Here is a 51555-nt window from a genome sequence, read left to right as displayed (position 1 = left end):
CAACAGTCGCCGCATACCTACGTTGCTTTTAACGCGGCAGCGTTAGGGCTCCCGTTCAGCAAATACCCGGCGTAGGCGTCGTAGTAGTAGGCATTGCGAGCGAAAAATCGCGATCGCGATCATGCCACTGTCAGGTTATAATCGGCAAGTGACAGACCATGCAATGATTGGTCAGTAGGTTGTGGGACGTCACAAGACATCATGGCATGGCCGAGTTGGCAGGAGCTCTACAGTGGGTGAAATGGAAATTGCAACCTGGGGTACCCGGAGCTCAAGAGTCCCGAGTTAAACACTAGCCATAGGCCATGTAGCCACGTTTGTGCGAATTCGTTAATCAGGCCTTTATGTCTGGTGGTCTTTCACATAATGCAGTAGCTTATGACTGTATGCAAATGAGAATGTTTGACATAATCGAGACACAAATTAAGGGATCAGTGATTAAGCTTGTAGCAAAGCCCATGCACAGCTAGAAGCAATATGAGAGGTGAACACGGGAGCACATGGCCTCGGCACGTTACAAAGCACTGCCACCAACACAAGACGAGAACGTTTGGCACCAAGGGTATGCTTGGAAAGAGCAGCCAACCAAGCTTACTTTGGATGCGTCTTTACCACTGAGGCATGGAGGCCACGCACTCCCGTGGTCCCTCTGACATTGCTTCTAGCTGTACATGAACAAGGATCTGCAAGAGGAGCCGCAAACGGGAGCATTTAACGCTGTCGTGTCATACCCTTAAAAGTGGACCTTATGTCTCAATCTTTTTTCTTTCTTTGATTTGAGTAAGCTGGTTTGCATTTATAAAGTTGCATTTGTATAAGTGCGTGACGAAAACAGGAACAGTGTACAGCTAACACAGGAGCAAACAAAAGTCAGCTCACTGTAATACAGTACAGCTAACTGACTTTTGAGTGCGCATCCTTTCATCTAGTAATCGTGAGAACAGAACTTGCCAAGGAAGTGTATACTGTATACCAGACAGTGTGTGACCCAAATTTGATGCGCATCCATATTTTAGAAGACTGCAGTTAAATGTGTTAAAAATAAAAGTAAAATAGCCTTTGAGCATAAAGTGAGAACATCACTCCTTTGGGCATTTCATGCATGCAACTATAGCAAAGGTAATGCGACTGGTTGTATTCAGTTGACGGGTGTGACGAGTGAGGCTAGTTTCCTCCTTCCTTCTTCTTCAGTTCCTTCTTTCCAGTAGCCTACACAACCTTCAATACAGCACTGATTATATGGCCATTTATTAATGTGGTCGTAGAAAGCCTACCTAATATTTAGGCCTTCTGTGGGGCAAAGGAGTGATGCATGAATAGCTTGTGAGAGGGCCCAACACTGGTTCACATGCCCTAAGCTGCCAGTACACAGCTAGATGACATTGTTTGGTCAGCATTTTCGCTGGACAAACTGCAGTGTGGACTCTATGTATGAATGCTGTAGATGCCCCAAAGCTGCACTGTGTAGTCGTGAGCTGTACCAAAGGGAACAATTTGTGAGCATTCATTTAATAATTACTTCATAATTATGCATGACAAGCACATACTATTCTTTTTTGCTAGCTGGTTTTCTTCAGGGTGTATAATGTTCAAAATTTGTCAAGTGAAGAAATAACCATAAAATTTGCAATGTTGTCCAAAATGCTTGTTCTCCCACATATTTCTCATGACTGTGTAACTGCCGCTGCAGCAAGTTCATCACTTGTCCTTTTTTTTTAAAGAAGGCACTTCCTTGCTTACAAAAAGTGAATGTGTTAACTCTTTCTGCACAACACGCACAAGGTTAAGGTGCAACAGTTAATTACACTCCCGAATGTTGCCTAAGGTTACAGCTCCATCTTTGTGGAGCATTGCACACTGCCCTTCTCCTGCGGCCTATTCACTGTCTCTCAGCCTGAATTAATGAATGAGGCTACAAAAACGCAGCTAAGCTTCAACTAAACCAATGTCAGGATTGTCTGGTACTGCCAGAAATCGAAGCCATTGAAAGGCTGTGCAATGTGCATAATTACCCACCCTCAGTCTATTTGGAGGTCCATTTTACAGCGACACTCGAGAAAGTAAAATGCTGCAGCAGGAAGTTTCTACACTAGATGCAATGCGGCCTCGCTATGAGGAACAGTGCTATATAATGGACAAATGGACACAAAAGCATACATCTTATTAGCTGCTCCTGTGAAACTTCAGCTGTATCAGTTATTAGAAAAGATACCAGGGAAACTTAAGTCATTAATTAGCATTAATACTGCCTTAAATTCCAGGAATTTGGAAAAGGTATTTTATAGCTTTGAAAAGTTTAGGAATGTCCAAACAAATTGCTGAACTAGCATTTTGCGAAGTCGTGGAATGTTCATTCACACGTTCAGGATATCTGGAGTACAACCAGCACCTTAAGAAGTTATAAAAACAAAAAATTTTCTGCAATTTCAGAACATGGTACTGAGAGCAGTGCAATGAAAACTTATTAATGTCTTTGCTCAATTCAATGGCCTTGCACAAGCCTGGTGACAACTGGCCAATGGGTAATCAATGTGTTGATGTGACTTGGTCAGCACAAGTTACATAGTGCCCTCATATATCCCTTTCAGTAAAATTTTAATACCAGCAGTTGCTATCACCACCCTGAACAATGTTTGTGCTGTTAACTTTTGCAATAAATAATACTCAACACCTAAGCTGCAGCATGCAAGTATATCAAATCTGTAACACATTGCACACATTTTCCTTTTAATACAGTGACGTAAGGAGTGCTTTGTGCAACCAGCCAAGATCACTAGAAAACTGTTTTCTACAGCATATGTGCAATAACAAACTGTCCAGTAATCATCCAGTTTTACAAGCTGCAATACAGTATCTGATGAAGATTTATACCAAAGATTCGCACTTACACCTACAGCACATTGTAAGTGAAAAAATTGTCAGACGTTATAAAAGAGGTTTGCTTCTCACCAATTTTCACAAAATGTAGGCTCCCAGTTAATTTGTGCTCGTATATCAAGCCTCAGATGTCAATGCATATGTTTGGTGTATCAGAATAGCACACAGACTATGCCTAAAAGAAAGGAAAAAGAAAATGATTGTATGCAAGTTTCTTCCTATGTATTTAGCAATGCAGGAGTCTATAGTGCACATTTCTTGCATTGATGTGAATATACTTATGATACTTATGCACTAGTCAAATACATGCACTATTAGATGCAGACATTTATTCTGCATGTTAAGGCCATTTAAATGCACCTTTGTAAACACTAGAAGATACCCATGACATGAACCACAAAACATTTTGCTATGAGGGAGGTTTAGAAAATTGTAAAGTAAGTGATTAATTCCTAGTTGGGCTTTTGCATTCAGGAAAGTTTAGCCAATTACAAGCCTTGCAAAGCTGCTATGCTGAAACCCAAGATGTGTCTGAAGACACTGAACTGCAGTTTCAGGTTAAGAATTTTCTCATGTGACACTTGTCTTATGGCAACCTTTATGTGACTCTGAATCTTTCATCTGGCAGATTTCCAAGCCTGTCCAACCAAGGGTTCAATGACACATGTGGCAGTGCTTGTAAATGGGCTAAAAAAAGCAAACCTGTGCACTTGCAAGTTCATACTGGCAGGTGACATTTACACAGCCATCACTGCTGCAAGACATTGAAAAAGGTCATGCTACTGTAAAAACAAAGGCGTGAGTCGCCATGAGCCCATGACATTACAATAAAGCATTCTTTCTGCAGAAGGGCAGTATACATGGCAACCATGTCCGAGATGATAATGTTAAGGTGAGCACTTGCTTTATTTCATTAACAAGTACAAAATAAATTTCAGCCACGTGTTTTCGAGGACTACAACCAAAGGTCTAGAAGAAGCTAGTTTCATCAAGTACACTTATTTTCAACCTGAGAATCTACCGTATTTGCAGCGCCCTATGCGGACATGAGCGAAACATGTAAGGTGAAGTACAGCTAACCGATGGTCCATTAGGGTAACAGAGGGGATACCGAACGAAACAAAGTTTAACAGGGGATGTAGAGAGTCAAATGGGGTGACAAGATTTACAAATTTGCATGACTGGGAGGGCCATAGCTGGTGTAGGCCAGAAATTATTGGAGGCAAATTGGAGATGCCTTTCTTCTACAGTGCACGTAACCAGGCTGATGATGATGCCTATGACATAGCTTTAGCTATGAGAACAGACTTGAATCAAAAATTCTCATTCACTTGTGGGCACATACTTCTCTGCCTCTGCATACTCTGGTAGCCTGTTTAATTGCAAACACTGTCAGTGGCTCGCATGTTGGGTGCACTGGGCACATTTTGGAGGCTACTCGGTGCTTGCTGCAGGAAAGGTATGAATGGTCTGAAATTCGAACACAGTTTTCAACTAACCACAAATGCAATCTGCAAAAAAATCAGCTTAAGGAATGCTAATTGATCCCCAGATTCATTTTGGCTATACTCCAATAATGAATTTGAATTAGGTTCAGCCAATACAGTAGAACACCGTCGATGTTTCTCATGGGACAGTGGGAAAAAGACGTACTAGAGTGGCATGTAAAATAGAGTAGCACAAATGACTGATCAACAGTGGGGCATAATCACTCTGCATGACACCGCGGCTCATCAACACGCTGATAGCTACAGTGCTCTGCAGCAAGGGCAGGTCAGCAGGAAGCAACCTTTGTCAAGTACGCAGTCTCCCAAGCATGCCACTGCCCGGCCTTGTGAGCCATGCATGACCCTCTTTTTAGCAGTCATGAACAGCAATGTCACCACTTTTATTAATGTTTTATTATAAGCAATCCTTTTGTATGAGAAAAAATAATCCTATGCTGGCAATTACTTTCAGCTGCACTTTCACTTTCGTTAGACCACATAGTGGGAACAGCCTGGAATTCGATAACCAGCATGTCCCTGAACTGCAGTGCTGTGTGTTTTTTTTTTTTTTTTCATCACAGCAGTTCCCAACCATCTACGATAATATTGACACATCTGATTGGAGACGGTGATGAAGGAGTGAAGCTGCTCGCCTACCCATGCTCACTTGGCCAACTGTGGTAGTTTCTCGGCCTCTATTACCTTTCTTTTGTAACATTTCCTTACAACATTGTTTACTCGCCACTGTATCCAATGTGAAAAAAGGGGGCAGGACCTCTGTCAAGCTTCCGAGCTTTTAGTCCTGTCTCCTTCTCTAATACATATAGAGAAAATAAAAGGCTGATTGATCAGCCATGGAACTACAACATAGTCGGCTAATACAATGCATGAAAAAATTGCACATCGCATTTTTTCCTCTGCAAGCATAGCTTCTCTGAAAATTGCGAAGCTTCGTATCACGATCATCCTGCTGGCGATGACTTTCAGTCTGCCTGCGCAGCTGCTGTTGGAAGGCAGATAGCAATAAGAAGGGAGCACGCACAGATCAGAAGTTGCTGTCTGTATGCTTTCTTACAGTGTTTGCCTGGTGGGTGCACTTAATCCTATGCAATCCTCATCTACTGAAATAAAGAAATGGAACAAAAGCACCTCAGTGAACTCGTGCGGATGCATCTCATACACTCGTACAGTACTGCCCAGCACAGACGTACAGTCTGCCGTAGCATATTTTACTTTCGCACCTTCAATCATTAGCGCTTGCATTGCAGTAGTGGTAGCACGAACATGCTGATGGAACTGCACCAATAGCTGAGACGCAATACTTCCTATGAGCACGTGGGGCATCAGTACGTGTACAGAACACCGAAAGCCGCCAAACACATGATGGTAGACAAACACCAATAGAGTGTAGGCAGCCAGCTTTGGCTGCCGTGCTATCACCATGCCCCCCACGTTGAATATAAGCTTTCAATGTGCTAACATGAGGTAAGGCACTAGCGTGGGAGTGATATTGCGTGGTGGTGTACCATATGGGAAGGCTGTCACAAGTGCAATGTAACAGCCATGTTTGTACTGCAAGGATGTCTACAGGAACTACAGTGGTACTGGCTCACAAAAATGTAGCAGCTGGGAAAACTAGTTTACTCCGGAACGTTATGAGCGTGCTAAATATGTGATTAAAGCAGCCAACCGAGAAGCCAAGGCAGAATTATTCAATTCAGATCTAGAACGGCTCGAAGGAGGCGTGAGTCTCACTCTCGGTACCCGGGAACATAACAGCGGAGATCCAACTATGAACTATATGTCTGTAAAAATGCACAAGATGAACAAGCACTGTTTTGCTACATCTCCTTCGCATGAACAGGTATGTGCCAAATCCAGATTATTACAATGACCATATGAGTGCATCTCCAGGCCGATATTTTGTCAAAATGATTTTGGTGTGTGTGTTTGTGTATACAGTACACACATAAACGTGGAAAGACCAACACACACAATATAAACAGTTCCATGTAGTGAAAAGCTGGAAGGTAGCAAATTTATTCAACGTATACACACACACACACGTTTACACTCTTTTACTTGTCAGAGCTATATATATAGCAAGTGTCCCAGCTAAATACAACCAAGCATTTAAAAAAGTAGGAGCATTCTAGCCCAGCAAAACCAACTAAGGGCTGTTGAGAGTCACGTGGCCCACTCTACAGTATCTTCTTTGTTCAATGTTAACTAATTTGCAAAGACTAACTAGCTAACTTGTTATAGCATTGTGTCAATTCAGAAGATACAGATCGTCTTGAAGAACAGCAGGCTGTAATACTTGCACAAAACTACCACACTGAAGTAGTGCCACTGTCACATGGAAGATATTTTATTGGGTGCATTTTTCTTACAACACAAGAAAAAGAACTGCATTATGTAAATGGCAGCTGATTATCCACTGCTAAGCTTGGTTTGGTATAGTTTAGTTTTAGGCAGTTTAATGTCCGTAAGTGACTCGGGCTATGAGGGATGCGTAGTAGATGGCTCCGGCTATTATCGACTACCTAGAGTTTTTTTAATGCACACTGGCATCACAGAGTACTACATGGGGGCCTTGTGTTTCGCTCCTATCAAGCTTTAGAGAATGCAAAAAAAGTTACTGTTAATTTTGGAGAACAAAAATAATTTAAACGATAAAGGCTAGGCCACACGACATTCAACAATCCCCAGTTGGATTTGTTGGTCTAGGACACTCCATCTCTTTAAAAAGTTTGGTTACATATAGCTGTCAAGCCCGGTATAAACATAAATGAGTACTGCTTCTCGAGTATTAATGACATTTGTAATATCTGAATTGAGTGAAGCGTGAAAGTAGACAGGATACAGCACCACGAGCTGCTTAAAACCTCTTTCGAAATGAGGTTTTGAGGTAAAGCATGCCACAGAGTATCATTAGAGCAACTTTCCACACTATCATAAAGGTGCTCTCACACTAAAACCAGACATTCCATTTTGTCCTAGATAGCCCTGCTTTACAGCTTCCATCCAACTGAAGCATTTTTTTTTTTGTTCCACGGAGTGTTGTCTTATCTTTGCAAGCACTCCATTGTGCAATGGTCTACTTTTGTATTACGTATGCATTTTTTATTAGAGTTTCTCAAAGTTTTAATAGAGTTGCAGATTATAAAAAAGTCATGAGCTGGGCCTCAAGATGTGTTCAGATATCACAAGCAGAGATTACACTATGCATAGCAATATACTGTATTACTCACTGTTGGTAAGAATGCACCTTTATATGCTTACACAAAAATTGAGTGCCCAAGTTATTTTAAAAACTTCTGAAGTTCTTTTACAAGAAAATGGTGCTATGCTACAACTGCAAATGCAGTCACATTTTGAACCCAGAAAAAAAAAAAAAATATATATATATATATATATCCCCCTTTATGGGAAAGCACACTAAAGCAAGAATTAATATCAAAACAGATGTGAGCTTGCAAACTAGAGGCATTTTGCAGAAGGGTTTTGAGACAGCCACAGTTTAGTAGGTGCACTTGCTTTAACAACAGAGTTAGTTTTTGGCAACACAAATATAGTAATGGAGAAATTGGCTTATTAATATGTAGTGCAAAAATAACAAGTGTTAAGTTAAGAACATGCATGATGAATAAAGAAGTTAAGCAAATAATTTTTACCACCTCTGTAAAAATTTTCAGCGCTCATTTTGTACAAAATACATCATTTACAAATAAAAAAACCTATGGCAGCTACAAATCACATTATCGCATTAACAGTAGTATCCTTGGCGCAATACAGGGATGGCAATAAAAGATGAATAACTAAAAGCAATTGATTACTTGCTTAAATGCACACCTTCAGGCTTAAGGAGCTCATGTAAATAAGCATAAATCATCATTCATTCCTCTCACTCCTGAGAAATACAGAATGCTTTGAGTGTCTTGTAAACGGCTAAAACTAAGCCGCAGCTGCTGAAGTATTAGACCACATTGTTTAAAGGGGAAAAAAGTAACAAAAAAAAAGGGTGTGAACAACTGTGCACACTGGACAAATAATGAATACACTTGTCCTATGAGAAGCTTGACTAAGTGCTTGATGCTAGCAAGCTTCATAAAAAAAAAAAAACGTGAATCAAATTTATTTGCATGTTTAGCATACCCATTAAGTCATTTCCTTCCATGCCAAAATAAACGGAAAGATTTACCACGACTTAATTTGCCTTGCTGCCTTTTTTGAAATGGTACAGTTGCCTAGCATTCTCTTTGAAGTTTACAGGCAGCTTGCAGTCGGCCAACAATGCTCCATAGAATGCTGCTCCCAATGCAGCCGACACAGTTGGCTGAAGGAGGGTGAACTCTGATAGCCTGGGACACAGGGCCTCCTCGAAACCTGTAGAAAAAAAAAAGTTTTTTTTTGTTGCTCAAACAAAAAAGAAAGAAAAGATACGGGTTTGTACACTGACCAGTGAATTTCACTTTTAGACATGACACAAGGCTTTCATTCATGCGAAAGTGTCCACGGTTATTACAAGGTCGTCTCAATGGTGCCAGAGAAATAGCCCTTCAGTTTTGAAAAGCACCTTACACTGAGCTATGAACTTAAGAACAGAGGCAGTGAATAGGATGCATACTGCAAGCAGTCTAGACACTTGATATGCAGTTTCAGGGACTGAAAACCTGCAGACTGCTCCTCAAGCAGGCTTTCATGGCTAAAACTGAACTACGTATACTGCAAAATTTTGAAACTTAATGCACTGATTAGGTAAGGCACACAAATTTTTGCTACCTGAGAGCTACTTCTTCATTAAGCTGCAGCTTACCTTGTCGCAAAAGGTCCCAGCTTTTGAAGAGTGAACCCACACAGACAATGGGAAGGCCTCCTTCAGCTTCCAAAAGGCTCTGTAATGTGGTTTTGTGTAACAAAAGGAAAGTGTCGCCATTCATGGTTGAATAAAAGAAAACTATGCAAGACTTTTATAAAAAGAAATATAAGGTTTAAAAATAAAGCAATATACTAATTCTTGATTCACAAAAAAAAAAAAAAGAAACTGCCTTGTAACAGTCTTTTCAAGCTAAGTTCAACAATCATAATGTTGAATAAACGATGAAATATTACAATCACAAACCTTTGCACTGCTAGCCTTATTTTCCTCATTCATAACTAGCAATTAGACTTTTCAGTTTAAACCGGAAAAAAAAAAAATGTGGAAACAAAGGCATGCAGAACTCAGTATTTTTAAATTTAATTTTAACTGAAAAAAAAGGAAGGTCGGCATTCTGGCTGGTAAGTACGAGTTACAATCAAAGTTTAAAGTGAATTAGGGAAGCTAGGGGTGTAATATAACAGTGGTATTGCTGAATGAGCAGCACAGTTTTGCAATAAGTATTGCTTTGGTAGCTTATATGCCTCTGCAAACCTTGAAGCCTCCTTGCTATATGCTAGATAAGTACCTCGCTTATAATCACCTGCTTGGAGCAATTAGTCAGTTAAGTAGGTTTATCAACCATGTATAGGTATCACAAAAAGGTACCACGTTCTGGCTACTGCAACAACTGAGCTACCATTCCATTGATGCCATTAGCATGCAGACTACATGATGCCCTGCCAACTCGCTCAATCAAGAGCAACAACTTAATGATAACTAAAGTCTGCAGTAACTGCCTTACAGAATCCTTCCATGGCAAAAAGTAGTGCGCTGTTAAAGCCTTTCTTGTTACATAATTGAAAATTTAACTAACAGACAAAATTACAAGGTCAAGGATTTTGATGCCTCTGGCTTGTTTAATACAGCTAAACATCAAAAAGCTCATTTGTTTTACTACTTATTAATACAGGACAGTGTGAACTATGGTCTATTTTTATCAACTACTGTTCTTTTATACTGTGCATAGAAATAAACTTCCACTTGTGTTTTTTTATACCAGCTATGTACCTCATTTGACTTGCATTACTTTTTTTATTGCAAACAACAATTGCCTTTGCCATCACAGCTAAAAGTACCACCATTTATGCGTTAATTACTGGTTTAGTTTGATTTGTGGGGTTAATGTCCCAAAGCGACCCAGGCTATGAGAGACGCCGTAGAGCAGGGCTCCGAACATTTCGACCGCCTGGCATTCTTTAACGTGCACTGACATCGCACAGCACACAGGCGCCTTGCTTTTTGCCTCCATTGGAAAACGGCCGCCGCAGCCGGGATTCGATGCAGCATCCTTTGGCACTGTAGCCAAGCACCCTAACTACTGCTCCACCAAGGCAGGGTGAATTAATCACTGGCAAATAAATTGTTTACACTGACAAAAACACTGAGGCATATTTTAACTGACTTTTGACCACAGAAATGCCAGATTAAATCACCTAAGCAGATCAGTAATTAATTTGTCAGAAATAATATTTCTTGAAAAAAAAAAAAAAAAAAGAAACTGCTCTGCAATAAAGAGTGAAAAAAAGTCCACATACTTTCAAAAAACAAAAACCAAGACATCCAGTGCTTACTTTAAACTGTGACAAAACATGATAAATGAGAAAATTAAACATGGAAATGCTTGCAAGTAAAGGAAAAACAATAAAAGCCAGATTAAACTCTGGAATCTACCAAGCAATTAAGCCAGGAGGTCACTCAAGCATACCAGCCAGGTACTGAACATATCAAATATATTTAAATATCTTGTGCCTTCCAACGCTTTAGATATTTCAATTTAATGGCTCATCAGATGAGTGAACTTGAAGTGAAAAGAAAACTGTCATGTTCAATAAAAAGAAAATAGATGCTTAACAGCATCAAGTCACAATAAGTAAAAAGAGGAGAAGAAAAATGGTTCTTTCCACTTTATGCTCCATAACTGCTGGTATAGTTTTTCATCATATCACTTCAGACTCCTTAAAACTGCAAGTGATTTTCACATCTTTTATGAGCTTCATCATTTTATCTGCACTGAGTTTATGCTAGATGTTATGCTAGATGCTAGATATAACAGCTCAAGCCAAAACTAGACTTCAGGATCTGTTATTATTTTCTCGGTGGAACAACCAATAACACTGCGCATCACTTTCAGAGTGTGACCATTAATAACATGCTTCACTACCATCCTTCTTAAGATGGAGACTAGACTACCTCTTTACACCACTGCAAGTTAGCAAGATGACAAACTGCTGTCTAAAATAACAACCCTTGCCCCCTGCATCACTGGCTCTTGACACATTAAAGGGATCGCTGGATGTTCATGAGCCTACCCAATAATTTGTGACTGTGCACCGCACTGTAATCATTGTCCCCGCTGTCTTCGTCGCTCCTTCTCTACCTTCTAATTCCTTCACCATCATTCCACTAGCTTAAAGCAGCTAAATGAGCATTTTCAAAGTGAAAGTCTTTGCCTTCCTCTGTTAATGACAATCAGCAGCTGTAAGAGCATAAGATATAGATTAAAAACTAACAGGCTCAACACAGAAGAACCAAGTCTCTCTTCCAAACAAGTTTATCATCCAAGAAGGCATGATAAGCCCCATGCGATAAGCAAACAATCATTAGACAAGTGCTCAAAAAGCTCAGATAAAAAGTGACAACGTTGAGAGCACTGGCTGCACTCCTCAAATGAAGCATATAGAGTGGGACTGCTGGGAACATGCTGTAAGTAATTATTTCTGCATCACCAACATATTGTAGTGTGAGTGTGGCTCACTTCACAAGTGATTTCCAAAGACAACTTCTCATAACTTTTGCATTTATTTCTGTATAGCTAGGCCTAGGCTGAATCCTGTGTTACACCTGCCCTCTCTTTCTCTTAGAAATTCCTCTTTCTCACTTTTGTTTTGTTTACAACCACGCTTACATAATGTGAGAACCAAGTAGCAGCTGGCAAAGGTGCTGAAATTGCATTTGAGAGAAATTGCCAAACTTGTGCAAGTAAAACAGTACCTTATTTTAAAAACAGAGTGAAATGATTTGAGCAGTATGGTGCATGAACTAAGAATGAGCAATGCACACTGAAACAATTCTTGGACAAGCAGTGTTAACTACATTAGGTAGCACCACAGTAAAAGAGGAAAGCATTTTTTAGATAGAGGCATGAGACGCCTGCTAGGATGTAAAAAAGAATGAAATAATACAGCCGACGAATTTCATTCTAAGAAAATACAACATGAACACATACCTGAAGATTTGCACAGTAATTAGATCAGTCAAGAATATCACCATACACAAAGAAGTACTGTCGTGTAAATTTTCCTTTGCTTCAGACAGTGGTACTGCTCAATATTAATGCCATGAAGTAAAACATCCAAGCGTTTCAATGATAAATGGAACAGCACAATGGACATGAACACAGGAAAAGAAGAGGGATGGAAAGAGGCACTCTTTCTGTCCCTCTTTTTTTACCTGTGTTCGTGTCCGTTGCGCCGTTCCATTTGTCAGTATGAACCAACTAACCCTACAGCAAGTACTGTTTCAATGATGTTACAAAGAAAAATAGTAAACTAAACCAAAAAATTACCCTTTCAGCACGTGGCAGTACAGCTACAACATGGTCTGCCAGGTCTTTTCCACAAGCTTGAAACAGGCGCTTACTCATCTCATCTCCTTCTCTGGCCACTGATGAAAACCAAAAGAAACCCACATGTGATTTGCGCTTGCTATGAAACGGTGAGTCTCAAGGAAAAAAAGAGAGCACACAGAATCAACCAAGACTGCTTAACCACAACCAAAATTCTCTTTCATAGCCTCACTTCACACCAACACTGTTAATTAACTCCCTTGACAAAATACTCTTAGCAAGATTAGGGTTTTGCAAAAATATAAACTGGATGTTGAAAAGGTGAAGTAATATAGGCAAATGAAGGGAAAACTTCCGGAGACAGTGCTACATGCTCATATTGATAAACTATGAACACAGCTTTAGCACTAAGGAATATAGTATCCAGGAATACCACAATCTATAACAGCGAATTATACTACCTGCATGGGTGCAAATACCACATCAATGCACAGGCTAATTCAGTCACTTAGTGTGCAACCGCACAGTATGAAGTCACAGGTGGAAAGTGAGTGTCACTAAATTCAAGAGCGTCTAGCATGGCTAATGTTCCACATTCAGTTCAATTCTGTTCACTTAAGTGAGCCACATAAAAAATAAGCAGCTGCAGCCAGCCAAGACACGGATGGATTGACTGATAGACAGCCCCTTTCGAGCCTCTGTCAGTCAAGAGGTGGCCTTAGTACCTCTGGACACAATGACATATAAAAACATTAAAAAAAATTAAAATGTGAGGGCACAACTGTACCAATAAAATGAAAGAACATGAGAAATGTCATATGCTTACATCAAATATTAAAATACAGAAATGAACTTATACAAAAATTTCAAAAGGGACACTCAATCATAGGCATACTATGTGAGTATGTATGTGATAGTAACGTGGCTTAACATCATGTCGCCAAGCACTGAGATGTTTTTTTCCCCAACAATTGCAAAAGATGTAACCAAACAGTTGTCATGCATTAAAACCACCATCAGCCATATGTCCCATTTCGCTAGTGTGGTTGTTGTATACCGCATGAAAGCAGATGGTAGCAGTTGCGAAGTAAACAGGACCACCATGTACACTTCGGATGCTTGGCTACACACTGTTTCTACTCATTATCAAGGAGACGAGTGAAGCATAAAGAAAACAAATGCTTACATTTTGCCAGCTTGACACACAACCCTGCAATAAATTGTTTCTTAAAGTTGGTATAACAAAAGGGTAAAAGCTCCAACATGTCCTGAACCTGGAGAGCAACAAAAACACATTTGATCAGTTAACATAAAGGTAGATAAAGGTACACTGCCAATCCAATAAACCTACCACCTGTTTTGTGCATACGAGGTCCTCCGCAAATACAGTCACTGCTTTTCATTTTAGCTGGAGTATTGTCATTTACACTGCTCTTTCTCTCTCTGTTGCTCAGCATTGTAAATTAAGATAGAGGTCGCAAGTGATTTTTTTTTACATCAAACGCTGTGCTGTACTTGATCTCATCGCATGCTTTTCAGTTAGCCTTCACATTCTGGCCCTGTAGGTGAGCATTAAAAGAATACATTAGTTACTTTAGTTTTAAGAGGCATCAGTAATCCATCACCCTTCTGCACTTGGTATGTGCCCACTAAAACAATGCAGAAATAAAATTGGACAGTATGAAGACCATAATTAGGGCCCTCTGTTTTCTTTTCTCTTAATTTCTACCTGTAGCTGTGCCTCTTAGAGAACACAGTTTTCTGGGCCACAATGTTGAAGCCACACTCTGAAAATTAGCACATTTCGTGAGCTATCCTACAGGAATATTTTCAACTGATCATTTTAAAAATCAGTTTGTTTCTTGTTTACAACATGGCTTAATTTGAGCAGAAATTCAAGACATATTTTAAAAGCAAGAGGACAGACCTCAGGTACTGACCAGATGTCTAACTGGAATTACTATATTGGGCACTTTCCATAGCAGTAATGTCCTGCTTCAAGGCTTTTGTGCACTTAAAAAAGTCACTGTGATGGTACAAACAAAAGCAGCTGGGTCTTGCACGGGCATGAAAGTTTTGTACAGGAGATGTAATTAAATAAAAAAATAACTAATAAATTAGTGAAAAAATAATATCATAGTTGGTAAGTTTCTTAGAGCAACATGTCATTTCCATGGTGTGCATGAAAATAATGACTAACAAATTCTGTATTTCATGTCTCACAAACACAAGCACTAATATGTTGCCTTTTGCTGTAAAATCTAACCAAAAAAACTGTGAATGATAGAAACTTTGCTGAATAAACTGATTTGTTCCTAAATTTGAGGTCAGAATACATGTCCCAGTTAACCCCCCCCCCCACCAACCAATAATAATAATAATAATAAAAAAAAAAACAGTAAAGAATGTAGTCAGTACATGTTTATCACCAGTTTTGTTACTCACTTTCAGAAAAATGCCTTGAATGTAATTTGACAAGTTAAAAGCGGTAATCAAACACGACAAAATATGCATAATGAGGACCATGTGTGGCCAAAATGAATCGACATGTGGAAAAACAGATTTCAGCTCTTCCAAAAAAACTTGCCAATGAATAACTGTAATTGGCTTCTATTGCTAAAGATAGGAATAATAGACACACATGTCCTTTGGCACAACAACTGGCAGCATTTAATGATAAAGGTATGGAAAAACTGGTCCCTCAGTACTGCTGGAGAGCATGTAGAACATATTCTGAAGAATTCAAAACATGATGAAAGTAAAATACTTTATATATATATCTCACTGTTTCTCCTTACCTCTGAGCTAAAGAAACATAACGTCCAGTAGCCGTCATGAATTGCGTGCTCACCTGGAAATGCTCCTTCACAAGCTCACGTATTTTGTGTGCACTGTACATGGGAGGCCGGAAACCTTCATCCTCGTGCAGCACCATTTTGATGGCTTGTATTGAAACAGTAAAACCTGTTTTGATAAGCAAAAAGGAAAACAAAAATTCTGCTGGTTATGGAAAGATAGGCATGTATGAACTGAAAGTGTGGTCTCCACAAGCACCCTCTGTTTAAAAAGAAAAAGGAAGTTTCAAGGATCCATATTTTGTTTGCCATGCCACCACAATGCCTTTGCATCACCAAGCAAGAAACGATACCAGCAAACAACAAGCTTATCTGGTTTGCTAGATAAAGAGTACTGAATAAAAAAGCTTCTCTATTTAGCTGTACACTTGTTATTCAGTTGATGATAATGATGAGTCTTCCTTACAGTCTATGCCAACTTGAGAAATTTCCCTATACACTTGATGCCTTTCTAGACAATTAAGAAGAATTCTGGTCTTTCTCCACATCACACTGTCATAGGGCGCAGAACCACAACAAAGAGCAGCCCAACAATACAACGAGAGGTAGCTAACTATGCACTCTATGTAAATAAGCTTAACGTACTACACAATGCCAGGAAAGAATTAAAGGAAAACCAGTAAATTTTACTAAAATAAAAAGAGAAAAGTACTGTTGGTAGTCACGCAAGAGCAGTAGAAGCATCCTTTAATCGATACTAATGCACACAGTTAAAATTATCTCATAAAGCTTTTCATGCACTGGACAGGCAGAAGGAATAATAGGAAAATTGTAGCAGAGTGGAAAAAAGCAATAAATAAAAGATACACTTTCAAATAAGATAGCCTCATATCAATTTTTTTTTTTACATGCTGCACAGAAAGTATGCAAAACGCTAGAAGTGCACAAGACTTTACGTTTATGCACACTACCTAATGTAGCTGTGTAAGCTAAGGCACATCACATCAACATATTAATGTTTGTACATATTAATTTTAGTCCATAAACCAGTTTTACAATTCAAGCTATGACTAAAAAGATAATGCTTTCCTTACTTTACACATTTTTGAGCGTTTTTCATACATTCAATTAATGTTTTCGTGTATTTGGTATTTCAATTAGCTGCTTTATTTCTGCTGGCCCAGTTCAGGTGCTTCAGATATCAGATAAAAGATACCGGGGCTGGCAAACATCTTTTCCTTCCTTTTGTATATATAATAAAGTAACCACTACAACAACAACATTTCAAAAAATCACTTAGATAAGTAAGACACAAATAATTCCTGCTTACTCTTCAACTATATTATCAACACTGTGTCAGTTTCAGAGTTGCAACATGTACCAGCCACTGTTTTTTTTTTGTTTTTTCATTTTGTAAACCCACAGCTCACAAATAACCTGCATAATAACTTGCCTACCAAAAATAATGAGCCTTTTGCAGCACTGCATGAAGCACAACAAGGAAGCAAAACAAAAAGGAATAACCGTCTATCATTGCTGCTCGAAAGAAAGGACCTGATTTACAAATATGCAATGTGGATATGACAAAGAGCCGACTTGAAATTTTGTAATTTCGACTGCATTAGATTATGAATTCGTTTTTGGCTTGTGTGCCTTTGAGTGCCCTCTTTCCGCCTATATTTCAAAGGACTATGAATAAGCTGCTCGAACGTTAGCCTGTGCTTATCCCTGTCCATGTTTCTTTGGCTGTATTCCTCCACTCATGATGCACCAACTGGCCCAACAGCAAGTTTTAATAAAGTTTTACTGAATTTTGATGTAGTTAACATGATATACAATTTATTTATTTCAGCACACAGGTGGGAGGGAGGGGAGATTTTTTATATTATTTTCTAAATTTACAGACATTTCTATCATTTATTTCAGCTGTGTTTCAGTTTTTTTTTTTTGAATGGTAGTCTTTGTGAATTGATTACTGTTTTTGTTTTTTGGTGACATAATATAAAATTCCTGTGCAGTCAAGTCAAAAATCATTTTTGACAAAAGTTCATCTTGGCTTTTCAGTCAGCCTCAACATTTGACTTAACAGCAATTAAAACACGAATCACTGTTAAAGTGATTATAGCTGTGCTTACAGAAGGGCATATTACTGCCAATAAGAATTATAACAGATGGTAATTGATGGAACTGTTAAACAAAAATGCACGTGGAATCTGATTGCTAAAACATGGCTTGCCATTTTATCACCGAGCTGTTGCGCTAGGTTGAGGAAGAGGGTAAGGCATCAGATAGTATGCATGTTGACAGGTGTGAGACTGCCCTCTCAACCATCATAGTGACAGAAACTTGACATTCTTCAAGACCGTTATGCATGGTTCTTAATGTCCTAACATACAGCAGCTTAGCATGCTTATTGAATTAACTGCCAATACTGGGTGATGAACAGCGCTTTGCTAGCAGATGACGCTTGGCAACAATGCGCAGCATCCCAGTCCGCAGAGGCATATATAAGGTACTACAACACATCAAATCACAATTGTCATACCTAATCCAAAGGTAGACCACCTCACCATTCCCCTTTCTCCTTTTCTCCCTTTTGACCGAGTATAACTTCTGCTCAATAGTCAGCCAGGTAAGGCGTGCATGACAAGGATAAACTTTGGAAATTGATCTCAGAGCACTTTTGTTTTTTTGTTTACTTTGCACGCTGTTATTCATGTGATCACATTACAAGTCCTTTCAATTTTAATTGCAGACAAGAGCACTAAGTTTCCCATGATGCAAGTTTGCACACTAGCAAGCAAAGCTGGTGGTAATGTGAGCTTTGAAGGGATTGAACACTGAATTTTAAGCACACAATATTTTTTAGCACCACTGAAACCTTGAAGAGAGGAGTCGCTGGAGAAAGATTTGATGTTGGGAAAGGTTGAGGGTCACCGGAGAAGGGGTAGGCTGCAGCGAACCCGATGGTTAGATGGCATCCTCGAGGCGCTGCAGATGAAACTATGTGATGTTAGGAAGATAGTGAGAGACCGGAAAGCGTGGCGTGATATGGTCCATAGGGTCACGAAGAGTCGGACACGACTGAACGACTGAACTGAACTGAAACCTTGCTGTCTAAGGTGCGCAATTCCGCAATGGTTTTGCTAGAAATTCTGTAGAAGACTTTTGCCAAGAATTCTTCTATCGGTGCATCGGCCCATTTTAATGTACCTCAATGCTGAAAACCATGATCAGCGAACGCAACGATGGCTGCACGTCGGCAAAAATAATGCACTGAGAAAAAATAAATTTCAAGTGCTAGACAGTAATTACGCATTTTAGCACAGAAAGCATCCATGTCAGTTTCCATACTAAAAGCTGTTACAGCATAGTGACATACGCTTCACCAACAAACCCCTGATTACCTCTTCGTTCAAGAAATGCAACACACTATGGCCCCACCTAATGACGAAAGCTAAAAGCAGATCACTGGCAATGCGAAGAGAGCATTGCTTTTCATCAGAGGCACATTAAAGAAAATAATAAACATGATGAACACTCCTGGATGAAAGAACACTGCACCTAAATCAGATCAGTGAAGTTTTATCGAGATGTGGTCCTGTGGCCGGATACAGTGATAATCGCAAGGTTTCCCTACAAGATGACACTTCAGTATGTTTTATACAATTTACGATGCTAAATTAAAATTATAAATCCTCATCCCTTGGATACTGGAGTGCACACTCCTTACAATGTGAGGCAAAATCTTTTCACTTCCATAATGATTTCATGACACAGGTTGGTCAGTGGTCGGTCCCTTTCATATGTCAGTTGCCTAGCTGCCAGGAACACGTAAATCCATGACATTAGCACTACTCAGCAAATGTCCAATGAACTTGTAATTGCCACAGAGTGTGCTAAGTACACACTAGTTGTTGCTAAGGTGTCCATGTTGCAAGGTTCAGCATTTCTAAGACAACTGCAAAGGTTGTTTTTAAAAACCGAACCCTGCCCAAAGCAACATTTCATACCAGTGTGTTGTGCAATGCGCCTACGCATATACAGAACACAGATGAAACTGCATATTAGCACTTCTTTAACCTTAAATGTCAATGGCCATAGCCACCCCGAAACAGATATAGACCACAAACGTCCAGACTGGGGCTGCCGAAACAAAAATATGTCTCCTAAATTTTTTGCTGATGAAAATTGCACAAACTGAAACGTTTATCATGCAAGTAAACAGCCCTTGTTCAGTTTCATTTTCTTGGGCTTCTAGAAGCTGTTGGTCCCAGCAATAACACTAAAAGCCCCAAAGCTTACCAGACCCTTCGTCGCCAAGTATATGTCCCCAGCCTCCGCACCGGTACATTGAGTCATTTGGGTTGACAAGCAGACAGTTGGACCCTGTGCCAGCTATAAGGACCACACCTCCTGCAAAAGTCCCACTTATAAAGCAAGAAATTTGTGCTTTCAAGTACATGAACATAACACCTCGTGACAAACTGACAACCATTCTTAGACAAAAAAACAAATTGAACTAGGTCAAAGCCATTTTTACTGTTCTTACTGCTCCGCTCTTTCGGGAATAACCCCAAAGAGACGTGCACAAGCTTCAGAAGGAGCAAGAAATGAACCAAAAGAAGGTATGACTCGGCTTTGCAGTTTTTGAAGCACATTAACTGCAATGCAGCTGGTCATATCTCACACTGCTTCTAACCTGTAAAACAAGCTTACTGAAAAGTAGCATGTTTATAATGACGTCAATGTTTTTGCCAAGGCCATTTTAGGCATACAACCCATTACAGTTAAAAATGGGAAGCATCATTTGTTGTGGGCAGGATTAAATGGAATACTGAGGCATGGTAATCCATGCAATTGAAAGCTCAGTAGTCAAGTTTTATCCAGAACACAACTTGTTGATGCTTTTAATAACTTTTTGCCAGTCTTGCATTCATCAACCTGTCATATAATCCTAGCAGTTTCATTAATATTCACAATGAAAAAAATATTTTTGCAACTATTCACGGCTGAACAAGTTATGTCTGTCATTCAAAGCCTTGATAATAGCAGCTGCTGTGATATTAACAGCATTCAAACAAGGCCTGTGAAGTATATTTACGGAATCGCAGCACCTGTTCTCACAAATATACAAGATGTATACTCAAGTGCCAGTGTATTTCCTGAAGAAAAAAAAATATGCAAGTAGCTAAAATAAAGGTCCTCTATAAGAAGGGAGACCACAATGATTTAGAGAATTGCAGACCAGTGTCTATACCTGCTATATTCTCTAAAATATTTGAAAAAAGCTGCGCTCATGATTGTCCAATTACTAATAAACATAATCTTATTTTGCCTAGTCAGTTTGATTTTATTAAAAATAAACCTACCAAATTAGCAGTCCCTGAACAAAAAGAATACACTCTAACAAAATTTGAAAACAAAGCTTTTGTTACAGAAGTTTTAAGACTTCTAGCAGGCATTTGATTTAATAAACTGCAACATGCTTCTATGAAACTAGAGCATTATGATATTCATGAACAGGCTCAGATGCTTACCAAATGTATTGTGGTGTTCCACAAAGATTACAAGTACATCAGGACCTTTACTCTTAAATCCATGCCTTAAATGAAACTGTTACAGTGATCAACTCCTGTGCTAAATTTGTTACATGCACCAGTGATGCCAGCATTATTTTTGTCCGGGAAATGACATGATCACCTCAATCATGTGTGGGGCAAAATAGCAGTACTGCAGGAATGATCCAACTCCATTCCATACACGTATAAATGACACAAAAAAGTCACCATTTTCTGCTTCAATAACAGGCCTTCCTTCCTGCATTATGACTGCATTAAACTTGAGACATATTGGTATCATCAACCAGTTTAAGTAACTGGGTAGTTTTCTCCACCTTGGAAGGCCCATTTGTCATATTGCAATAAACTTGGCACAAATAACTAGACCTGTTCGTTGCCTAAGATATGGCCTTCCAATCTCAACAGAACTACTGATTTAGTATTTGCGTTTTGACTTTGATTAAAATTGTTGTCGTTCATATGGGGCACAGCAATAGTAACTTGTCTTCCGCGCACATGCACCTTACAGATAAAGTAGTCCCTGCATCACATACTCGGTATACCCTCACCAAGTGCAAACTTTGTTTTGAGTAGGGCAATAAAAATACATAATCTGTAAAGATACCGCTTGAGTGTCAAATTTAAAACCTAAAAATCACAGAAATATACAATACTTATATAATCTTGACTAGTTACAAGCACAGGTTATGCTACTAGAAATGCAGAGGTTTGAACTGTACCCACACCTACTTTTAATTTAGGCCGAGAACATTTGGATTATATTCTTTGCTCACTGGCAAACACATACTACTGTAATAATTCGGCCTAGTCCATTCATCAAACAGTCATTTGCGGCCTTTGTATTTTACCGCCAGCATAAACCCTCTACAATGTATCTGTCCTGAGGTAAAAGCACAAAACGTGGAAGAGAGCACAAGGCTTCTCCCGTCCATGTTTTACGCTATTACCTCAGGATGGAAAACCAACATGCCCAAGCTGCTATTCTGGCTAATGTATCTGTACCTACTTAACTCAGTACAATGCATCATTGTTATGTGCCTGTGTAGTTTTGCTCATAGCTCTGTGGCAAAGTCTAGATTGTTATTGTGTTCTTTTGTAAACCTTCAAATCTGTCGTTGCCAAGCGAAAGGGGGCTGCAGCTTTGTTAAAAAGTGTCTCACGACTTTCTCTGCAGGTCTTCTGTCGGTATTTTTTAATGAGGCAGAAATAACCTAGTTTGGACAGGCACCCTTGCATTACTTATTAACCATAAAAGAGCTACTTGCATTTTTAATTGTATTCCTTGAGTGCCATTCTAAAATGTTAACAGCTGGGCTGAACATGTGTAATGAAAATTAACACAGATGCTTTTAATGTAGACTTGTGCTGAAACTCCAATATTAACTTTTTTTTCATAGAGTGAAGCAGGGTTGTGTTCACACAATACTGACCATTTGGTGCAACTGTCTTGAGAGCCCCAATGACATCGCTTTTTACAACAACAGATGAAGCAATGTTTGGATGTTCCTTCAAGATGAGTTCCTTTAGAGCATTATTACTTGTCTCCTGCTCACAGCCACTCAAACAGAGACTCTGGAAAGTTCCACAGATCACTGTTTGCAAAAATATATGGCACATCATCCACTAATACACATCATAAATGCTTTAACTTAGTAGTGAATGAAAACATACTTTAATGTTGTCATCTTGTTCTGCTACTAGGTTGTGCACACATGGAAAGAGTAACACTGAGTAAAATTAACAGGTTGGATAGCTGAGCCAGTTGGTACAATATAATTAAAAATAGATGGGGGTGATGTTGCATCTGTTTTTGGTTTTGTTTCCCATGTTGTTGTTAACAAGAGTAAATTTAGAAAAAAGATAAATTTCAACAGTTAGATTGTAACAGCAGAACATTTTTTAGCTAATGAAAGAGTACATCCCACAACTTAAGACTACAACACAGACTTGACCTTCCAGCATTAGTAACAACAAACAAATAAAAATAGTAACAATAAACAAACAAAAACTTACAAGTGATGCAAGACAAACTTCTTCACTAAGACCAGCATTTTTCTTGGCAGCCAAAACAAGTTCATAGACACGGCTTTGGCATTCATTCATTCCAATCAGCTATAATATAGAGTAAAAATTACATAAAGTCAATGCAAAATAGCGAAACAGTGAAAGGTGAAGTGAGAATTTTCAAACACATGGACACTGCAGAAATATATCCAATATAAATAAACGCCACATTTAATAGGTAGTACATTCCTGGGTTGCATTGGACTGTGTTGGGTTGGGTTTACAGGGTCTACCATCCCAAAGCAGCCCAGGCTGTAAGGGACACTGTAGTGGAGGGTGGTTCTTTAACAAACTTCGCACAGTACATGGGCACCTTACTTTTCTTCTCCAATGAAATGTGGCCGCCATGACCGATACTGACCTCGCGAGCCCCTGGGCTCAGCAGTCAAGTGCCCTAAACATTTAGCCACATCAGTGGGGGGCAAAGGATTTCAGCACTGCATTAGGTTTTTTTAACATTATTACATTAAATTCATTCCATCATAACATGATGATCTATGTTAACTAATGGCCATGTTCACACAAAGTATGCAACTTCAGTTTTGTAGAGTCATTACATTGACCACAGCACGCAAATGACTCGGAAATTGCCACGCTCAAACATGAATGCTGGCATAAAACATTATGTGAAAGAAATAACAGGAATTCCACATAATTTATTTCATACAAAACATGATTATACATGTTTGTTCACAATGAAAGTTATTGTAATGTGTCACACTTTTATATTTTACAGACAGACACAATCAGTAAGTCAAACTAGAAGAGTGTAGACAAGCAGCAATTGTAAAAGAAAGAAGTGTGCAAGAAAAAAAAAAAGGCACTTTGATTTGATGCCAGTTTTTCCAGACACTGACACCATGCTAAAGCCTCCCATCTTATTCTGCTCTCTTTGCAGTTTCATGCAGTTTGCAGCTTGGGTCTGTCAGTTAGTAGTTGTGTGTTTATGTTGTATAATTTGTGTTTTTTTTTTTTTTTTTTTTTTCATGCTCTCTTCCCAAACAACACCAAGTTTCCTTTCTTATATTGTCTCACTATGAAAGTTGTATGCAAGTACTAACATTCTGGCATTTTTGGTTGGTACTGGGTTGTTTACATAGCCCCTGTTATTATGAATACAAGTGTTTTTCCCTATCCCATGACAACATATTTTTTTAATTAAGACTGTATACAAATATTACTATCTAATAATTTATTTTTTCAGTACTATTCCTTCCCCTGCAATTCCAAAAGAAAAAGGTGCTTAGAATACAAAATATATAAATAAGTACCTATAAGTACCTCACACAAAGAAAATGTGCCGTAAGGTTTCACTGTCTACAACCAGTGATGCCCTACCTAGCGAAGAAAATAATTCCATATTTACCTATTCTCTGAGTGCCAGTAACTCTACCTGCATGCTTTATCATTCATATAGTAAATGTGGTACACAATTCACCAAGGTCATCATTACTAATCAGGAGTTGTATAGCATGTATGAATGTGATAGCGGCTCATAGCTATTTACAGCAAGAATGCTCCATTATATTTAGAGCATTTTGAATACGAGTGTTTTATGTCATCCAGGGGAATGCAGTAGATGTGGTGAGGTAGTATATGCACACCAAGGGCCCATATCGCGCACCTCTATGGTAAGGAAGAAAGAGTAGATGGGGAAGAGAGTAGAGAATGAGTTGCACCTTTGTTTTCACATTTTATATTTGCAATTCGGGAGGTAATATAAGGTGTAACTTGTTCGAAATATGGGTACATATTGTGTTTTACTGTGATAGCTGTGCCAGTGACACTTGGCTAAAAATGCCGACATTGTCCATGCAACAAGAACTGAATTTGTAAGTAACTGCATAGAAATTTACGCACAGTTCCTCAGTTCAGCAGTCCACATAAAGAAATTTATTACAGAAAAGTATTTTTTAAGTAGAAATTGGGTTTAAGCAAATTTTTCTGTTAACTCTGTAAAGCTGCAGAAGCTAGGAAAATCAGCATTACCTGTCAATGATGGGCTCTAATTATATTTCACAGTAGATTAAGTATGCAAACAGTTATGAAATTCAGCAAAAGGCAAATCATACTTTAAAAATGATGTGACAAAACAGCAGCAATCTTAGAAAATTCTTTGCAAGGCACACTTGACTGCTCAAGCCTCACAAGTCGCACATGATTGTCACACATATGTGAAACAGGATTATATCATTACTCAGCATTGAACAGCTCATTACGACAGTTGCCTCCTGTTAATGTAAAGAATTACAAATAAGATGTACACAGTGCAACATATCCGGCACCAGTCAGAGATTAAGGTTGAAATTGCTGACATATTTATGAAGACAAGCAGTTTTCTCCAGTGGTAGCCTGCCTAAAGGTGAAGAGTTTCAGGCTAGAATTATTTCTCTTCAAACAAAGGTTTGCAGCCTGACTTTAACTGAGGGCAATTGCCCTTGTTCAACTATATCACAGCTCAAGAGTTAAGATTTTGGTGGCCTGCCTAGAGGTGAAGAGCTACAAGCCAGAATTATTTCTCTTCAAACAAAAGTTCGCAGTCTGACTTTATAACTAAGGGCGATCGTCCTTGTTCGAATGTATTGCCACTCAACAGTTAAGATTTCCTGTAAGAAAGCCAAGCGTTTCAGCAGACAAGCTCCCAGTGAGTTCCAGTTACTTGACACCCAGTTAAGTGACACCCTTTTGAGGTGAGATTAAAAATAAATAGAAATGTCTTACTGCAAAAAAATCAAATAGAAAATATGTGACACCATTAGGCATTCTGTTCTGGCCAGCAAAGGCTATAAAACGTACCCAGTGGTTTACTGGCCGGCCTTCAGACCACCCGAGCACTTGTCCTGATTCATCCAAAAGCACAGCCTTGGATAAAGTGGCCCCCCTGAAAATGCCACCAAGAAACATGCACTTATCAGTCGCAATCATACTAGCCTACGCATCATAAATGCCTTTGGAACCAGGCTTTTTTTTTAATGACTGCATGTCGTGGGTTACGTACAAATATGTTCAGCGCTGGATTAAAGTTGGGGGTAAGGAGGTTGCAGCCCAGAGCCTCGTCTCCGAGGATTAGTAGGAGGAAGGGGCCATTTATTCCAACCTGCTTCATGTACTGAACCACAAATAATGGAACTTTGAGCAACAGGTATGAAGAGAAAAAACCAGAACGAGAGGACGGAGGCCCAAATAACTCATTTTGTTTAGCTGTTAGAAGACCTTGTCACACTGCAAAAAAAAAAAAAAAGGAATTCCCCACCACTCTGGGAGGGCCCATTCTTGTGAGGTGATCTGCATGCACTTGCTTAGAATTAGAGAAGGGTTTTTAATGGTTTTTTCTAAATCCTTCTTTCCTGTGGCGGTAGACATAAAAAAAATGTAACTGGAACAATAGATGAGAGTTTGGGGGCCACCATTAATTAGCCCTACGTCTCTAATAGTCCAATCCCTTCTTTTCCCCCACTTTAGGAGAGGAAAATAGGCTGTGTCAGGGCGAGTCCCAGACTAGTCCCTTAATTGCTACCTCCTTGTGAACGTTAATGTCTACACTTGTGTTATGTGCACTATAAAACTAACGCATCAACCTTGCACTAATCACAATGATCACACCTTGTTCTTTTTAGTTTCGTGTAGTTAAAATTATACATCGCAGAAATACACTATGGAAGTGAGGAAGGATCGCCAAATGGATGGGAGAGGGATGCGCTTTAGTCCAGATCCCCCCTATTTTTCTTAATCCGGCACTGAACACGTTGCCGTAAATACAGCTATGATTCGGCGACAGAGACGCCAGAGGCCTCGCATTTATCCGTACCCTTTGCCATCGAAAAAAAAAAGGCAATAAAAAGTGAAAAACAAATCGGTGGACTCTCAGCAGTCAAATGGTCGAAGGTCGAAGCATGCGCGTATTTGGAAAATTTGTAGCACGCCTGAAGACGCTCGTCACGAATTTCCCGCCAACTGTAGCGCTCGGAGCCAAGTGGGCGCAAGCATGCGTGCCTTCTTGACCTTCTGTCGGCTTTATCTTCGAGATAAAGTGACGACTAGAAATGGTAATCGCAGAGTACAGGAAGCGCCACTCGGGTTTGCACATACTTCAGGCGTTGCGAGAAAAAACCGTGAAACGCAGTTGTGCCCTCGCCATGCAAAATTCAGCGCTCTCATTCCGGAGAGTCGGAGATTACCAGGGACGCAATGCCTCAATAAAAAAAACTTTCGGAAAGTACCGGAACGGTTTCCAAGATTTCGTAGAGCCAAGTACAGCGAAATTATTAAACAAGCTGCTGATCAACCTACCCTTCGACGCCTCCATACACCTTCATTGTTACCAGCCAATACAAAACGGTCGACGTGGTATGCGTATCCACAGGTGTTTGGTTTCAAAACATAAAATAAAGAAAAATGCGCGCCACGGAAACAAAAAAAAAAAAAAAAAAAAAAAAACGTGAACCGAAATGACTGGCTCCGCGCTGCTACTGCTACTCTGCCTGCAGTTTGTTGGTGCGATACGTGCTCTGCAAAGTGTGATGCAAGGCTTATATCACCCGCGTTATATCGTCATGACGTTCTCTGATAACAGCGCGATTTATGGCGCATGGGTCAGAAGTTTGTTCGATGTTTAACGCGGAATCGAGCACCTAGTTGTTTTATTTATTTATTTCACATCATACTGACTGCCTTCCGTAGAACCAAACTATTCTGAAACCACACCACACTGCTACCCTTTCCACTTCAACTAGCTTCCCTTGAAATACCACCCTGGGGAACTTCCTAAGATCTTGTCCTGTATGGTCGGAGCAAAGATGGTTTTCTGAGCATTAGGACGCAACCTACTAAACAAATTTTGCAACACAAGTTTCGTGCAAGTCAAGCGTCGACAGCCATCTGTTTATCTGCGTCGGCCGTCGGTGACTGCGACGGCGGCGGCGACGGGACGGCCGAACTAGCCGAACTGCCCGAACTGCATGTTACCAAAATCCCAAAATTTTCAGATTCAGAAGTGCCTTCCGAACTTGCAGAGTTGCTACTCAAGAACTCTAGAATTCGTAACTTTCATCTACGGCCTAGCCAAGACCGGTGTATCTTATCTAACCGGTCTAGCTTCGTTTTTGTTTTAATTTAGTCGCTCTATCAGCTCTATTTGGTCTATGGTCGCTAGGGGGCTAGGGAACGACACCACTCCTAGCAACCCATCTAGTGCTCTAGTACATGGAGGAAGGAAATTACTCTTTCCTCCAGGTACCGAGTGAGGAGAGAGTGAGTTGGCCCAGATTGGCGCGATTGGTTTCTGAAGGTCTATATTGCATAGAGATGCGTACATTTCGCTGTGCCGTTGGATAGGGAGGGAAGTATGTGAACGTCAGTGCCATTAATTTGGCGAGCTCAAGCTTCCGTATCCAGAAGCTTTGCTTCGGGCAGTCGTGAAAGAGGCAATCGATCAAACATTGGCAAGGAGTTGGATACAGTGGAGCTGCTCTTGGACCTCCGCGCATCAGTCCGCGATAGTGTTGTACACATCCGGAGGATCGAGCCACACGGCACATGACCATGTCGCTGTTGCAGGCACTTGTCCCTGCCATATTTTTGCTCAGCTGTAGCGTCGTTGGTGAGTACTGTGCGCCCGAAGTTGCTAGTTATTCTCAACGTTTCAAAAGTTGAAGTTCGTTAATCGTTATCGATGGCGTGTTGTACATACAGGTGCTAAACTGCAGGATTTCAGAAACCAGGTCCTACAGACTACTGAAGTTTTCCACTTTTATATCGACAAAGGGATGTTTGACGCATCAATAGGTACTCTTGCATTCTTCGAATGCTGAACGCTACCAGTAATGGGGTCCTACATGAGGACACTGCCTGGCTGACTTCTTTTTGTTTTTGCCTTTCACAGATAGCTATGGCTATACAGAATTTAGAGCAGCCCTGTTAGGAAAGCCAGACCTACCAAAATGGATGTTTTTACGACAAACAGGCCATTCAAATAGAGCGCTTTTGTATGGTTCATACCAGGACGACGGAGAACTCAATATTGAGGTGAGTACCAGTGTTGTTTGTGTCTGCACTTCAGGGCGTTTACTGTTCTGAGCAGTGTCTGAACGTGGTTTCTTTGTGCTCATTTTAAGGTGTTTGCCATCAACAAATACAACTACAAAACATCTCTCCGGGTTATTAGTCTGCAGGTTGAGAAGCGACTAAGTGAGTTTTGCATTGCTGTTTCTGTCATTTTGCATAGTCTTAAAATCGGATATAATTAATTTATTCGCTTTTCTATTTATTTTGTTGTTCTTTTTTCAGGAGAAGCACTTTATGAGGTAGAGATGAAGTTCTTAAATCTTAATATTGAGGACTTTTTTGAAGGGGACTGGCTATCTGACTTGGAAGATATTTTTCGCGATCACCTGTGGAAAGAAAGTCCAGAAATCTATGTCACCAAAGTGGCCTCCGTTGTGGACATTGGAGGCAGGGTACCAGTGAATCCGAAGGACAAAGAGGGGTATGCACACTCCATCTTCAGCTGCGAAACTTATGGCTTATGTTCGTACAGTTTTTCCGGGCATTTACAGTGCAGTTTTTTTGTGGTTTTGAGTGGTTAGACCCAGCCAGATTCTGTGTGTGCTTATAGAAGGACTGCATGGCCCCCTTTTGTTAAAATGGCCCCCAAGATTGATAAAAAGTTGGCTGCTATTTAAATTTTCATTAGTAATTTTTAATACTGAGCTTTGCAGATCCTGCTGCAACTGCAAAAGTGTTACGTTTCTAGACTGCAGTCTGAAATATAAAAACATTTTTTTTTTTTTTACTGTCCTTGAACATATTAGACATGCTCTTTAAGGGGCCATAAAATATGTTCCTCAGGCTGCAGTGTTTCTTGTCTTTCATGTTTTCCCTCTTTTCCTAGAATATTTGGCCTGCTGGCCAGTACAGTGCCTTTGTGTAGTCTAGGCAAAGTCTGTGTTCATGCATAATCCACTGTGCCATGTGCAGTGCTTCCCATAATTATTCAATTCTGTTTGAATTTTTTTTTTTTCATGGCAATGCACTTGTGAACATATGGTCTCTGCATTAGTTCACAAAAGTGTTGTGCCGGTGCTGAGCCAGTTCTTACAGCGCGAGTGCAGCCGGGCACTATTGCTGTCAGTGCAGCTGTCCAATGAGTGCAGAAGTGCAGACATGTTCGTCTGCTGCAAACCTGTATGTTTGTCATGTTTTCGAGACTGTGGTAGTTCTGTCGAATGGTATTTGTTCAAAGTGACGTATCTCAATTGGCAGTGACCTTACAAAACTTCCAGACTCCAAAAGTGATCGATGAATTAAGAATTTGACTCCACCCTTTTTGCATCTTGCGCAAAGTGGTGCAGACCGACTGTCACTGTGTGTGGACTTAGACTTCAAGGTTATATTAAGGCTGCCGCATAGAATCTTAGTTTGTGTGCATTGTTCAGGTTGTCGGCGTTCTAACCAAAATGCATCGCCAGATGTCCGCCATTTGCAGCTGAAAGAGTTGCCTGAACTGTGGGCTTCAACCTAATTGAACTCCATAACTCGCGCGCTCAATGTTGGCTAGCTGTGACCACACAGTGATTGTCACAGACTGTGCGGGCAGCAGACTAACAAGCAAAGGTGCAGGCTGACTGGTGGCCTCAAAACCAGACGCTACTGTAAGCAGAAGTGCCACTCATGCTGCCACGTGCTGACGTTTGATGCGAAGACCACCTAGGCAAAAGACAGGTTGTAGCGTGGCATTTCAAACATTATAATCACCCTCATATTAAAAAAAAAAACAGCGCTCACCTACTGCCTTTTATATCATAACACTGTTGTGCTATATACATGACTATCATGGTCCTAGAGCGCAGGAAATGTGGCAAACATGGGAAACTCCGTTTACTAAAACAAGCATGACCGCGGAGTCACCTGCTGCTTGTCTAATGTGGGGTGCGTCATGCAACTCGCAACATGGCATCAAATCGAGTGCTGCAGTGCAGGTGCTGCATTGGCAAATTGAATGCAAGTGGGCCGCACTGCCTGAACTGGGGCAGAAAGTGCAGCCAGATTGAGGAGACCTACAAACTACCCAACATTTGCATAAGGAAAAGAGTCAGTGAAGTGATGTCTGTATGCTTTGATGGAATAGAGTTTTATCTAACAAAATAGTGTGATGAAAGAGACACTGGAAGAAATGCAGGGAAAAGCAATTAAGAGGATTTGGGGGCTCCATCACGGCTTCTGTTTGTTTGGAGCCTCATCTTCTGTTGCCATAGCTAACAGACACTGCAGCACGGCGCACATCAGTAATCTCATCTGAGTCATGCAAATGTGGAGAAGGAAAGGGTTTGAGGTTAATATGGGAACAGTGATGATAAATGCTTATGCTTCGCATTGAAAAAAAGTTTTAAAAACACCTCTTGAAGTGCTTGTTTTTACTTGTAACTAATATTGTGTGCATTGTTGCCAGTCTCTGTCAAGCTTTTACGAAACCCCTTATTTTTCTTTGGGAGATCTGGCTAGCAAGTTTAACATCTGCTGATTGACGCATAGGTTGAATGTGGTACATGTGGTATGAGTTGCTCAGCTTTCTTTCCACATTCATAAATGAAATTGTTATAACATGGACAGTGCTTTCAAGGGTCAAATTTTTACATGTTGTTATTCCTTGAAACTCACTTTTATGGGAGGTTGTTCTTGCAGGAGGCTGTGGCTGTGTATTTTTAATACCGGCCTTTGTATTCTGGTGCTTGCCAGTTGTCTGGGTTGCCATATTTGTTTGTCTTCACATTAGAAATTATATTAAACTTTTCTCATATCCTCTCTTTGGAGCCAACTGTCATGAAAAGAGTGCTGTGTATATTTCATGATAAAGCACCATGTTTTCAGCATCGTGGTGCGTATTGGAGGGACAACCAACTTCTCTCAGGAGTTGCGTACTCTAGAAGTTGAGGCCAATCAACTGCGAAACAGAGTCTCCTGTCCCCGGGACTACAAGCGAACCTCTGCAGAGTACCGCTTTCGGAGTAGGAGCTTTCTGCCTGACTGGTGTGGATTTCGGCTGATCACAGTGAGTCATCTGTACTTATTCTGTTAATCCTTGAGGCACCAGGAAATACTTTAAAAAAGTAGAGGGATCAAAATTTTACCTCTCCTTTTTTTGTGTGTGCGTACGCACTTAAGAGAGAGAGAGAAGGATAACGATGTGCAGGACCTTAGGAATGCTAATAGTAGTGCAAGAGATATGTCCCAGTGCACTGTAACTATCCTATAAAGCACTTTTTTCTTGACGTCACTTTAGTTTTAGGATTCTTGGGTCATGACGTAGAAATAATATCACAAATAACCACCATAAATCAAGTACACTCACAAAACAGTGACAGTCCACTTCTCCATCATCTCCTGCAATAAGTAGGGCCATGGGTGCAGCTTTGGCATTGCCGTCCTCACCTGCTGACTTCTTGCATAGCGAACCAGCATTGAAGTTTTTGATGCTGATTGCTGAGGGTTGGAGAACTCACGTAGACATGCACAAAGGCCCTATGAGGTGCACCGAAAGGCCAGGCAAACCGCTTGCAATTTTGCAGCACTTCCATGACACCAGTCTCCAGAAATTTCTGGAGGCACAGTCATTCACGTTTTGCCGAAGCCACAGCAGCATACATATGCTCGACGAGGCCTTGCGGCCGAACATCGAACACCGAAACAAGGGACGCAGTCAGTCCAAGTCTCTGGGTATTCCAAACATGGCCACACCTTCGTCATAACTAAAGTGGTTGTCGACAATAGATTTTAAATGTGCAGCACAGCAATTGCAGTGTCACCTGAGCAGCTTTGCTTTCTTATTCAAGACATAAAATATTACCATAAAACAGTGCAGTGCCTTGTCGACTGCAGTAATCACTTTGCATGCACCTGTCCTCCGGCGTAAGCTCACCGCTGAGGCAAATAGATGCCAAAAGGGCCCGGCAGTCTGTGCACCTATATGTGTGCATTCACAGTGAAGCATAAACAGACAATTCCAGAGCCCAGAGGGTTGGCAAACTCACATGGACATGCACAAAGGCCCTATGAGGTGCATGGAAAGGCCAGGCAAACCAGCTTGCAAGGCTTCAGAGCTCTGTGCTCCTACAGCTAGCGAAAATCACCCTGAAGGCCATGTAATTTATAGGTTAGTGGTTTGAGATGCCAGTTGTGGCATTTACATGTACTGTTCCAAGCTGTTCAGAGTAGTTGTATAGCTTTGAACAGCTCACTGGAGATGCTGCCATCTGTTAGTCTTCAGGAATCGGTCACTGGCTTTGTCCAGGTTTTTGTTTTGGAAGTTCATAACAGGTAGGTGTAAATAATAGTGATGTGGCTTGCTTGATGACCTTATTTTTCCCTGCCTTCTGGTTGGCAAATTCGAAATACGCTCGAAGCATCTATGTCATGCGGCTCTCATATCAGCAGGCCTAGCAGGTGGATCTACTGACTTTTTCAAAATTTGCTGTCATTTTAAAAGAACAACTGTTTTCTCTTCAAGAATGTTGTCATGGCAGAAACCCTCCAGAGTACCTAGTTTGTATAAGGCTATTGGAGACGAAATTTTCTTTTTTTGTTCTATATCTTGTACGTCTGGCTGAGCCAGGATTGATCTTCGCTCTGCTCTGATCAAGCTACTTTGCCGCCGATGCATTTTACATGAAAGAAAGCTATAGGATTTGTGTAGCCATATATAATAGCCCAGCATTCTACCCTGGAATTTACAGCATGAACCGTAACAGCTTAATTGCATAATTAACTTAAATTCAATCATTTGGCCTGAGTTCAAATTGCAGTTAAACATAAGCCACCTTCCGTAGTGGTTGGCAAAGTGGAGAGAGGAAAATCCCCTTGCCAGTTGTAGGGGAGAGGAAGGAGGCTACCACAGGAAGAACCCAGAGGGTGACTACCATGGGTGAAGGAGAAGGAGGCTCGGATGCAGGTGGAGAAGTGTAGAAACTGAGGTTGATTACCACAGGAACAGCCCAGCAGGTGTCTATACTATGTACTGGTGACATACTTCATGATGATGACAAGAAGGGGACGACAGTTAAAATTGAAGAAGCGCGTGATGTGATCTCCATTCACTTTAGTGATCACAAAACTCTCGTCTTGCATTACATTGAAGAAGTGAGTGTTTATGAGAATTGGTGTGCTGCTAAATGGTTAAATCAAAGCTATAACATATCTGGGTGACTAATGCACTAACCTGGTCATCGTAGCTCTACAGTTGCTTTTTTTCCCTTTCCTGACTCCCGGACAACTTTTTGCGGCTATGCAGCCAAAGCTACAGAGCCGAAACGCATCAGCTAAGGGCGCAGCAGACTATAGTGCCTTCGTAAATTTTGCGGATTGAGCTCGAGATTATTACCCCAATACAGAAATGTTCCTGTTATTATTATATCAATGTTTTACTACCATGTAGGCCAGTACAGTGTTAATGCAGTGCATTTTAAGATGAGTACACTACGTAGTGCAAACAGGGTGGCTGCGCCATCTGTCGGGATTCATGAAAAAGCGTACGCCGGCTTTCTGCTGAGCTTACCCGCCGGTTTCTGCACGCTTTTGCAATGTGCTTGTTTCGGCAATGTGCAAGCATGGGACATTTATTAACCTCGAAATTACGTTCACTTGGGCCTTCAGTATTGTAAATAAGCACAGTTCTGCTTCGCTGGTGGCTCGAAATTTGTTATTTAAAGTATAGGCGGAAATGAAACCGAAACTGTAATTGAGGCCCAATATGCCAGAACTACATGGTGTAGTAACACCGTGAGTAGGCTCCTCCCCCGTAGCCTTGGCTACATAGCCAGGAAAAGTTGTCCGCGAGTATATGTCTCTTCATCTTGTTCATGAGCAGCCAGTACTCTCTTGTGCCTGGCTTATCCGTTTATGATATCATGATGTTGCATAGCACATCATAATTTGTCAGGCATGTGCTGTAGGTGACGGGAAATAAGGATTTGCTTAGTTTTTTCTTGTGAACAAAGTGTGCTATGTAGGACAGTAGCATGCTCTTTGCTGGGCATGTTACTGTACATTCTAGAGTTGGTTTAGTTTTGGTTTTGTGGGGTTTAACGTCCCAAAGCAACTCGGGCTATGAGAGATGCCATAGTGGAGGGCTTCAGAAAATTTCGACCCCCTGGGGTTCTTTAACGTGCCTAGCTTTTTGCCTCCACAGAAAATTCTAGATTTTGTATGCATCAATTGCTGCACCTCAAGGGCATCTGAAGCTCTCTGTAAGAAAAATTTTCTTCCTATATTATAGTGCCTTTTGATGCTGTGATTGTATTTTCGCGAAATGCCAGTTTGAGAAAATATCTTATGTGGGCTTTTGTTCTGTGTGCAGTGGAGTTTGGCTTTTAGCTGTATATATTAATTTGGGGCAGCTTCATCAGCCAGCATGCTTCAAACAGGCAACCTTTAGCCGTTTCATTGATGCCTTGCTTGTGTTTGCCATTTTGTCCTTGGTGCAGCTCCCTGAGCAGGTGGACGGTGAAGGAATGATGCAGCACCAAGACGCTGCCTTCTCGCCCATCCCGCTGGAAGAGGACAGCTATGACCCGCCTGACATGGGCCACTTGCCCCGAAGGGACCTCCTGGCAGACTTTTTGCTCTCTCTGTTGCTGCCAGGTTTCATCACAGCCATGCTCCTGAGCACGCTTACCTGCTTCATGTGCTGCCAGCACGAGTGAGTAATGCTAGGCACTTGCCTGCCCTGGCATGAAAAAATGACACATAGTTTAGTTGACATTCATTATAACGAACACAGATAGCCCGTTATTGGAAAAATGAAGTAAAATCAAGGCTTGGTTAATCTATGCTTTATTTCTATGGGAGCTCTATCTATATAACTCAGCAAAGAAATTGAAAATTTGACACTCGATCTGTTATAACAAAGCAGTCCTTTGCATTTCCATGGCTAAATATGTGTAAAGGAGCCAGGAAGATCTTCAGAAAGCACAATATTTCAATCGTTGAATCATCCACCGCAAAAGTGTTTTAAACTGCCTGCACATTCGCGTGCTGCACTATCTAGTCGCAGCAACAGAACTAACATCAACTGCTGACAGGCATGAAACCAGCATGTGATTGAACCATCGCCATTGCCGTGCCATGTGTGCACGCTGCGCTCCGCGAGTTCATTTTCTCTGTCATGCAAAATGTCAATGCCAAAGCGCAAAGCAGTTTCTCTTGTGGCGAAAATCGAGACATTTAGGATGGTCGAGAGTGGGCGCGGAAAGTGGATGCTGTCTCGGACTTTGTTGTTGTATATAGTGGGTCAACACCCTTCACACGAGGCAGGAGATTGAAGTGTTCATTGAAGACATCCACTGCAAAGGAGCCACGAAGAATGATTGCAAGTGCGTGAGCATTGTCAGCACGTCAACTGGTTCTTCCCAGTGTTGCGTAGACTTTGTCACTGCTGATGACAACTTGGTTGCGGGGTCGAAGCGCCAAATTTTCAGACATCTGATTCCTGCAGATGATGCAAGTAATGACAGGATGCAAGTAATGTGAGCTCTAAGCAGTGCAGAGGCCACCGACATGGCCAAGATTGTGCTGTTCTTTAAATAAATCTGTTTGTGTGTGGAGACAATATTCCTACTTATGTGTTCAATTTTTCCCTCGCAACATAAACGAAAGACGAGATTTCATGTTTATATCAAGCTTTTAATTTGAAAATGCTGTGTTTTCGTCCCTTTCTGTTGTCCATATTAGAGCGCTTTTTTTGTGTGTGTGCATACTTTTAAAACAAATATCAGATATAACGAGCAATTTTCGCTCCCAGTACTACTTCACCTGAACAAGGTACTTTTGGTTCACTGTTGCAGTGTAAGCCAGGAATATTCTGACATGAAGCCATCCTTTCTCTTTACACCTTTTTTTTTTTTTTTTACTTCTCTCTTGTTTCTGTCCAGGGAGGAGGTACCAAGGTAAGGGTGGTTGCTGCACAGGTGCCTTGCCTGTGCACTACAGTGTGTACCTCGCGTGCAGTTCGCAGCTGGAGCAGCACAGTTCCATTGAGCGTGCCACAAATGCCCTGCGCCAGATGGCCACCAAGCGCAACCTCTCATCAGCAGCTTCCTCCCGAGTCCACTCCCGAGCTGGCAGTCCGCTTGATGCCTCTCTTCCTCGGCCGTGCGTACTGCTCTCTTCTAGGGTTTTCATAAAGATTAGTTGTACTTATAAAGAAACTGAAAAAATTCTCTGCACTCGGATACACTGATAGCGTAACGATCACGGCAATGCTAATGCTAGGAAGGAATGCAACTGGAAACAGGGCTGTGAAGAAAATCTTGTAGCTGTGTGACGTATGTATGACTGTGGCAGCCTGTACCCAGTGGCATTCTTCTCCATATTAAATGTTAATATACATAAGGCCTTCAGATATATGTGCCCTTGTTTGGTATTGAGGAAAGCCTTTATCTAATGCTGAAGTTCACAAATCTTTGGTTGTAAATTTTCTGGGGCAACAGCTGTTTCATAAGTATTCCAGAATTGATGCATGATAATCAGCTCAGTTGAGGCAGTGTCCTGTTACACTAAGTTTCTTTCTGTGTTGAACTTCTATTCTGACTGCTGCCTTGAATCAGGTTGATATGCACTGGTGGCTTGGTGGCTGTGGTGTGTAGCTATCAGTTACAGGGGCATGGGGTAAGAACTGTATTTCGATGGGGGCTAAAATGAGAAAACACCTATCTGCTGTGCAATATCAGTGCGCAATAAAGAACTCAACCGATCAAAATTAATCTAGAGCCCTCCACTACGGCCTCTCTTGTAGTCAGTGTGTAGCTTTGAAACATGAAATGGGCACTAAAGGCAAATAGCAGTCGGCCTGTATCGATGGATTACTGCGTGTTAAATCGCAGAGCGACTACTCTTACTGAAAACCGGAGCTGTAATAAACTAGAAGAGACCAGAAAATGAAATGCCGGTGTCGCCACCAGCAGCCAATTTTTCAAGCATAATGCGTGTGTAAGCAATGTTTTTTGGGGGTCACACTATTAAGTCATTTGCTTTGAAATGGTGGCAACCAGTCATTTCGGTAAGGCCTTTACAAGTTTGAATCCAATTTTCTCAGTGATAAATATGTCTTTTGCTACCAAACAAATGTCAGCATATCTGGAAAGAACTGAAGAATCACTTTTTAGTGAGAAGAATTAGTGTCCAAATTAGGCTGTGTTTCTATCAAGGCTGAAATGCTAGGCTCAGTATACAGAAGTTTCAGTTCTAAGTGAACTATGTGTTATGCCTGTTAAAGGGAGCCTGAAAATATTCATATTCTAACGCGACAGATCCATAGAAACGGTCTTTGTGTGTGTATTAAAGTCAATTTAAAAGCTCTGCACCCTATAACTTACAAATTTCTAAAGATTGCTCCTCGCAGCCTTTTAAATATGATTAGGGTGACACCTCACCACGCATTTTTAGCTGCTCCTTCTCTATTGACGTAAACAGGGCCATCAGGGTGCCCCCTCTCATTGTGTAATTATTTTTTATCACCTACTACCTTTAGTTTTAGTGAAACCAGCTTAAAAGATCTTGCATTTTGGAGACAAAGGATAGCACACCAATCATTTTTGCACGTTTTCTAGCCTTAGTAAGCATCTTGTCATAAAAAAAGGTGTTTTTAAATTTCTGACGTTTTGGATTGTGCCTGTCTAAAGAAACTTCTCACGAAGTTTGGTTGTCATCTGCTCAGTACAAAAATAAAAGTTAATTTTTTTGCGAGATCGGATGCATTCACCACTACAAGTGCCTATGAACACTGATTTCAAGACGCAACTGATGGCGAACAAGAAACTAAACGCGAAATGCATCCCCAAATTAGGATTATTGTTTTTTGCACTCTGTAACCAAAAAGAACCTGCTATGGAGAGTGCAGCTGACATTAAAAAAAAAAATAAAAAAAAATGGGAAGAAAAGGCAAAATTTGCTCTGTAGAGACAGTGCGTTGGCTAGTAAACCGAAATAGAAGCTTGGATTGACTAAAAAATAGCACGTAACCTTCAGACGCTCTTTTCGCATCCCTGGAAGACTGGCTAACCAAACTGCTCGACAAGCTGGAGATAGAATATGAAGCCTAGATGAAGAGGCACACCCAGTAAGCAACCAAGAAAAGCATTTTACGAGCGCAGATAAGAGCTCTGGACAGCTATACATCTGAAAAAAAAAAAAAAGAGGCAACTCGAAGTAATTGCCACGCAGTAGTGTAATGCTGAAAGAGATGGCCCAAAATATGCACCAGGCCATTGTGATCTATTAATTTAGGTCATGAATTTTAATAGCATATTCTGAAGTCTTTGAACTCATTTTTCTCAGTTTGCACTTTTTGCTAGATCACAACCGTTAGGAAAACTACCATTTGAAAACTATTTCGCCAAAGGCTGCTTTTAAGATAGTTTATGCACTAAAATTTTGTTGGGAACAAGAGGTACTTTTTGGATTCCTAATTATTTTCTAAGATAAAAAAGAAGTTCACTTTTGAAGTGCTCAGATTTTAACAAAAATGTCATAAAGAATCTGCAGTTGGCCTTATCCTGCACAATGAACTACCCAGAAGTTATCTAAGCACAAACAATTAGTACATCTTCATAAGCTTTGAAATTATAGTTTTCCTAATTTGACGCAATTAATTACTCATTACGGCAGCTACAACTTTTTTTCTATTTGTGCTGAGGTAATGAAACTTAGAATATATTCTAATAAGAGTAAGATAAGCCATCCCTGAAACTTTTATCGAAATTGATGTAACACGACCATTCAGCAGCCCCACACTACCCCCCTTAACGTCGCTCTGAATGTTTGTTTTTTTTTTAAATAGAGCAGAAGTTGTTTGTTTGTCACCTAAGACAGATAATGCTAGCCTAAAAGCATTAAGCCCATTTTCAGGGGAATGAGGAACACTTCACAGAAGCAATTTTATACCATCATTGGCATTAGACACACACACCAGATGCAGAACTTCTGACTGACAAAGCAAGGCAAACCTCTGTGTGGATACGAGCTCACAGTAAACCATATTTTTATTATCATGCATGACATTCTAGCAATGAATGCAAAAATGTTTTATTTCGTTTCCTTTTCACCAAACGCTGCTTTGAGGTAAAAGTGCACTTGTCATCTTTTTCTGCGTATTTTTTTTTTTCTTTTTTTAGGTTTCTAAACGACACAAATGTCTTAAAGAAATTGTAAGTTTGATAATGTGTTGGTTATTTAACACATTTTTTGCCTCTCATTTAGTCATGGTAGCCGCTGGCTACTTACGGTCTATAAAAAACAGAGCGCAACAAAAAAAGCGGCTGAATGGGATTAAGACCTATTTTCTTTTTATTTTTGCCTAGATTGACTTCCTTTCTTTTTTTTCCCCTGCTTCATTCAGGTCTCGGCAAGGGACACTCAAGCTTCGAGCACTTCCTCCACCACCTTACTCTGCTGCTCAGAGTGATGCCTAATTCTGGAGACAAGATTTGTAGGCGTTTCATGCCCATACCCTGTTTCCCTGTCTGTAGCTGGTGTAATTGGCGCACACTGGCAGTTGATGGAAGTCTGCTAGTTCCTCCTTGACCTCAACTGCTATAGCTGGACCCTTGGTCCAAGCCTGGTAGGGTCTGCTTGTGCATTGTGAATCTCCAACAGAAGAGGTAAATGCATCATGTATTTTTAATGTTCAGTTTTCCTTGTAGTGATGATCTCCTAATTTCAGAAATTTCAGTCTTTACATTTTCTCTGAATGATTAGCCTCCTGTTTTTTTTAACTGACAGTTTAGCCAAAGCCTACTTTATCTGCCAAATGTGTAGTATTTCTTTTCTTTTTCTCCTAAAATCATGTTCTACCAACATCACAGTTTAATAGTTGTTTTTTTTTTGTTGTTCAAAATTATTTTTTGAGGAAAAGAAACATTTTGTGCAGTTTTATTTATTTTTTGATGCCTGATTTTTCTTGCAAATGATTCTGATTTATTTAGTACACTGCTAACATGGTGAGTTAATTTCTGTCAAATTAGCAAATATTGAAGAAGAGGTGTCAAGGTAGTCTAACATGCACCAAATGTTGCATTGCTCAAGAAGGCAAATAGTTACAACTCATGCAGTTAACTTGCATATTCAATCCCACTGAGGGTTTATACATAGATGGCATAAGTTTTTTGGTTTTGTACAATGCCACCTTTGAGAGCATAGTTGCCTTTCATTTTTTTTTTTTTTTTGCTACAAAATGCGTCTAAGTGCACAGCTGTGCCTAGAATTTTACAGCACATGCAACTGTGGTGGTCTCGATTGCAAAAGGAAAGTTTTTATGTGTACTTTTGCACCTGTAACAGCAGATGGCATACCATTCCTTCGGTTTGAAGTTGTTTTTTTTAGGGAAAGTGGGGTACTGACATTGCTGTAGACAGCATAATATTTTGTAACAAGTGTAACATTAAGCAAAACCCATCACTGTGTAGCACCTCTGTGGCATATGGGGGTGGGTAACGAACAGGACTGAATGAGTCGTTCAGCTAACAGAAATATTAATACTTGTTGTCCTGAACAGTGCAATGCTCAGTGTATGAGCCACATTTTTGCAGCTACTGCAATGCGGTCTAATTGAGACTAGGAGTGTCACAACAAAATATGCTGCTCTGCAGTGTGCTTAATACTGCACAACGAGCTAATCACAGAAGGATGAGTTCACTGTGTTCAGGCATATCAGAGGTCAACTTTTTTTGCATATATCTTTTTAGAGTACAGCTCCTTGGCGCCCGTTCCTGCGTTTCGCGTTGTCATCGGCGTTGTCCCTCGTAACCAGCTCCGCAGTCGGAGCAGCGCATGTTCCTTGTGTCAATCTTGTCCTAATTCACGGTTGGACAAAGCAGTTGTTACAGCAAACATCACTATGAATCTGTTACTAGTCTCAGCCAACTGGCCTAAGTTTTACCGATGCATCAGCAACAATGGACCCCATTTATAAACTTTTAAGTTTATGAATGTTATGATCAAAGTAGAAAATGAAACTTTTAAAATGGGACATATAGCCATAGTTTGTGTTTTGCTAACTGGTGTAAGCTAACGTTAGGGATAAGGGTAGGGTAAATGGAGAATACCTCGGTAATCTGCGATTTGCTGATGACATTGCCTTGCTAAGCAACTCGGGGGATGAACTGCAAGTAATGATTGATGACCTAGACAGGAAAAGTAGAACGGTAGGCTTGAAAATCAATATGCAGAAGACTAAGGTAATGTTCAACAGCCTCGGGAAGGAACAGCAGTTTACATTAGGTAGCGAAATACTGGAAGTAGTAGGCGAATATGTCTACTTAGGACAGGTAGTAACCGCAGATCCGGACCACGAAAAGGAAATAACAAGAAGAATAAGATTGGGATGGAGCGCATTTGGCAAGCACTCGCATATTATGACTAGCAGCTTACCGGTATCGCTCAAGAGGAAAGTATAGAGCAGTTGCATCTTGCCTGTACTCACCTATGGGGCTGAAACGTGGAGGCTAACCAAGAGAGTTCTACTTAAGTTGAGGACAACCCAGAGGGCTATGGAACGAAAAATGGTAGGGGTAACATTGAGAGATAGGAAGCGTGCAGAGTGGGTCAGAGAAATAACTCAAGTTACCGACATTCTAGTAGAAATTAAGAAGAAGAAATGGACATGGGCAGGACATGTAGTTCGAAGAGAGTATAACCAATGGTCGCTGAGAGTAACAAACTGGATTCCAAGGGAAGGAAAGCGTAGCAGGGGGTGGCAGAAAGTTAGGTGGGCAGATGAGATTAAGAAGTTCGCAGGGGTCAAGTGGATGCAGCTAGCACAGAACCGGGTTAAGTGGAGAAATATGGGAGAGGCCTTCGCCCTGCAGTGGGTATAATCAGGCTGATGATGATGATGATGATGTAAGCTAACGTGATTCCTGTGACAACCACACGTGTATGTATGAAGTAGAAACGTGTGTTCAACACTTCTTCTGCTCTTCTTGTTCTGCCGACGGCCAGTAAATTCATGTTTAGGGCAACTTTCGGTGTTGGTAAACCTCAACTTAAGGAGCTAATTTTAGTTGCATGTTTTCTCCTTTTAAATGATAACGTTTGACGTTAGAATACATGGATGTGTTCAGGCATATCAGAGGTCAACTTTTTTTGCATATATCTTTTTAGAGTACAGCTCCTTGGCGCCCGTTCCTGCGTTTCGCGTTGTCATCGGCGTTGTCCCTCGTAACCAGCTCCGCAGTCGGAGCAGCGCATGTTCCTTGTGTCAATCTTGTCCTAATTCACGGTTGGACAAAGCAGTTGTTACAGCAAACATCACTATGAATCTGTTACTAGTCTCAGCCAACTGGCCTAAGTTTTACCGATGCATCAGCAACAATGGACCCCATTTATAAACTTTTAAGTTTATGAATGTTATGATCAAAGTAGAAAATGAAACTTTTAAAATGGGACATATAGCCATAGTTTGTGTTTTGCTAACTGGTGTAAGCTAACGTTAGGGATAAGGGTAGGGTAAATGGAGAATACCTCGGTAATCTGCGATTTGCTGATGACATTGCCTTGCTAAGCAACTCGGGGGATGAACTGCAAGTAATGATTGATGACCTAGACAGGAAAAGTAGAACGGTAGGCTTGAAAATCAATATGCAGAAGACTAAGGTAATGTTCAACAGCCTCGGGAAGGAACAGCAGTTTACATTAGGTAGCGAAATACTGGAAGTAGTAGGCGAATATGTCTACTTAGGACAGGTAGTAACCGCAGATCCGGACCACGAAAAGGAAATAACAAGAAGAATAAGATTGGGATGGAGCGCATTTGGCAAGCACTCGCATATTATGACTAGCAGCTTACCGGTATCGCTCAAGAGGAAAGTATAGAGCAGTTGCATCTTGCCTGTACTCACCTATGGGGCTGAAACGTGGAGGCTAACCAAGAGAGTTCTACTTAAGTTGAGGACAACCCAGAGGGCTATGGAACGAAAAATGGTAGGGGTAACATTGAGAGATAGGAAGCGTGCAGAGTGGGTCAGAGAAATAACTCAAGTTACCGACATTCTAGTAGAAATTAAGAAGAAGAAATGGACATGGGCAGGACATGTAGTTCGAAGAGAGTATAACCAATGGTCGCTGAGAGTAACAAACTGGATTCCAAGGGAAGGAAAGCGTAGCAGGGGGTGGCAGAAAGTTAGGTGGGCAGATGAGATTAAGAAGTTCGCAGGGGTCAAGTGGATGCAGCTAGCACAGAACCGGGTTAAGTGGAGAAATATGGGAGAGGCCTTCGCCCTGCAGTGGGTATAATCAGGCTGATGATGATGATGATGATGTAAGCTAACGTGATTCCTGTGACAACCACACGTGTATGTATGAAGTAGAAACGTGTGTTCAACACTTCTTCTGCTCTTCTTGTTCTGCCGACGGCCAGTAAATTCATGTTTAGGGCAACTTTCGGTGTTGGTAAATCTCAACTTAAGGAGCTAATTTTAGTTGCATGTTTTCTCCTTTTAAATGATAACGTTTGACGTTAGAATACATGGATCACTGCTTGGTGTTTGCCTGCAACCACAAAATCATTTGTAAATGAATTTCTTCCTCAATGCTCTTTTGGTTTCAGTTTCATCAACCAAGTGATGGCTGTGATGGGCAGTTAGTGTTTAGGATATGTTTGGTAAAAAAAAAAAAAAACTGGAATATAATCACTGATGCATGGTTTCAATTTCGCATAATGCTAAGCAAGCCTGCTTCAAGAGCGGGAATGACAACAAGCAATGTATGAACAGTGTATTGCCATTTTCCTCATGCCTCAAATGACCTGACCAAATGCACATCACAGCTGTCGTTCGGTTGATGAAGCCAGAACTGAAACAGCACCAAGAAGAAATTCAGTTATAAATTACTTAGCTTTCGTAGGTGAATGCCACGGAGTTCATGTCCTTCACATTTTACTGATCATGCCACTCAATCGGAGTGTGACATTATTTGTGACATCAGTGCAGCATTTGAAAAATATTCAAATGTGTAGCTGTAATAAGCATTGCTAAAGTCGTGTCATTTGGACGATAGTGGTTGAGGAAGTGGCAAACTTGCAAAATGTTATTTTCTACAAAAGCACAGCACTTATGTGTTTCAATGATAGAAAATCAGTGAGATTGGATAGTGTTTCTGTAGGTCTTTCTATGCAAGAATAAAGGTATCTATGGTAACGGCACCGAAAACCAAATAGCCTTGGAGCATTTTGAAGGTAGGCAGGCAGGCACCCTCTTGGGCAACCCATTCCATGACCTGCATGTTTATTCTGTCTGCAGATAGATGGCACTGTTATGCTTGTGCAGTGTGCCTTAATGTCTGTACAGTTTCAAAGGGATGCGACAAACAGTTTCATTCAGCACAGAGGGGCCATGTAAGTGCTTCAGTTAACTATAACTGGAGATAGGACACACTGAAATTGTGTATCTGATGGAAATCTCAGTGATGTCGCCTAAAAGTGTATTAAATAGCATACTCAATTGCTGTTACAAATGCAAAAGTACTCACATTTTGGAGACTTGTGCATTTATTTCATTGTCTTATCTTGATTCACCAGATGCAGATGTGGTGTTAGCTTAGTGCATACTGGATTTTGGAATACATTATTGGTGAAGTTTGAAAAATTCAATGTTTTGGGAACGTTTTTAACTACCAATGCTGCATTTTATTTTTGTGAAAGTCATGCTTCCACCTTTGCATTGTAATGCCAAAACTAGTAATAGATCCATATTGTCTGTGCTTTTTGTCAAGCGAGTGGTGATAATCGATGCAGCATTGCAGAAGGCAGCCTAATGATTGGTCCTAATGTGCTGCAAAACTTAGCTTTAATCAAAGTAAATGTTTATCCTAGTCAAGTTTTATTTCATATTGTACCATTTCTCTTACACCTTGTTTATGCAGTGAGATTGGAAACTTCGAAACATTTTCACCCCGACTCTCCCCAACTGTATTATACCATTTCTCTTGCACCTTGTTTATGCAGTGAGGTTGGAAACTTCGAAACATTTTCACCCCGACTCTCCCCAACTGTCAATTAGTTCCTATTTTATGTTTTCTCTTAGTCATATTTAGCAGATTGTAGCAGCTAGAAAAAGTACATAAGGTCATTAAATACTCAGCTGAAGAATAGTATCATGCCAATAGGCAGTTTTTAAATGAAGAGCGTTTAAGACCTGTCTTGTGGCTGGCATTGAAATGCATTTATCTGAACTATTGCCAAAAAAGAAGCTATTTATAAATATTATCAGTATGTGCTGCATATCAAAAGACACTACAGCTGGAATGGTAGAGTTCTGTGACATTTTGTCAGCATTATAGCCAGCCTGGATATGAGGTTTCATTGTCATCAAGTCTCTCTTCAAAGAGAGACCTGACAAGAAGAAGCCATCATTACACAATGCCACTGTCACACTAATTCTTTCATATTCTAACCTTGCCAGCTCGACTGCAAAACAAGCCAGGGATTCACATGCAAAGTGTGTTTTGCTCAATAGTTTGATTCTGGCATTGTTGGTGTCTTGTATGAATAATGGCAAATGATGTCTGAGCCAAGTAGTTACCATGCTGGTATTAGTTTCTTGGCAACACAATGTTCACTATTTACTGAGCAATCAAATGCAGAATGAGAGCTTTTGCTTTCAGTGCACTTGTCCTTGTTGTGCTGACAATTATACATGGAAAATTATTACATGCTTGAGCATTATGTAATGCTCAGAAACTGCATGTTAATTTTGACTTGCACTTTTATTATGCATTTTATATCATATAGTCAAGCATGCAACCAATTTACCTAAGCAAGTTCCTCAGCAATTCAGTTTGTACAATATGCAAATTGTTGCTCATTGTGTTAGCTTAGAATGCCTGTCAGCATGCCTTATTTTCATATTTTGTTGGGCATTGTGCAGAAATCTACCTTAAAAGTAGGTGCAAGGAAGAATAAACATCATGGTCGTCAATTAGGTGCTTCTCGCAGTGAAGCGCTTATATATATTTGTACTTTTATCTGCATTCCTAATTTTTCTGTGCACTTTAGACATAAATCGAACAAAAACGTGTTGTTATTGTGCAAATGTTCAAGATGCACATTGACATATCAGTCAGTGTGTTGTAGTTTCCTTGTTGTCATAGCTTTTATTTTTTCTGTTAGTACCTGCAGATGTTCTTTTTTTGCTTGTTGTGGTGTTTCTAGCAACCTTCCAATTTGGTCAAGCTGTTGCGTCACTTGAAAAGAAAAAATTGGCAGATAGCTATAAGAAACGGTATTTCAGTCCTTAATTTATTTGCCTATAAAAAGTTCACAAATTATGTTTGTCATGTAGAGCGTTTTCAATTTAGTTGCCTTGAAGTGCTGGAGGTATTATGCTAGTAATAATGTACAGTCATGGATAAACGTTTATGAGACGTGGGTTTGCAGAACAAAATTTCTGCGTTGCCTTGCCACTCAGTCAGCTGGACAGTGAGGTCCTTGATGCATCTGTGCTTTTAAAGGGACACTGATGACAGCTGTCACAATTTTTTTATGTCTTCAAAATTCAGTAGTACGGCATTTTGTGACTTTGTTGTCGCTTGTACAGCAGCAAGTAGACACATTTATTGCTAAGTTATTTCAAGTCAAACTTTCCTTTCTTTTTCTCTCTGTTGCTGCGACACAAACTCTGTTTTCCCGTTATTCAGTTCAATCGTTCAGTCGTGTCCGACTCTTCGTGACCCTATGGACCATGTCATGCCACGCTTTCCGGTCTCTCACTATCTTCCTAACATCACATAACTTCATCTGCAGTGCCTCGAGGATGCCATCTAACCATCGCGTTCGCTAGGGAAAATAATGCAAACTATAGGGATAGGGATATAGATAGGGAAAATAATGCAAACTAAGCTGTAAACACAGAATCTGTGATTGCCGTCACTTGGTGAGTGGTGCGCTGTAGCAGCAACCGAAATTAAAGCTACCGCTGGCTGGAGCCGTCGCTTCGTTTGCACCAGCCATAGATTCCATTCCCGAGCCCAACAACAAAATTCTCGCGCCAAAACGCAGGCCTGCAGTTCAGTAACCCTGGCCCCCACAGGGTATGCAACAGCAACAATTTTTAGAGCTGACGCGGTTCAGCTAGCGGCATATCTTGAATGTCCAAGCACCAATAAGGCGGTAGTGTCGGCAGCAAGCGAAGCTATGAGTGCAGCCCCAAGCCAGCGTCATGATTGAACATATGGGAGTTTTTTCAGAAGTAGCAAGGGGTAAACTATGCATTGTGGCAGAAGGTAAAAGAAGAACCCAGGATCTATTTTGCACAGTTTCTTCCGTTTCCTTCGCTGTTGTATTTCTTAATATGAACCATCTGAACTGCCCTTTTTTCAACGTTTCCTGAGGTGTTTATACCTCACGTGACTTGCTCGAAAGTTCTCAGTGTCACTGTTTTACTGGGTGCATGTGACACTGAAGTACATGTTATGCCACAAACTGATGCACCACATAACTCTGTGCATACGCACCGAGGCAACGACAGAACAGTGAACGTTAAATCACATATACTGAGACGCATTGGCAAAGTCTGATGCTTATTATAGATGTGGGATATGGTGGCACCAACTAACAGCCAGCCAGCCAAAAGATTCTGCACATTTAGGGGGGGAATCGTTTAACAGCGGTAGGAAATTTCAGTGCCTGAGAAAAATATCTAAAAAAGTGCAGTTACACTACAAGAGTAAAAATAAGGTGAAACTTTTCAGTGGTTGGCATGGCACAGTGGTTAAGGCACTCAAGCAGAGCTCTGAAGGGCAGAGGTTCAAATCCTGTTCGGTGCAGTTAATCGTCTTTTGCTTTATTTTTTAATAAGCACCCGTGCCATTTGTGTGTGTGCCTATTTGTGTCTTTTTGTTGCGCTGTTAATTTTTCCTTTTATGAATAATACAGGGTTAACCTGCATAACAGGCTTACCCTGTTTCGTGCAGGTTTAGCCTGCACAGTAAACCCAATCCTGTATAAATTTCATGCGAAATTTTTCAATAGCGAAGCGCTTGCTGAGGCACGACTCCATCAGAGCAGAACTTGGACTTCCCATGCTGCTCCACGCCTGTAAACACAGAGGCACCTCAAAAATGAAACCACCCGGGGCATACAAAGTGCATAGCCATGATTGCGAACCGTCGAAACCAAAGTGTACCTAAATGAACTGGCCTTCTGTAGTGTCGCCAAGCGCATGTTTTTTTGCATTTTGTTTACATGATAAAAGTGCACATGCAGTTTCGAAAAACATTTTCCAGGAACACTGCAGAATCTGCACGGGAGGAATGCCTAAGCCTGAGCATTGCTGTGTTGTCAGCGGGATTTCTCAAGTGACAGATACTGGGCCTTTCCTTTTCTGTAAACCAATTATAGAATGCTGGTGAACTTGATGCGTTCAACGGAACGCTGCTTTGTTCGACAAGGGGCACAATGTACCGTGTGCAGCAGTAACGCTCAGGCTTTAGCATTTCTCCACTAAGACACGTGACAAAAAGCTGAGAACTGTAACCGAAAGTTGGCTGGGGGCCGTCTTGCTCCCAATTACACAACTAATTGGCTCTAATTAATTACGTAATTAATCCACGTCAACTATTTTGTCACTTGCATTCTTTTTTCGATATACCAACTCTTACAGCTCTGACAAGGTCACGTCCATGTGAAACCTGCCTAAATAGCCATGCAATGCTTACGCATTAAGAAAACTTACTTAACAATTCGGTCACGTAACCGTAATGCACATTAGTCAGCCTTCGTGATCCCTTGCATATCATGGTGTTTGCACCTGCGAGAATAGGCTGTGGAAGCGGTACCTGTATGTCTGTTCTCGCTCTTTTCTACCTTATAAGAACTTTGTTTTCAGCTGGAGTTTTGGTTTTGTGAATATAAGCTAGTATTCTGTAAATACAAGCCAACTTTATTTTTATCTTCAGTGTCCCTTCAGTGGAGCTGGTATGCCAGACTGCGCAGAAATTTTTTCACCCAGCTTGCATCACAAGCTTTTGTACGTGACTGTACATGCTGCAGGTAATTTCTTATACAGCTGTTTGTGCATTGTAGGTGCAATCTGAAAGCATATCTAGAAGCCAAGAGGTGCAAATGCTTCACACAATCCCCTTCTGGCTTATAGTCAGACAGCATTGTATCGATGTGAAGGACTACACCTTGAAGCTCGTTTCACAGAAGAGCTTGGAATGTTACTGTTATGTTGTTCATATGTGTAGTACTGCTTGTGTGTGCTATAAGTGAGGAACGAGTCTGCACAGAACCTTTGAATTGATGGTGGAAATGCCAAAAAAAAAAAGAATGCCAAAATGTATTTTTCTTTTGTGATGCTAAGCTCATCGCTTAGTCAGCTGAACTGATATGCTCACCTCTGAACAGCCTGTTTGTGTGAGATACTAGGTGGTAAGGGTGCCTGCTTTGCCTTTTCCTTATGTGCCTTTAGGGCACTGGCAAGCTTTTCCTGAATTGAGCTTTGCAAGTGCTTCGTGGTTTTGGTAACCAGAATAGATCTGTCTGTTACACTATCCTTTCATACGAGTGAACGGCTATGAAAAATGCTAGATAAAATTTCAAAATTTTCAGCATTTTGTTTGTGGCAAGCACGTTACTGAGGTGCGAAAAAGGTATTGGGTTTCTTGAAGAAAATGTTACATATAGTTTAAGTGGGGATGAGGGCCTTAAAAAACTATTTTTCCACATATCTTGTTGAAATTTAGCATGCAAGCACAGAATGCTAGTTTCAAATCTGCATTTAGATTTAAAACATCTCATCAGGAAGAGAAGATATGGCAGAATAACATGCTCTTTCTTACGAGTAGTTATGGCAATTTCCTGTAAAAAAAAAAGACCGCTTTTATGAACATGCAGCCATTTCAAAAGGTCCACTGCACATGCCGAAGCTAAGGAAATTCATGTCATTTTATTTTGTTGATCACAAATAAATACCGAAGCCGGAAAGTAAAAAAATTATGTGGCAGTAGTTAGCCAAAATTTAGTTGAAAACTTCAGGATGTACGCTGGGCATTTTGAAATGTCTGTTCCTAAAAGGGATCTTTTTAATGAGAAATTACTGTAATGAACCATAAAAAATGATCAATTTGAAGTTATTAAATATTGCCACGTCTCCTAGAGATCATATATTTGCGATCTAAATGCATTTTTGAAATCAGCATGTTATCCTGCACTTGCAAACTAAATTTCAAAGAGATGTTGAAAAATAGGAATATTCAAGACCCTCATACCCCCTTAGTTCAA

The 51555-nt window shown here is 40.5% G+C and overlaps 2 protein-coding genes across 4 annotated transcripts; one reads left to right on the top strand and one right to left on the bottom strand.

The window, feature by feature from the left end:
- Positions 1–2947: 2947 nt before the first annotated feature.
- Nagk (N-acetylglucosamine kinase) lies at positions 2948–27738 on the bottom strand. Of its 2 annotated transcripts, XM_084591068.1 has the most exons (11): positions 27585–27738; positions 26091–26175; positions 23244–23342; positions 22661–22802; positions 19954–20064; positions 15705–15817; positions 14040–14127; positions 12854–12951; positions 9184–9262; positions 8569–8753; positions 2948–3052 (listed from the first exon to the last, which is right to left on the bottom strand). In XM_084591068.1, exons 1-10 carry the CDS (start codon positions 27608–27610, stop codon positions 8575–8577), a joined length of 1020 nt encoding a protein of 339 aa, XP_084447194.1. In that variant the 5' UTR covers positions 27611–27738; the 3' UTR covers positions 2948–3052; positions 8569–8574. The 2 variants fall into 2 exon arrangements, with proteins under 2 accessions (XP_084447194.1, XP_084447193.1); XM_084591067.1 differs by lacking the exon at positions 2948–3052 and having other exon boundaries at positions 6372–8753.
- Positions 27739–28209: 471 nt separating this feature from the next.
- Positions 28210–50602, top strand: Scgalpha (sarcoglycan alpha). 2 transcript variants are annotated; one of them, XM_084591064.1, is made up of 10 exons: positions 28211–28893; positions 28986–29078; positions 29176–29318; positions 29408–29480; positions 29580–29778; positions 32160–32340; positions 35768–35982; positions 37214–37228; positions 37290–37433; positions 40678–50602. In XM_084591064.1, the coding sequence occupies exons 1-10, from the start codon at positions 28830–28832 to the stop codon at positions 40748–40750; spliced, it is 1200 nt and encodes a 399-aa protein (XP_084447190.1). In that variant the 5' UTR covers positions 28211–28829; the 3' UTR covers positions 40751–50602. The 2 variants fall into 2 exon arrangements, with proteins under 2 accessions (XP_084447191.1, XP_084447190.1); XM_084591065.1 differs by lacking the exon at positions 37214–37228 and having other exon boundaries at positions 28210–28893.
- The last annotated feature ends 953 nt before the right edge of the window (positions 50603–51555 follow it).

The sequence above is a fragment of the Amblyomma maculatum genome, chromosome 1 (assembly GCF_055883805.1).
Source record: "Amblyomma maculatum isolate TAMU_Amacu chromosome 1, ASM5588380v1, whole genome shotgun sequence".
Lineage (NCBI taxonomy): Eukaryota > Metazoa > Arthropoda > Arachnida > Ixodida > Ixodidae > Amblyomma > Amblyomma maculatum.
Note: the sequence above shows the minus strand (reverse complement) of the source record. Positions and strands in the feature narration are given on the sequence as shown.

Coding starts and splice junctions, on each gene's coding strand:
- Nagk (XM_084591068.1), bottom strand. CDS start 27,610: ATGAAGGTGTATGGAGGCGTCGAAGG. Junction 20,065..22,660: donor CAAGACAGTTGCACCAAATG/GTCAGTATTGTG, acceptor GGACTTTTGCAG/GAGGTGTGGTCCTTATAGCT. Junction 12,952..14,039: donor GTGTGTCAAGCTGGCAAAAT/GTAAGCATTTGT, acceptor GGTTTTCATCAG/TGGCCAGAGAAGGAGATGAG.
- Scgalpha (XM_084591064.1), top strand. CDS start 28,830: ATGACCATGTCGCTGTTGCAGGCACTTGTCCCTGCCATATTTTTGCTC. Junction 28,894..28,985: donor GCTCAGCTGTAGCGTCGTTG/GTGAGTACTGTG, acceptor TTGTACATACAG/GTGCTAAACTGCAGGATTTC. Junction 29,481..29,579: donor GCAGGTTGAGAAGCGACTAA/GTGAGTTTTGCA, acceptor TTCTTTTTTCAG/GAGAAGCACTTTATGAGGTA.